Below are 59,205 nucleotides of genomic sequence, written 5' to 3'. Positions count from 1 at the left end.
GGGCGGTATACAAATAAATATTATTATTATTATTATTATTATTATTATTATTATTATTATTATTATTATTATTAGAAGATCAACAGGTGAACAAAAGATACAAGCAAACAGAACAAGGCACTGACTCTATATGGCTTCAGAGTGGGATCCTGGGAGATAAAGCACAATGAGAGGCTTAAAAGAGAAACTGGAGAAGAAGGCAGCAGAGGCCAGGGGCCTTTCCTGTGGCGGTGGCAAGGAAGCAGAGCACAGCAGCGCCAGAGGCCTTCAAGGCCTCCCGGACTGCCACTCGGCCTTACTGCCACCACCGCGAAAGTTCCGGGTGTCGGTGCTGGGGGCCTCTTGGCCTCCAACACCGCCATCGGGCCCTTCTGTGGCGGCAGCAAAGAGACCAAGGCTTGGCCCCTGCCGCCGCCGCCGCCACCACCTGGCCTTTCCCGTGATGGCGGCAGCGGCAGCGAGGAGACCAAGCAGCCACGCCGGAGGCCTCCAAAGCCTTCGCACCGGCACTCGGCCTAAAAGATAAATAAGGGGGAGGAAAGTGAGGAGGGGAGGCCAGGGACTTTTGTTCCTAATGGCAGGACGCATGCACACGCGCCGCCATTCCGGACAAATGGGACTTGAGCATACGCAGATTTTGGTATACACGGGGGGGGGGGGGGGTCCAGAACGGATCCCCCATGTATACCAAGGGCCCACTGTATGTTGTGGGGCCCAGATATCAAGGCTTGACTCTTTCTGGCTCAAGGCTATGGGATTCTGGGAGTTGGAGTATTTTGGAGGGCCCAGATATCAAGGTTTGACTCTTTTCTGGCCTCCTTATATAGGACACGTCCTACATTTCAGACTTCTACCCAGAAGGAATTTCAAAACTTCCTCCATTTTTTGTAAGATGACCAGATGTCCTCTTTTTCTAGGACGTGTCGTATGTTTCAACCTTCTGGCCAGGAGGAATGTCAAAATGTCTTCCATTTTTGGTATGATGACCACACTTCCTTCTTTATCCAGGACACGGCCTACATTTCAGCCCTGCCCAGGAGCAATGTCAAAACATCTTCCATTTTACCAGGAGGACCAGACATCATCCTTTATCCAGGGCACATCCTACATTTCTGCCCAGGAGGAATTTCAAAACATCCTAGTTTGTTCAGTCAGTTTGCCTTTGCCAGCCTTTCCTTGAGGCTGGGAGTGTGTGACTTACTTGCCTAGTGAGTTTTCTTGGTTTGTTCAGAGAGTTTGCCTTTGGTGACTTGGGTGTGTGCAAGTGTATGAGTGTGTGTCTTCAAGAGGTTTTCTTGGGAGGTTTGTTCAGAGAGGGTTTGACTTTGCGATCTTCTGAGGCTGAGAGAGTGTGACAAGCGCTGTGACGTCCTTCATGTGCCCCACAATTTGGACACGGCGCATGAGCAATGTCATCGACACGCGCCCCATGTAACTGGAGGTGTGCCAAGATGGCACTCGTGGCTTGCAGTAGGACTCAGGACATTAAAAAGTATAGAGGCTCCAAATGTATTTTCTGCCCCAGGGCCACTAAAGACCTAGCTATGGGCCTGGCCAGGGTGCCACTTGCGCTCTTCCTGGCTTTGCAAGGAGGAAAAAGGGGCCAGGGCCAGAGGAGAGTGAGGGGTGCTTGCTGGAGTGTGTGCTTGCACACACATCCCCAGACAAGCGCCACTTGTGCTCCTCCTGGCTTTGCTCCTTTTTGCTCTTTGCAAGGAGCAAAAAGGAGCCAGGGCCAGGGGAGAGCGAGGGGTGCTTGCTTTGAAAGCGAAGGGGGAAAAGGCAAAGCTCCTTTCTCTATTCCTCCTCCTCTGATGCGACAGCAGCACCTGTGTGCCCTGAGGCATGCTTTCCACCCAGGTAAGAAGAGGCAGAAAAGGTGCGATATTTAGTACAACTAAATAAATAAACTCGTGCAACTGCAAACTACAAGTTCCATAACTCTATAGCATTGAGGGGTTAAAGTGATGTAAAACAACATTGATTTTTCTAGTGTGATAGCAGCCTGAATTAAAGTGATGCAGATAGTGTTGTAAGATATTTAGCCTTCTCTGTTGGAGAGAATCAGATTTTAATCGAATCCTGATCTCCAGTCATAGAATCATAGAATCGTAGAGTTGGAAGAGACCGCAAGGGCCATCCAGTCCAACCGCCTGCCATGCAGGAAATCTCAGTCAAAGCATACTGAACAAGATGGCCATCCAGCCTCTGCTTAAAGACCTCCAAGGAAGGAGACTCCACCACTCTCTGAGGAAGGAGTGTGTTCCACTGTTGAACAGCCCTTACTGTCAGGACGTTCCTCCTAGTCCAACACACAAAACACACAAAGCTATATCCCAACCTCCTATCCAGGAAGAATGTAAAAATGTTCTCCATTTTGAGCATGACTGAGAAACATGAATTTATATTGTTTTTTATTAATGTTTTTGGCTTTTAGTTGGTTGCGTTCTCCATTTTTTTAACGTCCTATAATTTGTCCTACATTTCCCCTACATTTTGAGGGGCTATGGGGGGGGGATGGGCGCCAAAATATTTCTCGCCTAGGGTGGCCAAATATCTAGAGCCGGCCCTGGTTGTATTATATTGTACTCCTCTATTGTTGTAACCTGCCCGGATATCATGTGATTAGGCAGGATATAAATAAATGTGTGTTATATTATTATTAAAGCAAACCCATGGAGGAAGAGCTTTTTTGTCTTGGGATAATTAGTATTCCTTGTCTCATTTAGGGCCTGAATACACAGGCCAAAATAAAGCTGCTTCAGGTCACTTTGAAGGTATGCTGTTTAAATGACACACGCCCCCTCCGCCTCCTCACCGGACCACCGCCGCAGCCGGAGCCGCGTTTCTGCCGGGCGGCCTCCTCCTGAGGTGTTGGAGGTGCGCAACTGCGCACCGCCCCGGGAGTGCCGCCCACGGACTGCCAAGGGGACTGCTGCGGGACTCCGCAGCATTGCCACCGCGCAGCTGCGCAACTGCGCAGTTTTATCGGGCTAGGGAGGTTGTGGGTTAGCCATAGAGCAGAGGATGCCTGGGGTGGCTAACCTCTGCTCTCTTAATTGCTGGAAAGGGGAGGGGGAGGTTATGGATGTGGGGGATGCATGGGCTGGGGAGGAGAGGGATAACATCATCTCAAGCGGAGCTCCCATTGAGGTAGTGTGGGGCAGGGGGAGGTACGGCGGTGGGAGGAGGGACTTGCGTTCCAGGGGAAGACGGGATCGATGCATCATATCTATCTCTCCTTCCGGTCCCCCTCCCAACCTAAGGGACCTGAGGGTCACTCCAACCGTGCCACAAACCCTGTCGCTGCTCCTGTGCAATGCCAGGTCGATCAACAACAAGTCCCACATCCTCCACGACCTGTTGGAGGACAGTAATTGCGACCTGGCTTGCATTACCGAGACCTGGCTTGGGCCTGAAGGAGACGCTGTGTGGGCTCAGGCCCTGCCTGCTGGGTTCTTGGTGAAGGACCAGCCCAGGTTAGGTGGGCGGGGGGTGTGTGGCCTTGATACATAGGAACACCTTGTCCCTCACCAGGAACCACATCCGACAGACGTCCTATATCGAGTGTATTTACCTGACCCTAAAGGCTAGGGACAGTCTAGGGATTCTGTTGGTGTATCGGCCACCCCGTGCACTAGCGGACTCTCTTAACGAGCTGACACAGCTGGTCGCTGAATTGATGTTGGAGACGCTCAGGCTACTCGTCCTGGGTGACTTCAACATCTCCCTCACGGCCAGCTATGTTCCATCCGGTGCGGCTCGGGAATTCATGGATACCATGGCGGCCATGGGCCTGTCCCAGCTGATAGAGGGTCCTACGCATTACGCGGGTAATACTCTTGATTTGGTCTTCTGTTCGGATGCGGAAAATCCGTGGGCGGAAATAACTAATATTTCCCCCCTGTCATGGACGGATCACTTCCTGGTGGAGGCAAAAATCAAGGTCTCTACCCAGATCCCCCCCAGGGGTGGCGGACCTGTTAGGATGGTCCACCCTCGAAGGCTGATGGAACCCAAAAGGTTCCAGGAAGCTTTAGAGGGGCACATGGTTGGAAGTGACGGCGACTCTGTTGATGCCCTCACCGGTATCTGGAATACCGGTCTTTCTAGGGCTATACACAGTATCGCTCCCAAGCCCCCTCTCAGGCCCGCTTCCAAACATAAGCCCTGGTATACGGAAGACCTCCGGGCGAGGAAGCGGGAACTGCGATGGCTAGAGTGCCGTTGGCGGAAACACCTTCGCTTACACGACAAGGCTCTCCTAGACCAACTGTTAGAGGACTACGGAGAGGCGATACGAGCAGCTAAGAACTCGTTCTATGTTGCTCGTGTCGCGTCCGCGGAGTCACGTCCAGCAGAGTTGTTCAGGGTGGTCAGGGAGCTAACTCAGCTCCCTCCTGCCCCGAACCAGATCCTTGAACCTTCTAAGGCCTGCTGTGACAAATTTAATAACTTCTTCGTGGATAAAACCTCTCGGATAAGCGAAGGTCTTAACGCCGACATTCAAGCAGAACCTAGGGTAGAGGCGTCCAGAGCCTCCGTGGACTCCATTAAACTGGATCGGTTTGAGTTGGTCAGTACCGATGATGTGGACAAGATCCTCGGAAGTGTTCGGAAGACGACCTGCTCTCTCGATCCCTGTCCCTCATGGCTAGCGGCCCAGGGGGGACCGGCAGTAACTTTATTGTTACGCCGGATTATTAATACATCCCTGAGGGAAGGGCAATTTCCATCTGAATTAAAATTGGCCATTGTAAAACCTTTATTAAAAAAGCCCTCCCTCGACCCCCTGGTACATAATAATTATCGGCCAGTGTCGCTGCTGCCATTTTTGGGGAAGGTGATCGAGAGGGCAGTTGCAATTCAGCTTCAGGCGGTCTTGGATGAAACGGATTATCTGGACCCATTTCAAACTGGCTTCCAGGCGGGTTACGGGGTTGAGACGGCCATGGTCGCCTTGGTCGATGATCTCCGTCTGGACATCGACAGGGGAAGCGTGTCCCTGTTGGTGCTCTTGGACATCTCAGCGGCTTTCGATACCATAGACCATGGTATCCTTCTGGGGCGCCTGGCAGAGGTGGGAATCGGGGGCACTGCACTCCAGTGGTTCCAGTCCTACCTCTCTGGGAGGTCCCAGATGGTGCAGCTGGGAGACGTGTGCTCCGATGAGCGGGCCCTTAAAACTGGGGTCCCTCAAGGAGCCATTCTGTCTCCCATGCTATTTAACATTTACATGAAACCGCTGGGAGAGATCATCCGGAGACATGGGGCGCGGGGTTATCAGTACGCTGATGACACCCAAATCATTTTCTCTATATCTCCGACTGATGCAGTGACCGAGGATGGCGTCTCTCCTCTCGTGGGATGCCTGGAGTCAGTAATGGGCTGGATGAGGAAAAACCGACTCAAATTGAATCCAGATCAGACGGAGGTACTTGTGATAGGTCCCCCTGGTCCAGGAATGGCGGTAGTTCCACCTGTCCTGAACGGGGTCACACTCCCTGTGAAGGACTCTGTGCGCAGTCTGGGGGTGCTTCTTGACTCGTCGCTTCACCTGACTGCTCAGGTGAATGCGACGGTCAAGAACACCTGTTATCAGCTTCGGCTTATTCGCCAGCTGCGCCCATACCTGGCCCAGAGGGACCTTGAAACGGTAGTACACGCTCTGGTAACCTCGAGATTGGATTTCTGCAACGCACTCTACATGGGGCAACCCTTATACCAAACCCGGAAGCTACAAATGGTACAGAATATGGCAGCCAGGAAGGTCACTGGAACTTCCAGGGCCAGCCATATTACACCAGTGCTTAAAGATCTGCATTGGCTGCCTATTCGCTTCCGGGCACAATATAAGGTGTTGGTGATGACCTATAAAGCCCTAAATGGCTTGGGCCCAGGATACCTGAAGGACCGCCTCTCCCCGTACATTCCGTCCCGCACCCTCAGAACATCTGGGCAGCAACTCCTTAGGGTATCAGGGGCTAGGCTGTCCTCCACTACGAGGAGGACATTCTCCATCGCTGCCCCGGCCCTTTGGAACACGCTGCCCACAGAGCTCCGCTCGTCCGCCTCCCTGGCCCAATTCAGAAAGGATCTGAAAACCTTTCTGTTCCATCTTGCATTCCCCGACTAAAGTCCAGTGGGCCTCCCTTCCTCTTCTGTGGCAAAGAGAATTGGCTAACGGGGGTTTTATCTTGTTTGTTTTAATATTGTTGTATTATTGTTATTGTTGTATTTTATATGCTGTTAACCGCCCTGATCTTCGGAAGGGCGGTATAAAAATAAAATTTTTATTTATTATTATTATTATTATCTTAAGAGGCCAGAAGCTGTGCACATGCATCATTTAAACAGCATACCTCCAAAGTGAACCAAAGCAGCTTTATTTTGGCCTGTCTTTTCAGGCCTATTGTCAGTCTGTTTCTGAAAGCAATACATGTAATCTACATATCTGCAAATAACTGTATTTGGATACCCTTAGGAGCCAACATGGAGTAGTGGTGTGAGTGTTGAACAACAACTTTGGAGACCAGGATTTGATTCTCCACTCAGCCATTAAATCCACTGGGTGACCTTGAATGAGTCACATTCTCTCAGCCTGAGAGGAAGGCAATGGCAAACCTCCTCTGAATGAATCTTGCCAAGAAAACCCTATGATAGGCTCACTTTAGGGTCACCATAAATAAAAAATGACTTGAAGGTACACAGCAACAATATTCTGATTGCAGTATAATTTGAGTATATTATAGTATGTATGTAATTCCTTGTGTGTGTGTGAATAAAATACATTTTGAGTTCAAAAATATAGAATACAATACTTAATTATGCACACCTAATTCAAGTAACCTGCTGCACAAGGGCACTGCACCTTTGTGCAGTCATATGTGCTGAGAGATGGCCCCAGAATCCACCATGACATTTCAAAAGACTATCCTTAAATATTGTTTTATTGACAGTGCTAAAAATACTGGTATCCCAAGAACGTCTGGGGTTGTGCATGCCATAGAATATGTCTAAGTAATAAAAATGCAATGGACCAAGTCAGTTGCAGCTAATTAAGACTTCCTAACAACATCCTACTTATATGATCTTGTGATTTAGTGCAAGTTAGATAGAAAAAATTACATGGGGAAAATGTTAAATATTCCTCTGTCATTGCCATTTCTTTGATCTGATTCATCTTCCATCCCCTCTCTGCTGCTTTTTTCCACTTAAAAGGAGACTTGCACATGTGATCATTGATTTTTCCAGATTCTTGCCTAGTTTCACCCTTATAAAAGTCTGATATAGGAACAATTAACCACTTTGGGGAGCCAGGTGTTTAAGTGGGAGAGATTTACAGTATGTAATTGATCTCACTGAAACTGATTTGAGCACAATTTTGGCTGGATCATGGCCACACTTTTTAAGAGGCTGCTTAGAGTGATATGATTGTGACATGTAAGTGGAGAGGATACACTACTATCTCTTGGCTTTGTAATTAGCTAATTGCTCATTTGTTTTCAGTACACAGTTGGCTAGATTTAGCACAGATACTGTCTCTACTCTATCATTGCATGTGTCCTCACCCAACTTCAGATGCATTCATGCTTTTAAAGAGTATCAGAGATTTCTAGAGAAGACTATTTCAGACTTTGTGATAGAATCTGTGGGATTTTTTTGATTGGTGAAACATGTTAACAGAAAAACTGGTTGACACGCAAATTACATATCATATGTATCTACCTCACAAACAAGCAAAGTTTGCTGGCAATTTTGTACCAGTTTTACAAAAGGTTTATTGCATTTATTCACAAATCACTTTTCTTCCAATCACTTTTTAGACAGATCTGTTTTTTTTGTTTGTTTTTTTTGTCTGCTTGTTTTGCATCTGCTGCCAGATATTGTTGCTGTGTGTGTCTTCAAGTCATTTCTAACTTATGGTGACCCTAAGGCAGGATTTTCTTGGCAAGTTTATTCAGAGGAAGGTAGCCATTGCCCCTGCCATCCTCTGAGACTGAGGGCATATGACTTGCCCAAGATCACCCAGTGGGTTTCCATGGCTGAATTGGGTTTTGAAACATGGTCCCCAGAGTCATAGTCCAATGCTCAAACCACTACACCAAACTGGCAAGGTATACAATAAACTTAGTACATTGTGCCATTTCCATTTTTGAAATACAAACATAGTTATGGACAGAGAACAAAGCTGTTTGACACCCCATTTTTTTTTGTTTTTCACCCTTTCCCCATACAATTCCACAATTCCGCTGCCCCATAAAAGTAAAAAAGAAAGAAAATAAATAGGGAAAAATGTAACCAGGGCACTTTGGAATAATTAGGGGGAGAGGAGACGGAGGAAGGGGGGGACACTGTAAATGCCACATGACTGATAATCATGCAACTTTCCCAGAAGTGACATTTCACACCTGGAGACTTGCAGAATTACCAGATGATTCATGGGTTTCCCCCATTAATAAAAAGGGATGCACTGGGACAGAGGAACTATGGTTCGGAGGCGTTGTAGTGCAACAAGCATCGCCAAACTGCTTCCTTCCCAGTGATTTAAAATCCCATTATTTAAAAGCTATGTGCAGTAATGTCCTTAATTTTTCTGTGTCCTCTCCTACATTTCCAAACATCTTCCATAGCAACAAATTGCCAAAACTTGCTTTACCATCCTGAACTGCTAACTAAGAAAGGAAGCTAATGGCTCAGGTTCTAATTTAATGCTTGTTCAACAAGAAGAGGCTGACCTGAAAACATCCCCAGAAGCAGCATAACTGAATTGATGCAACAGCATCTGTTGCACTGGCAGTTTTTCAGAGACTGGAAGGTGAACTGTGTGATTCCTATGTAAGAATAACTGGACCACCAGCAAATACAAACAAAACAAAAACAAGCCTTCAGGGAAGATAATGCCTCAGCATAGAGAAGAGGTGTGTGCGTGTGCACAGAACAAATTCACAATTTTTCAAAGAGCAGATTTTTTTCTCTCCAAGGATGTCTTTAGACACCCACACATTGTTGTGTAGTTTATCAACAGCAAAACATGTATAGGCTGTCAAGTGCTTACACTGTTATCTGGTTGCATGGTCTAGATTAGTTCAGTGTTGTAGTCCTTGTGCAGCAAAGAGTCTCTTTTGGAGATGTTTTTATACAGTATATGCAAATACTGTATTGCCAATGCAGCATAATCTAGGTAGCTGGCGCCTGATACAAGGTGAAACCTTTTCACACACCCACTTAGGGCCATATTTTGTCAAGTTAAGAGGCTGGGGTACAGCTTTAAGCCCACTACTGCCATCACATTTCAGTTCTACCTGCATGAATATTTGCAGGGATAAGAGCCCAACAAAGATGGGCAGTTCCCTAGCAACCAGAGACTGTGGACTGCCTGATTGGAAATAGCACAGGATGGTAACATTTTATATGAGATATAACTTTCTGAACCATTTAGTGCAATGTGCAAATGTAATGGAGTACCTTGGCAGTTTGTGATAATGTAGAAACTTATGGGCATCCAACACTTGAGCCTGGGATATATGATGTACAGCTATTGTTGTGGGAACCTTAAAAGCCTGGACTTTCTCTCACTAAGTCCACCAGCTTGACAGAGCAAAGATGACAAGAGGACTCAGGAGATGCTGAGAATCCAGTTTATTTGCTGGCAGTCCTCAGTGGAAACCCAAGTTCCAAAATACTGAAGCCAAGAACAAAAGAAAATGGCTGTCTATATAGTAGTTTAAACAAGGAGGTCCGTAACATACATTCTATTGGCTGGTTCAAAGTTCAATGTTAACAAAACTTTCTTGCAATCAGAGCAAAGATGCATGAATACATTAAAATACACTTAAGGCACATTTGGAATATTCCATCGCCCTTATCGCCTATGTGTTACTTCCTCATTCAAGGATGCTGTTCTTAATTGTTTAGGCTTTCAAAGCAGGCCAGGCGCCTTGATGAGCCTTCAAAAGTCATCTTGTCTCTAAACATTCCTACTACAAATCCTTTTCAGCATTGTCTCTCTCACAAGCCCTTGACTCAAAAATCTTACTTCTACATATCCACTGTGCAACCATTTTCTATAAATCTATTGTGGGGATATTAATCATTAAAATCCATCCATCTCACTATGAAGGGTGCCCCATGCTGCACTTTTGGTCTTGATATCTACAAAACAGACATCAAACCCCACAGTGTTCTGCCATTGTGAGACAAGCAGATGATCAGGGCCTGACATTAAAAGTAACACAGTGCGATGATGCTTAGCAGTACAGGAGTCTTTACTTGAGATCTATCAACCACTTTGCATGAGGCAATAGGATACATCCACTGAGGAAAGCCATGGTGGCCAGTGGTACAAGGTGGGGTGGGGAGGCTGACACCTTGGTGGGAGGTACATTTGGACCTTTTCTTCAGTCTAAAGAATGTGACCACCTCTATCGTTGCCTCTAGAACAGAAGTGGTGAGTGGATTTTCAAATGATGTTGGATTGCAACTCCAATTAGCCACAGTCAGCATGGCCAGTTAAAATAGATGGTGGGAACTGATGTCCCTCTACATATGAAGGGCCACAAGTTGACTCTCTCTATTGTAGATCTACCCTTTAATTTGTTCAGCATTTTAACTATTGTGAGCAAGATTGCATGGTGCAAGATATACACAGCATGATCATGGTCTGTGCGCTGTCCAAGGGGAGAGAAAGTCTGCTAAGGATATTTCAATTAATAGAAATCCTGCTGTGCTGGTGCAGGAAGATAAGCTAGGAAGGTGGCAAGACTCCTTTCTATTCAGCAGTTGCTCAGTTCCACCCACGCAGCATGTGAGAGCTACCACTGTGGAATGGCCCCCAACAGAGTAACAGGAAAGAGTATTCAGCTTGCCAAGCAGTTCACTCTTTTCCTCACACACATCCAGGGAAACTCACAGCTAATTAAACTGCTCTGTATTCCCCACGGGTTGCCCACACTCCAGCAGTCCTTCGTGTTGTATGCCATGCAAGCACTCTGGCAGGGAGACCAGGGTGGAATTACACCTTTGGAGTCCTGGTAGCACTAATTGCTAATTTGTAGCTTTCTTTGAGGTAGGAATAATTATAACCATAATCCACAGGGAAGAGCTTGCAAGTTAACTTGGGTTCAAGTTATCTTCCAGTTCTCTGAGCCAAAGCTGGGTAGGTAACCCAAGAGTGTTTGGAAGCCGCAGAGAATTCACAGCATAGATTAGGAAGCAAATGAAAGATAATTAGTCCCTTAAACAGCCTGCTGCGGTGGGACTTGTTTGAGCTCCAGGAATCTTTCACCAAGGCTTCAGAGCTCTGTACATCACTTAGACAGAGAGGCAGAGTTTTATTACAAGCACACTGTACCTGCCGAAGCAGTTACCATCCATGCTAGATATGTTACATATTTTTGAAAGAGTTGCAGAATGGGCATCAATTTCATAAAATAAATGGTTTAACATAGTATAGCTGGCGTGGTTAAAGCAAAAAACTGGGACCTGATTCCTATCTTAGATTCAAACAGAGTAGGTCCATTGAGTAGCTGGAGCTTAAATCTACAACTCTAGTGTTAACTAAAATGTGCCAACAAATATGGAAAACAAAGAGATGGAAATGATTAATATATATATCCCAATACCGAAGAAAGGAGATACAAAAGAATGCAGCAATTATAAGACCACAGCATTAATCTCACATGCAAGCAAAATTATGCTTAAAATACTGCAACACAGAATCCAACCATACATGGAGAGGAAATTCCAGAGATGCAAGCGGGATTTAGGAAAGGAAGAGGCACCAGGGACCATATCAGAAACATGCGATAGCTAATAAAGTGCACTAAAGAATTCCAGAAAAAATCAGCATATATTTTATTGACTACAGCAAAGCATTTGACTGTATATAGATCATGGAACACACTCAAAGACATGGGAGTTTCACCACATTTCATAGTCCTGATGAGAAATCTGTACCAAGGACAAAAGGCCACTGTCAGAACTGAATTCAGAGAAACAGAGTGGTTCCCAGCAGGCAAAGGGGTCAGGCAAGGCTGCATTCTATCACCATATTTATTCAACTTACAGTGGTACCTCGGGATACGAAATACCCAGGTTACGAAATTTTCGGGATACGAAAAAATCCCATAGGAAAACATTGTTCCGGGTTACGAATGTTTTTTCGGGTTACGAAAAAACTTTTGGTGCTTTTTTCAGCTTTTTCGCACGGAATCGCGGCTTTTCCCCATTAGCGCCTATGGCAATTCGGCTTACGAAGGCTTTTCGGGTTACGAACGGTGCCACGGAACGAATTAATTTCGTAACCCGAGGCACCACTGTATATGCAGAAAATATCATAGGAAAATCAGAGCTAGAATCAGAAGAAGGAGTGAAGATAGGAGGAAGGAATATCAACAATCTAAGCTACATGGATCGGTGGATGATACCTAATGGGGGAAGACATCACAAACTTGGAACTGTTACTAAGAAAGGTCAAAGATGAAAGTGCAAAGGCAGGATTAATGCTGAGCATAAAGAATACAAAAATAATAACCACAGAGGAGATACATACATTCAATCTAGAAAATGAGGAAGTCAAAATAGTTAAAGGATTCCTGTATTTAGGATTGAATATTGACTGGAATGGTGACTGCAGTCAAGAAATGAGAAGAAGATTAGGAATGGGAAGGATAGTTATGAAAGAACTAGAAATGCCCCTGAAAAGTAAAGATACAGCAGAGCACAAAATCTAGAATTGTCCAAGCCCTAGTATTCCCCATCACCACATACAGATGCGAGAGCTGGACAGTAAACAGACAGAAGGAAAATCAACTCATTTGAGATGTGGTGCTGGAGAAGAGTGCTTAAAATACTGTGGACAGCCAAAACGATGAACAGATGGGTCTTTGAACAGATCAAGCCAGAGATCTCCTTAGAAACCAAGATGATTAAATTGAGGCTGATGTACTTTGGCCATATAATGAGAAGGCATAGATAACTGGAAAAGACCATAATGCTAGGAAAGGTAGAGGGCAGAAGACCGCATGCCAAATGAATCCAGTCAGGGGGGCATGGGCATGGGCTTGCAGGAACTAAGTAGAGAAGTGGAAGATGGAGTTCTTGGTGGTGTCTCATCCACAGGGTCGAGAATTATTCAAAGGCAGATAATAACAAATCAGTGTTTATTTAACAACTTACTATTGATTCGCTGGTCTTTTCTAATGGTACTAACAATAAGATTAAGGTCTGGGTCTGGGAAGACCCATGTTCAACTGCCACAGAGTCATGAAGCTCATTAGATAAGCTTGTCCTATACTTCCCTCTCCACACACTCAGTGTAACCTATCTCAAATGATTATCAAAAGGATAAAATAGAGAGAGGAACACTTTGAAAAGGTGGTCTATCAGAATAAGAAAAAAGTATTACTATGTGTTTATATTCAAGCAGGAAACATATTTCCTGACTCCCCAGGCCATGGACTAGATGAGAGATGGGGAGTTTCTGCTCTTTTAGGTGATGCTGAGCCTCAGATCTCATTCGTTCTAATCATAGCCAATGATCCAGGATGAAAGATGCCATCATCAAAATTTGGATATCCATAGTTGCCTGTGAACTCTCTCAGCATGTCTCAGGACTGTGCAAGGGAATTCTTATTTCATGATTTACAATGCCACTGCAAGTGGAACGGCAAAACGGACAAATTCTTTCTCTCTTTCCTGTGTTGCTTCCAGACTTAAAATACTTCAGAGCATTTTGGAGCAGAGTGAATGTGCACAGACCTGTCTAGAACAGTGAAGTGAGAAACTTGCCAAATTACACAATGACATAGATCATAGCTTGCCCTGCATGGGTCCAAAATGTAAAGCAAGCAGGATGAAGACAGTTTAATGAGGCCATGCAATGTGCAAAACAAAACATGTGGAGCAAAATTCATTTCTCGTATTTCTCCCTCGGGCTTAGGATATGTGTAGAGCTATGACAAATGGCCTTACTTACTGCAATATTTTGGGACAGCAGTTAAATGTTTAACCAATTTCTTTTTAAAACAATTAAAGTTAGAAGTTTCCAGAAGTTTGACCACAATCTGCACAGTGATAAAATAATGTTAGGTGGTTGCTGATATACTTTTAAAGTGTAAAATGTTCCCAAGGCATTTGCATTTTTAAGCAAGAGAGACTACACAGTAGCATTTGACAGATTCTGTTTTCATAGACATATCTCCATAAAGCTTAAAATAAGCCAACAGGGCAGTTATTTCTAGCCATACTTTAAATATTAACAAATACTTAGTATAGTTTTTTGCTTAAGTTTGAAAAGCTTTACTTTGGGGCCCTTGGACACTTCAATGTGAAACTAAACCCCTTAACAAAATATGAAACACCCCATATCAGTGGACCAACAAACAGAAAGCTACGCCATGTAAAATGGAAAGTACTCCTTTGCTAAGATTCTAGATTACTGTCAAGATACATGACAGGACATGATTGGGATTTTTTATATGAGGTGTCTTATATTTTTAACTTTTGTATGTTTTTGTGTTAATTTTAATACTGTTTCATTTAGATTATTTTGTTTTTACATTTTTATTGTAAAGTCTTTTAAAATGTTTATCTTGTGAGCAACCTTGGGTTCCTTTGTCAGAGAAAGGCAGCATAAAATGAAATAAATAAATAAATAAATAAATAAATAAGATTCTTTTTGTCCTCAAAGTGATATTATTTGAGCTCTTTCCATTGCGTGCAATCCACTACTAACGGCCTAGAGACCCCATTCCCCAAGCTGTCCTTACTCATCAATTTGATAATTGATTATTTGTTTGCTGCTTGATAATTTGCTTACTGTACATGGATTTTTGTGTGCCTTTGGGCAGTCCACAGTAGATTATGGTTTTTTTTAAAAGATTAGTAGTGAAAAAGCTCCTGGTGCCACGTCTTGTCTCCTTCTGAGTACCCACAAACAAGAAGCAGTCAGTCAAGGTGAAAATATAATATATGCTCATCTGTAGTAAGCACACCACTCTCCTTCCCAGCCCTGAGCTCCCCTTGCACCTCTACAGAAGCTTCTGTTGGCTTTCCTCCCTCTTCCCTACTATAAAAGCACAGAAGGCTACTGTGCTAATCTCACTCCAGCCCTGTATGGGCCTCACACATGAGCGGAGAGGACAAGCCTGAGTTTCTGTTCATACTCAGGGCAAGTGGCAGGCAGATGCTATTTCATGAAGCACAGCTCCTGGACCTCCTGTCCATTCTGCCTGTATTCTGCAAGGAGCAGAACAAGTAGACTGAAAGATGGCTTAGTCCCTTAGTCCCTAGACAGGATGCCCAAACCATCCAAACTTGGAGCTCTCTGTAATTTTTAGGTAACTGCCACAAACTACACTTGTGGGGAATTGGCCTAAATCAGGGCAAAGCATAAGAATAAAACCAGTTAAGTGAGGAAGGAATGATTGCAGAACCAACAATTTTGTTAAAATTGATTAGAAGAGGAAAATCTGGGTGAGTAATACACATCTGAGCTGGATATGTTTTCCAGGATATATACAGTTTGGACTGCCTTTGGTAGACTAAAAGCTGTCAGTACCAAAAGCCAGGCCATTTAACTCTCCTCCTCCTCCAAATATTACTTATTATTTCCCGAGTCAACTAAAAAACAAGCATGTAGACCCATAATATTTCAGAAGGTAAGCAAAGAGGTAAGAAAACATGTCTATACTAAAGAGTGGGAAAAAGCTTCAGAAAAAGTCACCCTTTGATCAGGGTTAAATCATCATCTCTTCCAGCCAGCTACTTTATGGAAACTTGAGGAGGTAAACAAAAGACAGGATTCTGAATTTCTTGTATTAAAGAGAATTTTTACATTACAATAAAAATGATCCAGAAAGTCTTGCAACACTATTGAAAGACAGTGAAATCTTACCCCATCCATTGTCTCAAATAGGCACCCGAGGAAACTAATTTTAATGACAATACGGGCTGTAGGCAAAATAGTGGTCCACAGCAGCACAAGACAGGTGAGTTTCTCACATTCCACCTCTGTGCATGTGGTTGTAGCAAGAAAGCCTCAGCCAGCTCACCCTCCACAGCTTAGGTATCGGCCTGTTACCAGGCACAGCCCAGAATTAATCTTAGTGTTCGAGTCACAGTGAAGGTATGGTGTTTTTCAATGATGCTGCGTCCTAAGAGGCTCGAAAGTCGCACCAAAGCCACGCTAACGACTGGAGCGTGGTTGTGGCTTCTGGACTCTTAGGACGCATGCATCATTGAAACACCATACCTTCACTGTGACTCGAAGCAGCTTTATTTTGGCTGTCTGTAACATGCCATAGTTTTTGCCAGAAATATATTTGTTTTACTCCAAGTCTCAAGTCAAGTTTCTGCTTCCCAAATCTCAAGTCACTGCAAGATACTTTCAAGTCAAGTCTCAAGTCTGGGAGCCAGCATTTAACAGAGAAAAAGGAAGTAGGGCACGTTTCTCAGAGGGGAACAGCAAACACATTAAGCAATGGGCTTGAGATAGAGGTTGAAGTCTGCTTTTGTCCCTGCTGCAAATCAGAGGAGCCTTCTTTTTAATTTAATTTATGAATTTCATTTGTATGCCGCCTTTCTCCCAGAAGGAAACTAAGGCGCGTTATAAACGGGCCTTTAATACGCCCCTGTCACGTGCTAGGGGTTGGCTGAGGACCTAGCGTCCATACTGGCCTCACCCCTAGCACGTGATGGGGGCGTAAAAATGGCGGCACCCTATACACACAGGCACCGCCATTTTTACGTGCTGGACGCATTGTGTCCACACATGTCGCCCCGGAAATGACACCGCAAATGCGCCCCTTGCGCTTTGTGGTGCCTCTTCCGGGGCCTGAGAAGGAGCGCGATTTCCGCACTCCTTCTCGGCAGCGTCCGGGAGCCGCGCCATTTAAAGGCTGTGGCTCCCGGATGGTGCAAGCGGCGGCGGCAGCAGACCGCCGCAATCCAGCGGTCTGTAACGCGCCTAAGGCTTTTCAAAAGCTTCAAGAAGTAGTAAAGAAGAGGACAGAGAAAGCAATTAAGATAAGGATAGAGGAATGAGAAGAATAAGACAGATAGAAACAACACTAAGAGGATATGAGATTGAATGTAAAGAAGGATCAGGTTGATAATTGTGAATAGGATTCAAACATGAAATGATGAAATAAAGAAGAAATTAGACAGACACAAAGGGTTATAGGAAGCAGAGTTTAGTAATCCCGAGAAATTAATATTGTAATACTAAAGATATAAACAGATACTGTAACAGTAAAGATTCTATACAAATATATAATGATGTATAAATGACGTGTGATGCTCTGTATGTAATTGTTATATTTTTTTCTTTTGTCATATTGCTGTACTGTTGATTTGGAGAGTATGAACCATATTAAACCAAATAATTTTTAAAAAAAAAGCTTCAGAAGAATCCTTCTGATTCAGACTCATTGTCTTATGCATTTGAAATTCCAAGAGATGTTCCCTTCGCTCTGTAAGCTGATCTTGCCTGCTGCTCGAAGCGAATGATGCTAGCAAGTCAGTCGCTAAAATTATACAAGTCTTGGTTTGAGTCAGTGCATCATTGCTGACTTAAGTCCAAATCACATCACTGAAAAGATTCAAGTCCAGCATACATTCGAGTCAATCAACTCAAGTCTACATCACTGGTTTGCTTCCATTCCCACTGCAATGGGCACAGAAGAAAATGAAGGCAAGCAAGCGGGACTGCCTATCCAACCATGAATGGCCATGCATTTAATTAACAGAAGCAGCAGTAGAGTTAAAATTGGTCAGCACCCTTTTGAAGACTAACCATAGTTTCAAGGTCTCAAGCTGTTCAGCCTATAAGCAAGTCCTATATGGATAGGGACTATTGGCATGCATATATGCAGCTATTGCAAGTTCTCAAGTCATTCCAGTAACTGGACAGAGGGGAGTTTTGAAATCACAACATTCAAAATGCATATTGGTCCAATTAGGAAAAGCCTCTTTTGAGTTGAAGCCAGGGCCAGCCCTTTCACATTCAGGTATTGCTTTGAGCTTGTTATGTCTTAGCTAGCCCTCTTTGCAATTTCCCCCCAAACATCCCCTCTCCAGTCACCTACCTTTGAAAAAAGGTAAATTAAAGGAGTAACTCTCAGTGTAAAGGGCTTACCATAGACCAGTGATGCCTTTCCTGTCTCTCAACAGGTAATCATGTGTCTGAGCATGTTCATGCTCACGGCTTTCTCTGTAGCAATGCCTCAACTGTGGAACCCCCTACTGAAGGACATTGTTGTGTGCCTTCAAGTCATTTCTGACTTATGGAAATCCTAAGGTGAATTATCATGGGGTTTTCTTGGCAAGTTTTTTCAGAGGGGGCTTGCCATTGCCATCCTCTGAGGCTGAGAGTGTGATTTGCCCATGTTCACTCAGTGGGTTTACATGGCTGAGCCAGGACTTGAATCCAGTTCTGCCATCATAGTCCAATCCTCAAACCACTACACCATGCTGGCTCTCTTACACGCAAGGAAGTTAGGCTGACCCCATCTCCTTTAAGCTTCCAGCTGGCAGCCAAAACCGTGTCTCCACATGGCATTTGGTGTTTGAAATTGCTGTTTTAACTGGATTCTAGGATTGTTTTTAAGACTACATTTAGTTTTCAAAAAGTAATTTAGGCGCGTTACAGACCGCCCCTTTGGGGTGGCCTGTAGGCGCTCCTTTCCCCGCTGGATTGGGGCCTCAGCTGCCAGAACAGCAGCCTCCAAGGCCCCGATGCGCCACTTTCCAGGCCGCTTCCCCACAGCCTGGAAAGTGGTGTCTTTGGGGCTTCAAGCCCCAAGGACATCCGGTGGCGGCGGGGAGGAGAAAGGGGCCGCTTGGCCCCTTTCTCCCTTGCATCGCTGGCGCAGCTGTCTAAAGGCTGCGCCAGCGATGCAATTCGCAGAAGGAGCTCCATTTCGGAGCTCCTTCTAGCGCCGCAGAAAGGGCGCTCTATGCACCCTCGCACGGCACAAAGACATCACATCCGCGCCGCTCTATTTGGAGGCGCGCGTTCGTGACGTCATAATGGCGGCCCCTATGTGTATAGGGCGCCACCATTTCGTACATACTGGGGACATACTAGGGTTAGGTGCGTGTGTAAGGCATGCACTTTCCCTAACCCTAGTACGTCCCCAGGACCTATTTTACGCCCGTCTGTAATGGGCCTTAATCTGTTTTAAAAATGTTTTTATCTCAATATTGTTTTTATTGGTTCCTTTCCTTAGAGCCCTTGTGGCCAAGGAATGTCATATTGAGGAGGGAACAAGCTTGTTTTCTGTAGCTCCAGAGAATAGGACCTGGAGCAATGGATGCAAGCTACAGGAAAAGAGATTCCACCTCAACATAAGGAGGAACTTCCTGACAGTAAGGGCTGTTCGACAGTGGAACAAACTCCTTCGGAGTGTGGTGGAGTCTCCTTCCTTAGAGGTCTTCAAACAGAGGCTGGATGGCCATCTGTCGGGGATCCTTTGATTGTGATTTCCTGCATGGCAGGGGGTTGGACTGGATGGCCCTTGCAGTCTCTTCCAACTCTACAATTTTATGAAATAAAGGTTTCCCCTTTGACAAGGTTGTCAAGTCATGTCTAATTGTAGGGTGCAGTGCTCTTCTCCATTACTAAGCCAAAGAGCCAGCAATGTAAAAGACGATGCTGTGATCATAAGGTCAGCATGACTGCACAGAACACTTGTTATACAGATAATTACCTTCAGTGCCTCTTGTATCTCTAGTAAGCCCTTCACCCTGTTTTTATTCTCCTTTAGAAAGGTAGTTTGGTTTTCCTGGAAAGGGGCAGGGTGACAGGCAAGTAAAGGACATGTTTGCCTCCTTTTTTGGCTTAAGTTCCCTGGAAAGGGGGGGGGGGAATGAAAAGACAGGAAAAAAATGTTTTAGCATCTTGTAGAAAATTTTTAAACCGTGAACAATTTGAAGCAGATTCCGATAACCGTGACACTTTAGGAACTACACTGTGAAAATCTTAAGGGTAATCCTCTGAATGTCTACTTGCTGGTTACACTGAACACATTATGCAATAAAATGGTTAGAGGAGATACCTGCTTTGAACCATTGTCAAGGGTATACAGACACTATGAATTGAGAGATTTGGTGTGGTGTTGTTTGCCTCCAAATAATTCCTGATTTATGGTGACCCTGAGATGAACAGAGATCAGTAGACAGAAAACCATATCCTACTAGACACAATGTAAGCAATAAAATCAGATCCCTGTAAACACATCAGAAATCATCTTGACTTAGGTACATTGGTGTTGCTGTGTGTTTCTTCAAGTCATTTCTGATTTATGGTGACCTATGGTTTTCTTGATAAAATTTGTTCAGAGGTTTGCCTTTGCATATAGATTTGCTGAAACATTTGAATGGTGCAAGCCGTTCACTGATTGTTGATACAGAGATACAACTTCTGTAGCTTACACATTAAAAGCCCTGCAGGAATTCTTCCAATACTTAGTCATCTTAGCCCAAATACCTTTTGTTGTAGCTGTAAGTGTTACCAAATTATAGATTAGTTCCAAAAATTAGACTTCGGGGCAAAACAGACCAGCATAATACACCGGCTGGGAGGCAGCATGGGGTGTGTCCCCAAGTCAGCATCACACTGCCCACATGGTGCTCTGGTGGTGTGACATTTATATGCTGCACACTGCAGGAGCACCAAAAAGGCACCGCTGCAGCAGAAAGGACAGGTTTTTTTCTGCCCCAAAAAGGAGCGGCATATTGCTGCTTCTTTTTGGGCTGGAAAAAATACTGGATCGGGACCATGGCGTAGGGTTGCCGTGGCCCCAATCCTGTGATCAAATGGGTGGTGTCAAGGAACCTTTTAGGGCCATCTGTACTGGCTCTTAGTTTTGTTTAGTTTCTAGATTATACTCCTGCATGGAAGTTTTTTGTTTGTTTGTTTGATGCATCTTCTATGATCAAGGTGATAAGCTGAGTAAATGGAAGAAATTATCCCCTTTTACAACTTCCTTCTCATTCTCCATTCATACTTCCTAAGGGCCATGTGAGGAGACAGTAATCAATCTGCCTATCAGGAGTTGTGAGGCTAAATCAGGAACTTGCAAAAGACTTGTCAAAGTGTAAACAGGACCAATTTGAATTGAACCAACTGATATATAACTGAAACTCTGGACTGGCCCTTGGTCTGGTGGGAGGGGAGGGGAGAGAAACACTATTTATTAAACGTGAACTGTGACCAAACACCATGTCACTAGGACAACCAACACACATAAAAAAGAGGAAAAACCAGGCAAAGCTATCAGATTTACAATTGAAGACATAAGGCTTTCAAAGTTAAAGTGTTTCAGATTTAATCAGTTGAGTCTAGTCCAAAATTATATTACTAGATCAAGATGAAAACAATACATAAAAGCTGCCTATATTGTATCCATCTCACATCGGCATTCCAAAACCAGTACAATTTCAAATAGGTAAGAAATAATTGGAGTACACTTTAGAGATGGGGCATCATGAAAGATAACATCTACCTCACAGAATTCTTTTCTTTGTTATTATGCTGCACTCGCTCTCTTTTAATTCAGGGCTCTTTGCTGAATATATGTGTGGGGGCGGGGGGAAGATGCTAAGATAATGGAGTTTAACTCCTTAAAAGCCTATTAAAATATTGAGGAGGAATGTTCCCATTATTGCATCAGATATAAAATTAATCAACAACCAGTAACCAGTGAAAAACATACACTTGATTTGCTATTATTATTATTTGTGGTCTGACTCAAGTGAAATTCAGCTCACTGATCTATGAAAGCAGTAAATGCACTCTTCAGAGAGAAAAGGGTATTTGGGAGGGGAAAAGGCTTTTGGTGAATTCTAGACAGGACTTTTAGACTTTTCTTACAAAGTGTGTTTGCTATGTATAAGCATTTGCATATTGTTTGCACGCTATTTAAATTATTAAAGATTTACACTTATCCTGTAGCAAACTAATATATTGTTGTCTCCAGAAAATGAAAAATTTCATACTGATGTATTCAACCTCTCATATGGATTCATAAAAACCTATACAAAGGCCCACAGTACAGTTATAATCCAAACATGTATTATCTTGGTGATATATGCCCATTTTCAATCCAAAGATAATTTGGAACAATAGTTCTTGGTGCTTTGCTTTATAAAGTCATGATTCAATTTTAATATAAATACACAAAAACCCATTCCTGAAATTGATGCAAAATGACAAATGAAGCACATTTAAGAATAGGCTAACAGAAGGATTTCAATGCATTTCACGTTGTGTAATTAAATTAAATGCTGCTCAGCAAGATGTCCAGAAAACACAATCCTTCCTGACTCAGGATGTTGGAAATGCCAACTGGAACAGCAATAGCCTCCAGTTCCAGATAATGTGTCTTTGTTAATCAGTAAAAACATACCTGAGGGAATCAGAGCAATACTGTTAAAGGGTATACATTACTTGACATGGCTTTTGCCCAACACCAAAGTGCCCCCAAAGTATGCCCATCAGCCCCATATGATGGGACAAAGCACAAGATAAGAGAGGAAGAGAACAGAAAGATAACCACAGAGCAAGATTCATTCAACTGAGGTGGTGCCACCCAGGCAGCCACAGATAGAAGTGAAACGTTGACTCTCACTTACAATTATTTTATGATTTTCAGGATGTGCATGATGGTGCATCTGTTGTGTTACAGATAGTATTTCAAAAAAGGCTCACATACATTGTGCTTCTAAAGAGGTTCAACTCTTAGAAAAAATGACCAGCTCAAACTGTACAATAATACATAGCACAGGTCAACACTGATTACTAACATTTGTATATCGCCTCTTGTTCTGGATGCATCCATGAGTCCAACTCATTAAAGGTAAAAAAAGAGCCAGTTAAAATGGGACTTAATTGTAGCTGTAGACTGAAGAACAACTTCCATCAAATTTTGGATCAATTAATTGTTTTTTAGAAACTACAATTTAGATTTCAGCACAGCTAATCTAGAAGCAGTGGCCTTATCCACCTCCACCACTAAGAAAACAGACCTCTATAGTCTGCTGGCTATCACTGTCACCTATCCCCCTAGAAATATGCTACAAAGTATCATTATACAGTAAGAAAAATACCTTGCGAGGAGAGCACCACACCCTTTGCTAAAAGGCAAGTGGTGAACAGGTGTATTTATGTTCAAGATCATATACTAGGGACATTTCTAGGACGGTATGGCCAAAGGCTACAAGGGCACATTTATAATTAGAAAACAAACTTTGCACTTTTTCTGTAACACATCCAAACAGAATATTTCTCCAAGGCTACATAGCAAAGAAGCCCACACAACCCTGAAATTATACCTCTTGGCCTTCCACCAAAGAGGACAGAAGTAAATCCATATATACTATACTGCTATTCTTAGCAGTGTGGCTCTGGACAAAAGCAGCACAGTGTTTCTGAACGGAAATACTAGTAATGCTGACTTTTGACATTTTATGAATACTCTCGTTGTTCTCAGTCATCCCCTAAACTAGAGCCACTGCCCATGAGATGAAACTGATCACTTTCCAAAGTATCTTTGCTGCATACCTGGGCCAAACCTGTGGCCTTGCATGGGACACGTGGCTCTGGAATCTCTGCAGTCCTTATTGCCTTAAGGAGGGCACTTCACAGGATTCTCCTGCCTGAGGAATGCACGATGCTAAATGGCTCCAAACAGTTTCCTATTACATAGGCACATACTATTACAATTAAACGCATGAGTAAATAAGTCTCTGAATATAAAATAGGGACAAAAGTTGGATCAAAGGTTCAGGAAGTTGGAACTAAGAAACTTAATCCATATCACTCTCCTTTCTTCAGCTCTATCTCAGGAAGGCGACACTGAAAAAACACGTGCTTATGACAAAAACAGAGTTATAAATATAAAAAGGGAATTCATTGTCAAGCACCAGTAACACTGCCAGCTTTCTGCAGGCAAGATGAGTTAAGAAACACTCCCAGAACCAGACATTTCAATCCAGGAGAAATTTTTGGGGGGTGTATACAGAGAACTGCTGCTGTCTGGGTTGTTCCTTGGGGTGGTACTAAAAAGATATGCTTCTGGCAGAGAAGAGTTTATATGCATAAAGAAACTCACTGCCAAAGATGCAGCCATGAAGCTGGTGTGAGTCAACTGGGTCAGGAAATCAGAGAAGTGCTCCTGTGTTCTAGACTTGGAGTCTATCAGGAAAGTCAAATCCATTCCATTATATGACAACTGCTGTCAAGGTGCTGCAGAATCAAGTACATTTATCTCAAAAAACCAACATAAAATCTGGATGTGAAGACTGACTGTTTGGCCTCTGCTGTGCTGGAGTGCTGGGATCCACCTGGAGGTGGCAACTGCAATTCTACTCCATAATGGCCCGGTACAATGCAGGTTCAATGTAATCCTCCCGGTAACGTGAGTTGATCACCCTCTGTCTTTTTCTCTCTTGTTTGACTTCCTTCTCTGTGAAGATTTCTGTGAAGCGCATGTCAGAGGCAACAGACTGGAAAGAATCAAAACCATGACAATTTTTATTGTTCCTATAAAGGACAACAGTGACAAAACCAGCTTTGGATGAATTTTGCACAAACAGCAATTCCATGATTTTCAGAGTGCAACGCGTGAAATGCCAATTAAGTTTCCTTCCCACTAAAATGTGAGAGCTAGTTAGGAAAGAAAATTTAAAAATAACAATGACATGGAGCCAACATGATGTAGTGGTTTGAATGTTGGACTGCGACTCTGGAGACTAGCCATATAAACTAAATGGGTGACCTTGGGCAAGTTACACTCTTTTAACCTCAGAGGGTGGCAATGAAAAAGCCCCTCTGAAGAAACCTGTCAAGAAAACCCAATGATAGGGTCACCTCAGGGCCGCCACAAGTCAAAACTCTTGAAGGCACACAAAAACAGTGACATGGCCTAAATACCTTTAAGACATCAGATCCTGTCTGATCTTGGAAGGTAAGCATGGTGAGTACTTGGATGGGAGACCGCCAATGAATACCAGATGTACTACCTCTGAATATTCCTTGCCTAAGAAAACCCCTTGAAATTCATGGGGTTGCCAAAAGTCAACAGGCAACTTGAAGGTACATACACACATACAACTGCAATAATCAATCTTATATAACTACATCTCAAGTACCAAATACAGCAATGGCCTCCTTCATCTAAAATAGATGTTAAAAATCTATACTTAATATCTTTATTGTACATAGGAAAATATTAAAATGCTGTATCCTGTGGGTCTCAAGATTCACAGTCACAATTGGAGTACATACATGTGTTTGTATAACACGAAGAATATGTGCTCCAATGTGGACTGTGAATCCCAAGACCCATAGGAACAAGAGTCACATGTGCACTTATGCTTCTTCCAGTCAGAGTTGAGTATGTTCCGTTCTTAAATGGAGAGTTCAGAACTGAGTGCAAGATATAGCATCTTGAAAATCTCGACTTTCATTAAAACAAGTTCATAGTGCTTATACATCGGTGAGAATTCCCTGCATAGTTTTAGAGCTAGAAACGATGTGAAGTTTTATAAGCCACAGAACTTTGTAAATACACAGGATATCAGTGCCTGATATAGTCCTAGCAGCTCTACTTCACTAGCAGCAATACATTAAATGATATAGAAAAAGAGCACACACAAGTATTTTGGATATAGGAATCTGATTTTTTAACACAGAATTCTGATTTTCCTAAGAGAGACATTTTTATTATTTTTAGCATGAAGTACATAAAGCCCTGCTCTCAGTTTTCCCCTATAGTAGTTCCATAAATGGCCTGCACATTTCAGCCAAGTACACAGATTTTTAACTGAGTACATTAACTAGTGGTTTTCCAGCAAGGAAAGATTAAAAATACCTTAAGGTTTCTCAACTGTACTCCATTATCTGCTATCTCCTCTTTAGAGTTACTACTGCACTTGGCAGAGAGATAATCCTATTTGCTCAGCTGATGTATGCCACCATGTGGCTTTGAGGCACTTGGAAAAGAACAATCCCAGACACAGATGATAAACCTAATACTGAAGGATTCATTTTGGTTTCTCTGTTAGAAACCTCCCCTGCTTCTTTACTTACCAGTCTTGATTTGACCCTCTTGGGAAGCTCTTCATTTAGTGTGTACACATCATCCCTCTTTGCCATCAACTGGGATCCATCTTCAAACTCAACCTAAACTCCCCCAAAAGAAGAAAGCTATTACAGACAGCACTGCCATGCCTCATTCTTTCTTGGGATCCATTATCCCATCTTCTTATTGACAGCCAAAAATATTTTTGTCAAGTACAATTCTAGCAGACAAGCATGGAATCTGCATGCATCCAATCACACTAAGCTGATGTGGATCTTCTCTGCCAACACCAGCAAACTCTAGCTTTTCATCTGGCATGATCATACAGATCAGAGATTTCTAAACTGAGCAGGTCAAAAAACTCTCAGGTTGATCATGAAAAACATATTATAAGATAGAGAGAGAGTAGACAGAGGTTAAATCCCTTTATTTTCATTCCTTTACCTGGTACATCTGGATGACATGCGAGGCTACGAATGTCGCACCATAGACCTGCCCATCTGTCCATCTCACTTGAACAACCTCTCCTCCAGCTGGCGGACCCAGCTGGACACAGTCTCGACTCTGTCCACATGGGAAAAAATTGGGGGAGAGTAAAAATTAGCTACAGAAAAAAATAGCTGAAGAAATATTATCTGGAGTATTCTATCCAGCACAAGGTTACCATTTCAGTGGATGTATGCACTTTAGGAAAGAAAAAAAGAGAAGTGACTGATTTTCAGACAAGGGATATCAGGAAATACCAATTAACAGTAATCACATTATGTAATCATGTTACAGGGAAAACATCCTTCTTGAATTACTTCCAAGTTATTCTAACTTCAGTCTACTCGCAAATTATGGGTCTAGTTCTCACCAATTAATCACAACAGGAGTATATCTATACAATATCTTTGTACTGATGATACTGCTGAAGATTAAATATTAAGAACAAACAACACCATTATCTCATGTTTCATACTGACAGCACATCTTCTTCATCTGATATTATTTGGCCTCTTTAAAGAAAGGTGCTAAGGACTCCTAACAAGCCCACTGGGGGAGACAAAGGGAATAGATTTATTATATAAGAGACAAGCAACCTAAGTACTATATTGAGAGTTCATCCAGAAGCCCAAAGTGAGAACGTGTGTGTGTGCGTGTGTGTGTGTGAGTGATTTTTTTCCACATGCCTGGCCACATGACCATATGTTCAATGAAAAAGTCATGTCCAATTTCCCCTTCTGGATTTTTCAGCTAGTTTATGGCAACAATCAATTCTAGGGGCTGGGTTTTTGAAGGTGTAACAGCATTCAAAGTAGCATTTGACAGCATTTTGTGGGCTTTTTAAAAACCCATTTTTTTTTAAAAAAAAATAAGCAGACACAGGTTCACAGAAAGATGATGAAGTCTGCATGTAACTACGGAATTGCACATTCTCCACCTCTGCTTTATAGAAAGTTCTCTCGACTAGAACAGCAGCACATCAAGAGTATGAACAAACTCCATGTAAGATTATATTCCCTTGCACTATACACCCTCTAGGGCAACAATTCCCTTATTACATAGCATACCACAATGTCTTCTGGATATAGGTTATCACTGAAAGAGCCATCATCAAAGTTGACTTCATAAAAGGTTTCCTTGGTCAGATTGATCACTTCGCACTGATAGAAACGCCCATTCTTGTGCTTGCTGATAACTGCCTGCCCCACAGCAAGATCCTGTAAAGCAGCTTTGGCTCTCTGAGGAGGAGAAGAGCTACAATCAGATGCCTTCTACTGGAAAAAAATCTAGATAGTTTAACTTCCTAAGCATCCCCAAGATAGTGAACGTTTGCTTGGGAAACAATATGCTTCTAGTGCATTTTCAATATGCAAAAGGAAGATAATCTTCCCAAGGCTGTCAATGAACAAGTGGGAGTATTTTCATCAACTTTTTACACAACTCCAAGTTCAGCATTTCCCCTTCCCCATAAAAGTCAGCATACCTGAGTACTTAGAACCAGATCATAGCCAGCATGATCTTATTAAAAAGAAATCTTTTTTATGTGATGCTCTGATTTTTAATGCCAGCTAGGCTGATTAAGATTTTTTACAACTAATAGATCATAAATGCAAAAAATATTAGCCAAATCTAAACTGACTTGCCTCTGCTTGGGAAGGGATCTTATGTCTGAAACAAGTTATGAAAACCACAAATGGCCAGTCATCGGGCTGCATCATGACTCCAGCTGCCTGTGCACAACTGACATGGAAGGATGTAGGACAGCGGCCATGAGAGCACTGCACACAACAGCCAGCAATTCTCTTCCGTCGCTTCTTGCAGAAGACACATTTCTGTGAATGGGTAAATTCAGTATTGCAATCACAGTGTTCTCATTCAAAACTTATCAACTGGTCTAGGTAACTAGATAAACAGGAAGTCATTGTGAATTCTAATCTAGATGTTACATTTTTGAAGTTGAGGTCATGATGTGAATTTATTTGTGAATTTAGATCACAGAAGACTGGTTTGCAGACACTCTTAGAAAATGCTAGACTCCTCCCCAAGCTCTTATGTAAGTGTGACTAAAGGGATCATAATGATACCGCTCTCACCTTGCTCACCTAGTGCCAAAGTGTGGGAAGTGATGATAGGGGTGGCACTAAACTGCAGGAAGGCCCAATTCTGGTAGCATGCCAGTTATATGTGAAAATGTACTGCTTGTTGTGGAAGACAACAATACTATACATTACAATTAAATTATACAAGGGGGAAAATACACATAACAATGAAGTGGCTGGAGAAGGTCAGGAACTACCTCCATCTCTTCCTTCTTAACACTAAAAATGGACACCTTTCTTTAAAAAAATAATAATCCCAGTTTCAGTAAGAGATAATTTCCTCAAATTTTTCCAGGCACTTTTTTTTTCTCCACATGTTCACATTGAAAAAATTCGTATATATTTTTCACCTGAGGAGGTGAAAGGACTACATTTCAAGAATGCTCATCTTTGAGTCCTGATGTGATTTTTGTAGAATTTATGCTTCAGTTTATTAAAAGGGCATATAGTAATATTCCACAACAACCAGACATTTCCTTTAAGTGAACACTTTGTGTGCCTTTAAGTCATTTCTGACTTATGGCAACTTTCAGACAATCTTATCATGCTGTTTTCTTGGCAAGATTTGTTCAGAGGGAGCTTGACTTTGCCTTCCTGAGGCTGAGACTGTGACTTGTCCAAAGTCACCCAGTGGGTTTCCATGGCCAAATGGGAATTCAAACCCTGGTCCCCAGAGACATAGTCCAAAGCACAAACCACTACACCATAATGAATCTTATTGCTCTAGAAACCAGTGAAGACTCAGATCATTAATGATATTTAGCTTGTCACCCATTTACAATATTCAACTAGCGCATGACCTAGTTCTCTATAGATCTCCAGGTATTTCCACTTATTTATTTATTCCACTTATTTACAGTTTTAAAAATTCTCCTAACAGATTACATTTGGGCCAGAAAATCATCATAAGGTTTACAACGCAACAACTCTGTTTAAGTGAAGCAGGTGTGACTGACATATGATAGTAAGTATGTCAGAGATTAATGAAAGGAGGGTGGAACACAAATGGACCAAACATTTTTTTTGCAGCATACAATGAAGAGCATACATAGAAAATTACCAAGAAGAACTAACAAATATATAACACTAATGAACTTATACTTAAGGAACACAGAAATAGGGGACCATAAAGATTGGCTTCTTCAAGCAGCAGCTTTTACAATACACTGATAGGATGAGCCCGAGCCCTTGTTTGTTTATTTATTTCATTTTTATGCCACCTTTCTCCCAGAAAGGGACCCAAGGCAGTTCACAAGATAAAAATATTGTTAAAACTTTATGATAAAGATTCAGGCTTTGTATGCTGATGAAAACCCTTAACTAGCTATAGAGTTTAACAGACTGGTTAACAGTTACAAATTCATGCCGTAGTTCTAACCACCTACATGAACCATAAGGCGGACACCTGCCTACTTTACAGTACTATTTTGCAGATCAAAGACACAAACTTAGAACACGGATGGGAATCAAACAGCCCTCTAGATGTTTTTGTACTACAGTACAACTCTTAGCATTCCTCACCATTGGTTATGCTGGCTTGGGCTGCTAGGGCTTGCAGTCCAATACCATCTGGAAAGCAACCCTAGACTCAGAGGCACACTATATACCAAGTGTTACATTTACAACTGCTTCTGCTTCTCATACCTTACTTTAGTGTCATTATTTATTTGGTATAAAACTATCTGATCCTCCTGATCTAGCATGCTGTATCAACCAAATAATTCTGATAAGCAAATCCCATAAAAATCTATGTCGATTCAAAGAAACGGAATAATTTGCCTCCTTACCAGTCGGAAGCGCTGCAATGGTATTTTGCTGACATCCACTGGGCTGCGTTCTGCAATGTTTACAAATTTTGCCTCTAGAACTGCTACAGCACACATAACATGGACCCACCTGACCAAAAAAAACAACAGCAGGTATTGGCACATGCTTATGAAACAATTTTGTTGCAGGTAATGAAATAATTTTGATAGTAATGAAGTAGAGAGAAAGAGAGAGATTGTAATACAAAATACAGTCAGCCCTCCATATTTGTGGCTTTGACTTTTGGGGCTTTGTTTAATATGTTCTTTCTAGGAATCTCTAGATCCTCAAGCCCAACTCTATTGTTAACTTCTGCCAGCAGCTGAACACAGAGTCACACCAGAAGACCTAGAGATTCTTAGAGAGAACACTTCTCTAGGCCCTTTTAGGTCTTTCAGTGTGATTGTCTGGTCAATTTCCATAGACCATAGATTAAAGGTGTTCATACAGTTCCACTAGAGGATCTAGATTACTAGAGGTGTTAACTGAGGTTAAAAAAAAAACAACCTTTTTTTAAAATGTGTTTTTTCCATTTTTCACAGGGGTCCTCCTGTGTGCCTAACCCCAGCAAATATGAATGGCCCACTGTATAAGCTTCCCCCTAACTAGCCCTACAGCAGAAATGGGGAAAGTGTGAACTGTAGGCTGCACATACTACAAGGCTGTTTTTGAGGTTCCCCATATCCCTTTGATTTATATAGCCCCCCACATATGCTCAGGATTACTTCCTGTTTAAAAAAGGGCCTTCCCTTGACCTAACGCAGCTCAGGGTACAGATGTTGAAAAACTTCCCCATGCCTGCCCCGGGGGGCATTCTGGACCAAAGAAATTCCAAGCATATTCCCATTATTATTTCAGGGATCACTGCACAGCAGAGTGCTATGGGCAGAAGTATGGTCTTCCAAAGTCCTATGAAGGACTAATGTGCCCCTTCAACCCATGGCACTCCTGCCCACACACACCAAAAAGGACCATGACCTTCCTGAATCTGTTGCTTGATATTAAGTAAACAGTTGATGCATTCTAAGAAAAAGACCTTGCTTTCTTGATTATTGCTGGAGACTCACTTGTTGTCATTAGCTTTTTGAAGTGCACCTCCTCGAAGTGAGCACAAACAGCAATCCTGACAGAGAAGGAAGAACAGTTTTACCACTACAAAATTAAACATTCAATCAACATGATGCTCTCAAAATCTCACCTTCATCCTTTGTAGAATAATGTTCCCATTCTTTCTAAATATACTCTGATGCTATAGACTGTGTTAATTATGGTGTGTTAAGTGCTTTCATTTGTATACTCTGTCTAACATACTGAAGATGAACAACATGTAATAGAGCTATTTAAGTGAACTTTTGCATCTAAGCGCTAGTGCATGTGTATGAAAATGAAACTGCAGTTTTCCTGGATACAATTTTAACAATCCATTTCATGACATGAGATAAAGCATAGGCTTATATGGAGACTTCTCTTTTAATTTTAGTGAAGCATTTTTATGTACATGCATCTATTACAAAAGACTTCTTGCAGCTGTAAACATTACTTTAATCTTGGCTCCAACAAAAATAGGTTGAAATCCATATATGTGTCCACGAGAGTATTAGGGAGCACAAGACATTACCTCTTCTAAAGCGTTAGCTTTGCATCTAGAGCACTTCCAGTCTTCGTTTGCCTTCTCAGGCGCTACTCCATAACAACCTAACAGAGAAATGAACAAAACTTCAACACACTATGCAAGCTTCTTTCTGTTTATTTGCTCTTTTTGAGTTCATATCTCTTCCCTCACAAGATTTTATATTGTTTCAGCAGAGTTTACTATTAATACATTAGACTACTGATTATTGTAGTACTGCCCCTCACTGAATTAGCTTTCAGAGTAATAGACAAACAAAACAGTGAACAGTACAGAATATGAGCAGCATCAAATGTGCCATTTTATCATCCATTCACACTTTAGTTGTCAAAAAGCATTTACTGATCTAGTCATACTTTCATCCTTCATTTAAACATGGGAATATCAAGTCTCAATTTTTTCATCATTCATTTGACAAGTAAGAAAAGTCATACTGGGTCAGATCTATCACTGATCGTTATCAGATTAACATGCTGTATTAGAGTGGTAATCATGGGATCCTCACATTTGACTGTGTTTCAATCCTGAGAGTACTAATAGCATAGCCAATGGCGAGGAATGTTGGGAGTTACATTCCAACATGTTATTCTATGATTCTATGTGGACGGCTGGCTGCATGATTCCCACCTCTGTTTCAAAAGTAGTTGACCAAGTTTAGATATCAAGAGACTACAAGCAATATTGCTGTACTGCAGTTCCAAATCCCAATCTCTAGTGGTTTAATTTATGACATGCCAAGTGTGAGTTATGAAATTTACTGTGGTCATTTTAACAGCAGCTGATATCACTACTGTCCATTAGCTGCCTTCCTCCTGCCTCACTTCTCATACTTGCTCAGTATCAAATTTTCCAGTCATAGCAACTGTAGGGAGTGTAAAGTATTTTTTGTATCTGACATATCTTAATTTCTTTGATACACTGAAATTCTATTAGTGCACAGATTAGAGATTTCATGATAATTTCCCCTTTAATTGATGCAAAAACAAGATTTATGATCACCCTGCTGCCTACACAAGTCATGGCAGTCTAAAGAATGCAGCTCCTTCAATATCTCGCCAGTCTTGCTCAGTATTCTTCCAAGCTAAAAAAGAAAACCTGTAATATACTGGCAATGAATAATCAAACCTATGAGGCATAGTACTCACTGGCATGTACACGGACTCGACAGCGCTTGCAGGTAACCAAAAGACTGGTGCCATCTTCCTCCAAGTAAGGGGTAGAAAGGCTAACATCTGTGCTGCAACCAGTGGTAGTAAAACACATTTCAGGAATCAATGGCTTAGTTCTCATCTTGCCAGCAGCATCAGGAACTGCCTGTGAACTCTGGCCTCCACAATCTGCCTGCCAGTGAGGAAAAAAAATGCATTTTACAGCACAATAACTTTGTAAGGAACTTAAAATGCAGCTATTAAAAAGACTGCATCCTTATATAACCTGTATGCATGCTATCTGGTACTATCATGGTCCAAGTGCAAAAACTGGAAAAGGTTTTTTTATTCTCGTAATAGTCTTAAGGAGAACAAGCAACATATCCAAATCTGACTCCAACTATACTATTCTTGATCTCTTCCTGTAACTTTAGCCTTAAACGCTTTTGGAATCCATCCTCTGACCTTTCTAAACTGGAAGTTGGCATTTGGGTTGAAAAAGGTTACCTACGCTACATTTTACACTATAAAGTGTAAAATGTTTACAACACATTTGTCTGATATGTACTTTAACACAGATTCCTAAAAATACTATAACAGCAACCCCAAAATAATAAGTGCACAATAATTAAAGATATCCACATTAGCTATGTAAGTGGTATCTTCTAATGGGATAATTCTTATCACTGCCCAGACTAGCAAGGTATCAAGCAATTTTAAAATAACCCTATTAGTCCTTGTCTTCTCCTCCCCTTTCAGTTATTTCATAAGACCCAGGAATGTATAAAAAAAACTGCTCATGGCCAAAAAAGATTGATATCTTGCCATCTAGGGTGGGGCCAGATGGCTCTTTGGCAAGAATAGATTTCAAGTCCTCCAATGTGTCATTCTCAGCAGGTGGAAAGGGAGCCATCCATTAATGAGATCTACCCAAGCAGACCTGGATATTAGGGTGGGAAGTGGCAAGAATGCATTTTAGTGTAAGTTCCACTTGTTGTAGTACCCCTTCTACAAAAACAGACTCTTCTAGTTTATAATGCTTAGTGAACATGGACGGCACTGCCCATGGGGTTGCTTAACAGTTATCCTCTAGGGAACCATTAGTAGCAAAAGAGACAGATGTGGATGCTGATCTAGTTGAGTGAACTGTTACATTTTGTAGTTTTGGAAGCCCCAAGTTCTCAGAGGCCAGAAAGATGCAAACCTTAATCCATCTGGTCAGCAGAGGATACCTTCATTCCCAGTGAGATGGTAAGAAAGGAAACAAAATGAGCCTCTGGTTTCCTAAACAGCTTGGTACACTTGATATATAGTTTTAGAGCTCTTTGTTCATCTAGTTGGTGCTACTGAATGGTTCAAAATGAACAAAGTCTCTATGGTTCAAAGACAGATAGACAAAGTGAGATAACAGTGAGATGGAGGAACGTACAGTCTCTATGGCGGGTTACAGACCAAGAAGCAGCGGTCTGGCTCCGCCTCCGCTTGCAGCGTCCGGGAACCACAGACTTTAAACAGCGTAGCTCCCGGATGCTGCAGAGAAGGAGAGTGGAAATCGCGCTCCTCAGGCCCTGGAAGAGGCGCCACGAGTGCCAAAGGGCGCACTCGCAGCGTCACTTCCGTTGTGCGATGTGAGGACGCAGAGCGTCCGCTACGTCAAAATGGCGGCGACCGTGTGGAATGGCCGCTGCCATTTGTCACGGACTCTGTCCGTGATAGGGTAAGGGGCGTCTGGAAGAGACGCCCCTTTTTCAAAATGGGACGTCCTAAGGACGTCCTTTATGGCGGTCTGTAACCTGCCCGTGGTTCAAAGTGAGGCAGAGAAAGTGAGGTAACAGCAAGATGGAGGAACATACAGTGCAGAAAATTCCAAAACCTATCTAGTTGAAGTGGGTGCAACCAGGAACAGGGTCTTGATCACAAGGATTCTGAGTGGAATTGATCTAAGTGGTTCAGAGGGAGGTTTAGACAGGGCTTTGAGCACTTTGTGGAGGTTGCAGGAGGGAAATCTGTGTATAACAAGGGGGCTGAGAAGGACTGCCTCTCTGAGAAAACTTTTAATGCAAGGATTGGTTGAAAGTGAATACAGATTGGATGAAACTAACATGGATGCCACTGCCTGGTGACGAAGAGTATTTAGTTTAACCCACATATCAAGACCTGATTGTAAGAACTATAATGTATCTTTAATTTTTGCTGTTTAGGGGGAGATAGTGTTTCTGTGGGACCACCTCAGAAAGGCTTTCCAGGCTGTCTCACAGATTCTGAGAGCAGAGATTCATCTAGAAACTAGAAGAGTGTTTAACCACCCTATGTCTTACGTATAATCTCTGCCCAACTGATAAGAAGATAAACAGCCATTTTGGAACTGCATGCAATATGGGACCCTGACTGAGAAGATGAAGAAGTACTGGGAGCATGAGACAAGTATGAGTGGACAGAGCTAAAAGGTAGGAGAGCCATGCCCCCCTTGACTAATGAGTGGCCACTAGAACTACTATTATGAGCTTTGTAAATATCCTGGGCGCCAATGTTAAACCGAAGAGGAGCGCTCTGAACTGGCATTGCTGTGGTAAGAGAAATAAAGGTGCTTTTCTGAGGAAACATGGAGGAGGACATGGAAATAAGCTTCTGAAAGATCAACAGAGAAGAGAAAAGCCCCTAGAAGAGATGTTCCTAATGGTCTGGAGACCTTCCATCATGAACTTCCTGTATGCTACAATTTTGTTTATGCATTTGAGGTCTAGAAGCAGGCAGATGGAATACAATAAAGATGATGGGATAGACCCCTGTAAACCAACTGTCAGGAGGAACTGGCTCCACAGCTTGTATTTCCAAGAGATGAGGTATGGCCCATTGAGGGCTAGGTCCTTTGTGTGACACTCTGAAGTTGGAGATTCTAACAAGCAGTGACTTTGTTTCTTATTCTTTAATTTCATTCAATTTTTATTTCTTTCATTTTCCTGGAGTGGCTGTGGAGCACCTGGGAAAGGCATACGGAGCCCTATGGAATAATCTTTGTTTATGGTCCACAACACCCACAGGTCTGAAATAGAGGACTCCCAGTTAGTTGGATTCTTCTTGTGGTCAGAGTAAAAACTGTGGTATTGACCAAATGATCTTACAAGTTCTAAAGTCTCTGGGTGAGAAAAGGGATGAAAGCACTGGGCAGGTTGCTTAAAGCAACATTTCACCTCCTTCTTTTGGCCCTTTTTTTGTCCTTGGTTTCTATATGGATGCCTAGAAGAGCATCTTCACTGCAAAGTGTATTTCCAATGAAGTATATTTCCAATAAAGGGGACTGATGCTACATTTGCTCTGGATTATATATGCATTCCAGTGTCTGAGTCAGATTGATCTTCTCGCCACTGTGGACTGCAGAGATGGCATGAGCTGAGAATAGCAATGAGTCTGTATACTGGCATCTAAGGATTTATAGATATTTTGAAGTGATTTATGTAGCGATTTTGCATCTAGTTTTTGATTGGTGAAAATATCCTGAACCCAGAGTATCAGGGAAGCAACTGAAGAGGCCCAGAGAGAGCGAGAGAGCTGATGCTTTGTGCTTAAGAGCAGCATCTGCCCTCTTTTTATTTGGGTTTTTAAGAGGAGAATGTTCTTGCTTTGGTGCAAAAACACCCATGAGAAGGGAAGAAAGACGACTATCAATAAGAGAGGTTTCTAGAATTTCCACTGCCTCAGGGTTTAGGGTAAATAATGTTGAGGCAATATTTACACACTTCCTACTCTCCTTAGGGGAATCCCACTCAGATGTAATGAGTTCTTTAAAGTGAGTAGGAAAAAGAGCAACATGAGTAGAGGTTTTCAGTTCAGGAAATGTAGCATTGCTCCTTGAGGTGTTACCAGTAGGCAGAGAACTGGAATTGGATTAAGAAACCTTTCCAGCATCTTGTAATCCAAAGGCTCTGATTGCTTTAGGTAACAGAAAAACAAATTATCTAAATTCAAATATCTTCCTCTTGCTGGTTCATTTTGTTCATTACTGTCTGACCATTCCTCACCTCCTGAATCAGATGTGTCTCTCACAGAAGTAGCATGGAACAACATTTGGGCCCAAACAGATAGAGGAGCTGCCCCCATAGGGACACTGAGTCATCATCTGATGATTTTTTGGAAAGAAGAGTGTACTGGCATTGCAGGTTGATCAGGCTGTCTGCTTGTTAATTGCTTACGTGGTGAAAGTGGGGGCTGGAGCTTATCTGAGTCTCTTAATGCACTCATGACTAGTATGAGAAACTTGGTTCATTCCTTTTAGTTCCTTGGCCACAATGGAAAAAATCTGCTGAAGCCATGTATTTTGATCAAATAAAAGCATAGGCACTGGAAAACGTATAGGTAGTGCAATGTGGCCAGAACTGCCCTGATAAAATAGCTGATGTTTGAAACACAGGCTTCAAAATGGCTGCCACAAGTGGCTATGAGCGTGCTCTCTTGGGCTTAAGGGTGCTGCGGTGGCTGTCAGGGTTGTGGACATGTTAGTAAGAATTTGTGAAGGAAAAGGAGAGGCAAGTCCTGTGAGGATCAGCTTCTGTCTCCTCCTCAATAGCCCCTTCAGAAATCTCATCAAGAGAAGCCCATTCCAATACTATATTTTCCTTTTCTAATTGTTGTTCATTGAATGAAGACTCCAGCATCTAAGCCATTGCAAGACCAGAGGCACAAGGAAGATCCAGTTCAATGGGTCCTGAGTTAACAGCCTCACTGGAATAAGCAGCTTTCAACAGAAAAAAAAAATTGAATCCAGAGGAGACAGTTAAGAGTGCATACATGTCTCTAACCACCTGGATGTGCACTGGAGCAGGAAAGCTCCAAGTATTTGAGCATGGTTTAGAGGCTTTAGCTTTGACTTTTCCTATCCCAAGGGCTTTGGGAAGGGAGGGGGAGAAGAAATAAGGTTACACTAGTAAGGGGAGGACTAACATGGGTACGAAAAGCTCAGGGCTTTTTAAGAAAAATATAGGAAAGAGGAAGAAACAGAAATAGAATGGGGAATATATATATATCTTTTTCAGTGTTCATTCTGACTCCTGATCAGAGACTTGCTGGGAAACAGCCAGCTGATCAGTGTTATTTTTATCTAATTCTTAGTCTGAGACTTGATATAATGCAGTCAAAAGACTGGATTTAGAGGAGGCTCTTTTTCTGTTTGGCTCATCTTTTTTCCTGAGGGCAAACACATGTTCAGGATCTAAATCCGTTATTTTGTTCCCTTTAAAGCATCATTTTGATTGTGAATTCCTGCATGTTGGACTGGATGGTCTTTTTGGTCTCTTCCAACTCTATAATGTTATGATTAGAGAGTGATGCCATTTTAAAACTTTAATATCTGTGTTTGTAGAGATTTGAAAGGTAGAAAGGTCTGGGATAGAGAGTGACAAAAATCTTGACCTGCTGGCAAGGCAGGATTTTGAAAATTGATCTGAGAGAGAGTGGAGTTAACACTTTCAACAGAAAAAAAATTGAATCCTGCTTTGATCAGCTGCATGAGGGAAAACCCCATGAATGCTGATTGCTCAGGCAATTAACAGCTTCACTTACACAATAAAATTCCAAAATTTGGGGTTCAAGACCTTTAAAATCTAAGTCAGAGAAATGCAGCTGGAAGCCATTTACAAACACAGTACTGCAAGTCTAAAGATGTTTTAACTCTATTACTATTAACAACAGAAATACCTTGGCTGTTAGTCTATACAGCTATTAACAATGACCAGCTGTTAAGTAATATACAATTGAGGTAATGATACACTTCGCTTGCAATGCTCAGTTAATGTGGACCACATCCCTCAGTGCTCCTATGGTACAAAGGCCTGTAAAGAGGATTAAATTGCTCACCTGGTAGGTTTGAAACAGCATACAGACTGCACAGTAGGGAGCCTGCTGAGCCATGGCTGAGTTATACTCCTTTTCTGCTTCAAAGTTTGGAGGGCGATTTTGCCACAACTGGCTGAGGGGCTTTGCCCATGCCTCTGTCTCCTCAGTTTCTTCTTCAGGTGTCAGTTGCTCTGACATTTCTGCATTAATGAACAAACAAAACCTAAGTCAAAATGTACAAGCTTTTGACTTCCTCCCAAGCCAATGAAGAGAACAGGTCTAGGGCTACTGGAATTATGTACTAGTTTGAGCTGCTTCACAACTACCACTAACTGGTAATCCCCCCCCCCCAGCTTCAATATGTACTCAGGTACAGTTGCTGGGAATCTATTTTACTAGTAACAATTATATACATGGACCTCACATATATTGTGGAAGCCCTAATACAGCAGCTTTCAATTACTGAGCCAGGAATGCGAAAGTAATACACAGCCCTCTCTTTTCTTCACCACAGGGACCAAAGTCTTCTATTACTTCCAAATCTAATAGCTCGAAATTTCAACCCCAAATTAAGTCCAGCTAGCAAAGGGCTGCATCTTTCCAAGAGCTGTAAAATAAAAGGTTCTAGATAAAGGTGAAACAACATAACATATTTCTTAATGGAGTGTACAGGCATGCCTCAATTAACAAAGGCAGGATACAGACCGCCCAAAAGGGCAGTCTCCTGCCGACCTCATTTGTTGCGCGAGGGAGCAGCAGTGGACAAACCATGTGGCTCCCTCGCGCAACAAAAAGAAACTGCAAAAATCAATTTCTTTCTGTGGCACCATAATAATAATAATAATAATAATAATAATAATAATAATAGGAATTATTTATATACCGCCCAATCACTGGGAATCCGAGCAGTTTATAACAGAGGGGCTAACAGACGGTTCCCTGCCCTCAGGCTTACAATCTAAAAGACACGACACAAAAGGAGAAGGGAATGGTGAGGGGGGGAGGGGATCAGGTCCAGCCGTTCTTTTCTCCCTTTGAGGTCTGGACCAAGGCAGATGGATTGGAGGGAGGGCCTTTCTTCTTCCAGGCAGACAGTTGGAGCTAGCCTGCACTTGCGGCATCATAATGGTGCCAAGACGTGCAGACGCTAGGCGTCCGTCACATCAAAATGGCGGCAGCCATGTGTATAGGGCACCGCCACTTTTACGCCCTCGTTATGTGCGAGGGGCAAGGCGCGTCAGGAAGCGCAGCCCCTCACGCGTAATGAAGGAGCCCAATAGGGCCCGTCTATACAGCGCCCAAGTTTCCAACAGTGAAACTCCTTTTTACAAAGGCTTTTTATACCCACCCAACCTCACTTTTCCTCTTCATCCTCTATCTAGCTGAACATTTTTTAGGAGCATTCACTTTGGGAGGAAAGTGAAGGAGGGCTGGAGAAACACAGACTTTCAGTATCAGACTACAGCAGCTCTGTGAATGATGCAATAAACAAATCCTGTGCTGGGAAAAATGGGACCTTACCCTAACAAATTTCACTATAGCAATGTGCGCCTGCCTATGACAGACAAGCTAAAGAGGTGTTACCTCCAGAGCTCCTTACTGACCAAGTGTGAACAACAGAACAGAAAGAAAAGGGGAAAACAGATAAGCCTGTCTTACCAGTTATTCTCAACATGTTAAAAAAGTGGTCTCTAGAACATTCACAATGGTTTTTTAAGGAAAAACAATCATGCAAGCTTTTTTTGAACAGGTTTGCTTCATTTCACATGAGCATATTGTTACTTCTTTATATAAAGTATGCTAAAGCATGCTAACCTGCTCTTTTTGTCACATAGGAACATATCCCTATTCAATGTTATTCTTGGCTTTGGTACCATGTTATTCCTTACAGAAGTAATGCCCAGGAACACATCTACTTCATTAATGGAGGTATAGTTGTGTATGGATGTGACTTTTAGTACTTTTAATATGAAAGGAGAGAAAATCCCAAGGGACTACACTAATGAGAGCCAGAATAATTTAAGCAATATTTGCATATGATTAGGCATGACAGTCCTTCCAGTATGAAAGGACAAAAAAACCTTACCATCATCACTGAGGCCATCTTTAACCAGTAGTGGATGGTGCCGTGGGAGTTTGCTCAAGGGCTGCCGACGCCCTTTTGACTTCTTACGATCCTTTACTGATCTTATGTACTCCTTCGCCATCTAAGTAGGACAGAAACAGGTCAGCAGCCATAACATTACTAAGAATAGATCCAGTACAGAACAAAATTAAAAGTGAAACTAGCAAGAAGGAAGAGAAGAGCTAAAATCTACACGTTGTGTGTTATTGCTCTAACGTCACCCCTCCATATCCAGGGAATCAACCATTTATGGCTTGAATTAAAAAAAAACAAACCCAAAAGCAAACCTTGATTTTGCCGTTTTATATAAGGAACACCATTTTACTAATAATGGGACTTGAGTCCTAGAACTAAACCTCAGAGGATACCAAGAGCCCACTGTACCAAATTTCCAGATTTCATTACTGAGCATTGAGCATTAGAGTTATTTATCATCAAGGCTGAAAAAGGATTCCTAACATCTTCTGAAACTATCAGTTTAATGTCTAATTCATGGTGTTTGCACTAGCAACATGCTTTGAGGATCAGGCTGACTGCATCTCACACTACAGAGCAAGGATGGGCACTGGACATCCATCAGATACTGTTGAACTTTAGCTCTTGCCAGCAGTAGTGAGGAATAAGTATAGTTACAGTCCAACAATATCCGGGATATATCCATCTGTTTTAGAGGATTTATCTCAAGATGTAGATAATTATCTGACAGGTCATCCACCCACCCACCCATGCCATTAAGATCAGCCTGCAATATATGAATAGCACAACAACCGTTGCATGCAACCCCTTGGCCCCATGATAAGCCTCCATTACTTTTGCAAGCTCCTGTTCATTCATATTGGCTGTAACACTAGCTTTCTTCCCCGATGGCCGCTCGCTGTTCATGCCATCGACTTCTTCTTTGGCATAACCGTGCACTGTGATCACCTCCGTTTGCTCCAGATCCTGTGTGCGGAGGTCAGAGGGTTCTGAGTCTGATGAACCAGAACATAATGGAGAACCAGACTGAAGGCTGGAAACAGAGCTCTGCTGTCTTAGAGCAGACTGGGCCAAGGCTGAAGTCACAGAATGTGAAATGGAAAGATCCAGAACAGCTGCTTCAGGCTCTTCCTCATCATCATCTAGTTTGACATTTTTCAATTCTTCAAATTTTACTTCTGAGGAATCTCCATATTCTGGATCAGAAACAATAAAGCTATTTATTAGCAATTGACACAGCATTCATTAGTAAAGTTTGTTTGCTTTGGAAATTAGGTGGATTCCAGCCACCTAAGCACTATTCCAACACTCACTTTTTCTTCCTGACTTCAACCCCTGATGAAACATTTTTGCTTGGTCTTCCCTACCTCCTTCATAGCATATATGCAAATCTTACAACTTTTAGCTATCTACCTTAGTTGGATAATTTTGGTTTTTACAGATGTTTGGTTCCAATTCCACCCCCCAAAGCTCTCTTATGTTCTAGTATGTCCCAAACGACATTCCCAAGCTGTTTCTAATCTTTTAATACACTTTCCACATCAGTTCCTTCACAATTCTGGTGTGACTACCTCCTGATCTTTGGGAGATTAACTAGTACTCACTGTATTCTTTTTCCTAAAATCTTTTACTAACAGGTCCCTGCTAGACTCCTACTGTCAAATGATGGAGCTGAACAGTTAAGATGAACATTACTGCAAAGAAATCACATGGCTTCTTTGCAACTGCCATCGTTTCCTTAACCTCTTGTGCTACAATGTAAGTACTAAGCAAGTTTACTAGTTGAATTCCTGTACATAATGCTGATTCTTATTCCTTTTCACTCTACTGTGGGTTGAGGCAAATGAATAAAAATGTGAATAAAATTTCAGTGACATGCTCAAAGGTTAAAGAGCAAAACAGAGCAGGACTCTGCAGAGGAAATTACCTGGGGGTGCAATCCCTTGGTCCCCTTGTTGTACAGGCTCTCTAGCAGGTCCAAGTGGGGGTTCTGCCACATCCATTTCAAACTGCACTGGACCCAGCTCCTCCTTGGGAAAGGCTTCACTTTGGCTCACCTCGTGAGGAACCTCCAAGCAGACCCGATGTCGTTTGGTTCCAATTCGGTGCTTGGGCATACTGCAAGAAACAAGCTTTACAAGTTAACACTTCAAGCCAACATGACAAGTCACCAGCCTTAAAGACTCACTGCTTTATAAACTTCTTTTAATAGCTCCAAAGAATATAACATGCTCAGAGGGGGAATACAGCTCATCCCACTTTCATAGGATAATGGGCTTTTGCTTGTATGAATGCTTGAAATAGTGTTTTCAGCATCTCAACTTCAGCTGCAACATTTCTTCTACAGCTGTAAATAATCTCCATTAAGTACAAGTTTTCTCCTATTAACTACAAGTTTTGTCTATTATGTAAAGATGGAATAGCCATATTGTATCAGGTAAGACGCTATCATTTACAGTTCCATCTAAAGCTACTCACATTTTTTTTCAAGTGCTCTCTCACTACTACAATATAAATATTTTTGCATAGCAATCTAATTAAATAATTTGCCTTGTCTCCTCATGTTTATAATTCCTCTGTTCAACTAGCAGGAAGTGGAAAACTTTGAACAATACTTGCTGATCACCATGTCCAAGTGGGATGGCTTGGATGCTTACGAACAACTGTACCAGTTGCTTGTGACATCTCCATATTCCACTGATCAACCAGGGCATCAACAGAATAATCAAGAATCCTTCTGGATCCATTCATTTCTGAGGGTGAACCATTTTAATGGACACCATTCATGCAGAGAACTCCCAGCAAATCTAAACCCTATCAGGTAGTGAGATGTCCATGCCGACGGGGTTCTTTCAACCCCACTACCACCAGATCACCATCACCCTTACCAGCAAAAACTAGAACAACAATGTGGCCTGCTACATGGGTAGGTCCAGAGATTAATTGATAATTGACAGGCTCTTGGTTGCCTGGAAGCCATGAAATCCTGAGCTGGCCCAATGGGGGTGCCTCAGATGTTAAAATCCCCCAACACAGTATGTTCCAGGGAGATTAACATCACCTCTGAGACCACCTCCAACAGTTCAGGAAGGGAAACAGTTGGGCAATATCGTGACTCTCAAATCTTGCAGTTTGTAACAGTCTGCAGGAAGAGTTGTGTAGAATGAATTAATGAAAAGGGATGCGTCCAATTCCTGTATTGATCAAATCACTGTTTCAACCACACCTCCTCTTCTCTGTATCTCCATCTGTACTGCATTCATCCTCTAGTTCAGCTTCGTCAGGGCATTGCTTCCCATTTTTAACTTTCTGGAGGAGCTCTCCCTTGAAGAACTCAGCTGCTTCTGGAGTTGGTAGTGTATGATCAATGACTGTCACATCTTTCCCTGCTTTCCAGAGTTTGTAGCGATCTGGCTGGTATTTCCTCACAAAGACATCCATGGAAATTTTGACCATGTCCTTTCGGCACGAACACTGTACAGAACAATAAAACAGATGACACAACGTATTCTTTAATTTTGATCCAACACTAATTCACACTGCTGTCCTGCATTTCTGTTCTTGCAACCTTCTAAGAATTTCACACCATGCCCCTACAAAACTAGTTTCAGATACAAGTATTTCAAACCAAGAAGTAAGGTGTCTCTATTAGGAAATACAAGTGTATTTGGAAAAGGCTGGGTGGAAGTGTACATACTGAACTCATTACATCCCTCAGATGACCAGTTCCAGACTTTTTGTTGGCTTGCAGTCTGAAGCTAACTGATCTGCTGCATCTCATATTTAAATTTTAAAGATGATTAGTGCTAAAATGGGGAACCAGTGAATAGCCAGCAATTATTTGAGGCTTCACCCATTACTGAAGCTAAGCAGGCATGGGCCTAATTAGAATTGTGCAAGGAAGTACATTGGGAATCTCAAGGAGCAGGAGACCAATAATTATCACTTTAAAAGCGAAAGAACTGGAGATGTACTGCAGAAAAATCAACAGCCTCATTACATTTGTTTCATAATCTTTGTACTTGGTAGATAAAGCAAAACATGTGAGCATGTAAAGGATGATGTAAACAGGCAATAGTGAGACCTTAGTTCCTACATAAAAGTTTGAACCTCTTTCACTTAAGTCTTCAAGGTGAAGACAATGATCAACAGCAATTCACAAAGCTCCACAGTTCTTACACTGTATCCTCCCTTCAATCTCAAAGAAATGTCTGAAAGTAGACTTTATTTGTACCAAACCTCACTGCATATGTTTAAGGATTGTCTCATACTGAAGGAACTAAAATGGCAAATTCATCTTTGTGGTCTGTGAAGTTTCAGTCAAATTTTGTTACAGAAATACAGTGGTTTCTATATTTCCATTCACACAGAGCATCTATCTGCTAAACACAGAACAATAATTCTGATTTCTAAATACAAAGGAAGGTAGCAGTTGATACCTACTAGAACAGATTGCTTTCCATACTCAATCCACCGGAGTGTGGCAAAGTTAGTAGATTCAGCACAGTTGAATCCATGATTAAAACCAGCATGATATCCATAAGGAAATGTTATCATAAATTCTCCGGCTTCTTGGGTCACCTGAAAAAGAGAGAAAGACTATTGATTTCTATAATTCATATAATCACTAGAACATATGGTACTGAAAGTAACAAAACTTATTTTTAACTTTATGGAACAATGACCTATGAAATATCCCAACAAGCCAAGATCTATCCCCTAACAGTGGAACTTTGCATAACCTATCAAATTAAAGGCACTTGACAGATGCAGCTCCAAAACCGAGAGTGGCATATTCACAAGCATCTCAGTCTAATGAAGACTGCCCATTTCTGATCAGCTTTCACAGGTGAATTAATTTACCAACAATTGTTTGTAAATTTTTAGGAATCTCACTGGAACTTTTTCTGGCATACTTCAAAAAAAAAGTGCAATGAACACCTTAATTATATTTGGTTTGACAGTGCATACATTTTAAAATAAATATTTATACAAATTATGCGTGATCTTAAACCTCAAGTGACCAATAATAATCCTCAAATATTACAAAATTCCCTTTTTGTTTCAACTGATAACTGCATTCAGAATCAGGAAAATTAATCATGTTTAATTATGACATGCCAAGTTACTCTAACTATGCAGAGATCAAATGAATTTATTACATGCTCTACCACAGTATAGGGCATCATACTGTGATTCTCAGAATTCACATTATAAAGTTAAGTCAATTTGTATCTTTCTGAAAAATTAAAAGCCAGAAATATGTTAAGGTTTTAAAATGTACCAGTACAACATGCTGAAGTGTCAGTGATTCTGTTGAGGGTTTCAATGACTCTATTTCATGCTCCCATCATCCTCCCTCACACACTCAACTCAGTCAGCAGTAGGTACAGAATAAGCATAGTCAAAACTCACTGGCTATTTTGGGGAGGGTGGTGTGAACATATTAGCGCCCACTTCCAACAATGAAGATACCTTGGATTTCTCCACTGATTTCTAAGTGTAGCTCTTATTACTATTACCAGGGACTGAACTATGTTGTGTGAAGGAGTACATGATCTGCTCAGACAATTATGACTTTTTCTGTGTCTTTCTTAATCCTCCGTTTTCCAGCCATTCTATTCTATTCACCCACCACCCATTTTTGGATTTCCCTTTTTTCAGTCAGCCTGAGATCTATGAGCACTGAACATGGCCAGTTTTCAATGGGTTGCTCTGAAGGGATCACCTCTCGAGTTTTTTTCTCCTTTCAGATTTGACAGCATCTTCAAACCTTAGTGCCCTAACCAGTCTGCTGATACCTTTCTCTATTATTATTAAATACTGTTTAACTGTACACTTGAAGAACTGAACTGTGATTAAAATATAGGCAATTCTATGTTTGTTGTTTTAATGTACTTGACAAAAATCCACTTTCTATATCTTGCAAGGCTTTGTGGTGCTTCCTGCATTTGCTCTACAGCTGTAGCAATGCCAGCTCCCTCTTTACCTTATCAAATGGAATGCCATATTTCTTCAATATTGATGGAGAAATCAAGGTCATCTTGTGACGAAGGAAAGCTTCACAGCTCTGGGCACTTCCAGGAAAGAACCCTGTTTCAGGAGGAAAAATATTCAAAAACTGTTTTGTTGCTTCCATTCAGATATACTGTACAGCTGAATGAAAATGGTTATCCATGTTTTAAAAAAAACACCCTACAACTACATGACAGCTTACTTACCCCCCTGAAGCTTACTTAAAATATCTCTGAGAGGAAAAAGATAGCATTTCAATGGCTCAAAGCCAGCTCTCAGGAAAAGATGAGGCTAGACTGTTTCTAATATGAAACAGTGAGGTACACAGCCCTTTTTATACAGTACTATAATTTTCCACAAAGCAATTTATGTCAGATTAATGTAGTTTTCCCATCAGAACAATTTAACATATTTTTCACATAATAATGAAGAGACATGTACAAAATATCTACAAAAATTTTAATTTTTTGAATATAATTTTAGAAACATTTCAACATAAAGTCTGAATGTCTACTTTTAGAAGTCTTTAAAAACAATTCCCTACATGTTAATTGAATAAGAGGTTTCGATTGCATGAACAGAATATAAAATAAAACCAATTAACGCTCATCTTCAAATGAGTTTTCCCAGATAAGAATGCATTAAAGAAAACTGGTATCTCTTTCCTAAATTTTAAGAAAGTTAGTGGACACAAGGAGCACAACACTCTTAGTTTCATGTTAAGAGTAAACATGTATACAGCAACTAAGAACCACTTAGCACTCTTCAACTGGTGATCTGTGTTTGAACCTGGACCTCCTTTATGTGCCCTACTAGTTGTAATGTCTCTCCTCCATATGTTTTCTGTTCAGGCTGATTTCCCAGTTTAACAGTTCAAGCTTTATCCAGAAAAAACAAAATTAACTCACAGTGGTAAAGTCACTCAGGGGCTATAGATATTATTCCTAAGGGACGGCATGTAGCCACCCCTTTCAAGGCCAGTTTGGGGCAGCAGCAACTTCACGCCGTGGCCCTGATCCGGCCTCTCGAGAGCACAAAAAGTGGCTCCTTTTTGCGCCCTCCAAGGGGTGTCACAGCTGCGGCAGCACGGCTTTATAATGCCCCTTCAGCGCTGCATCATGTGAATGTAGCGCCAGAGATGTGTTATGATGGTGTGCGCCTTCTGGACCGACGCGTGGCATCATGGTACCATAGGATGGAATTAGGGCCAGGACGCTGTGCCAACTCCTCCCACAGGCCGGCGCTTTCTGCCAGTCTATATAGGACCTCAGCTGAAAGAGGTACACACATGTTTAGGAATTATAATTACAAGGACATATTGGAGGGTTCTGATGACTACATCATCCTTGCAGCTCTAAGATTACAGTAATTGAGGAATTACTTCTGTAGGTGTGCTAACCTTTTTTTAAAGGCATTAGAAAGGATGAGTTATTATCCGCCACTGCCAAATGGCAGATAACAGCAGAGCGAGAGGCTTACACTCTGGATTGATCTGTCATAAGAATTGGCACCCATTTATTGAATACATCCAGCAAGATTTAATCTCATCATCCCCCAATTTTAGCTAAATTTTTATGGAAAGATGTCTTTCAGGATCCCTGAATACACATTTTGTCTATAATTTTCAGGGCCTTATCTGGGTTATTGCCTGTATTTATTGTTGTTTTGGTGTACTGTTTGTTGTCAGGTTTTGTTTTAGAATGTATTAATAAAATTTTAATTAAAAAAGAAAAAAGGATGAGTTTGTCCATAAAGTCCTTTTGTATTTAAAGGAGATATTTACTGTGACAATGGTGGATGAGTACTACTGCTATAGTAAGATGAGCTTCTCACCGCTCTTCAGAAACTGTCAACTGTATACTGTACTACCATTGAAGCAAAGTCAGATGCTTACCTTTAGCAAGACGTTCCAGTCGCTTCCCATGTTCTGGAGGAACAGAGTACCTGTAGTCATATTTTTTAAACAACAACAACAACAACAACAACATTGAGTTGCTTGAGACTTCTAAAAATTTCAGAATTAATACAGTAAGGACATTCAATGGAAAAATAACTTAAATTGCCACAGTAATAAAATTGTAGCTATTTAAGTTTTCCTTCTATTTTTGTTAAACTAAAGAAACCATAACGTGTGATCTCTAACAAGAATGTATTACTAGGTAAGTCATGAAATACCAAAGAAAGAACAATCAAAACACTGAATTTTTCTAAGGCTGCAGCTGCACTGCAGAAATAATCCAGGTTGATACTTTTAACTGTTCAATGCTATGGAATACTGGGAAATGTAGTTTTGTAAGACATTTAGCCTTCTCTGTCAGAGAACTGTGGTGCCGCAACAAACTACAGTTCCCAGAATTCCACCACACTGAGCCATGGTAATTAGAGTTGCATCAATGTGGATTACTTCTGCAGTGTGGATGCAGCCTAAATAAGCTTAAGTGAAATAATTATATGTAGTATACATCTCCATGGCAGAATAGCTCACCATGATTTGGGTTCCCCAAAATGCAGGTAGTTGATGCTATAGAGGTCCATATCCTCAGTATGCCAGGCAAAGGAAGTTTTCCACATTCCAAAATAGAGATAAGGGGTATTCACTCCTTCAATGGTAATGCCACTTTCATTCTCCACTACATCTAAAATTGTATTCAGATGGCCAATATTCCACTCATCTATATGCTAAAAAAAGTCAGATGAACAGTCAAATGCAGAAACAGTTAACATAAAAACACTTGTGATCCCTCATTCCCCTTACTACACTGTGCTGCAAAACATTTAAAACAGCTGCTATTGACACATGTAACTTCTCTATTTCCAACTTTACCATGGCTTCTAAAAACAAACTAAAGCCCTTTGTTTTGTATTGAACTGAAGACCAGACTGGGCTGAAATAGTCGATTAAATTACCATAAGCAGAATATTACTGAATACTGTCCCTACCTATAAATAGCAACACTAGGGCGGGTTACAAACCGCCATTTTGTACGTATTCATTACGTATTAGGGTTAGGAAGGGGTGGTGCTTCCGCACCCCCCTAACCCTAGTACGTAGTGAATACGTACAAAATGGCGGCGGCCGTTCCACATGGTCGCCGCCATATTGACGTAGCGGACACTGTGCATCCGCACGTCGCGCGGCGCTTATGACGTCGCGAGTGTGCCATTGGTGCCTCGCGGCGTCATAACTGCGCCGCAGGAAGAAGCTCCATTTTGGAGCTTCTTTTTTGCTCCGTGAGGGAGTCGCGCGATTTGGCTGCTGCGGCTCCCTCGTGGAGCAAACAGCAGCGCCAGCAGACCGCTGCAAAGCGGTGGTCTGTAACGCAACTAAGGTATCTTAATTAATACACCTTTTAATTGCAAAAAATATTTATGATATTCCCAAACACATGTGCTCCTCATCTATAAATAAAACCCCAAGTATACCATGTATCACTTTTCTGTTATCAACCTTGTGCCAGAATATTCTCATCTGACGACAATTTAAACAGTTGTATTTTACTAATATCACTCCAAGATATGTTTTAGTATAGATAATAATTTCTATTACTAATGATTGTGGACAGAAAAAGAGAAAAAGATACAAAATCAATATTTTTGAAGGCAGAAGTCCTGTATGGCCTACAGTGATAGCACACCTTTAAAATAGCATATTTCAAAAGACAATCACTTTAATACCATCATTTGATGCTTGGCAAAATCTATCTAGCAAAGTGTTTGCAATCAGTGCTGAAAATCAACTGAACAACACACCAGTCAGGAAAGCTACTATTCATGCATCCTCAATGTTTTACCTTGTCATACAGGGTGCCATTAACATCTGCACCATAAATTGGAGCATTAAATGTGAGGTTCTTCCAGTATTTGCGTTCAAGGTCCTCAAAGTCAGTGTACCGAGGTGTACAATACCTAAAGTAGAAAAGGGTTATTTTTACAAACAACTTCCTCTTATCTAAAGAATAGTCTTACAGAATTATCACAAAGAGGGCAGTTTTTAAAAAGTAGATAAGGACCACATACAGTTAGAAGATTTAAAACAGGGATGGATAACTATTAGGGTGCCACGAAAGATGGTTGAGTATAAATATTAAATATTGAGGAAAAGATCAGAGAAATATTATTGTTTTCATTATGCTTTTTGTAAGGATGGGTGTATACCATGTAATTATATTCAAGTTGTATGCCAAAAATTATTTTGGCAATTAAAAGCTTTCATCCAGAAATATGTTGCATGACTGGGTTATTTTGTCTGTGTTATACCAGCTGTAATTTCATAAAGCAAAACTCTATCTGGAAAGATCAGCAGGGATAATGAGAGTAGCCATAGAAAATGGATCAGTAATAGTTTCTTGCAGAGAAACATGGAACCCCTTGCAGAAAAAACATCCTTTTGTGTACAGAGAGCTGGTATTTCTAGCATAGCATCCCATACACAGAAACTTCTTTGCTGCCATGATAGAATGGAAAGTAATTTCCAAATCGAGCATGAGATGTTGCAGTGTTATAAATTTTACTTAGCATAGCCCCATAACTTTCAGAAAAATATGGTGACTCTTTTTCTATGCTTTGATCTATATTTTACTTTGTGGTACTAGAATAAGAGGAAGTAATGTGATATTCTGGAGAACCAGCTTTGTGTAGTGATTTAACTGCTGGACTACAATTCTGGAAACCAGGGTTCAAATGCTCCCTCAGGCATGAAAACCCACTAGTGACCTTGGCCAAGTCACTCTCTCAGCCTGAGAGGAAAGCAAAGGCAACCTGCTTCTGAACAAATTTTGCCAATAAAACCCCATGAAAGGTTCATCTTAGACTAGCCATAAGTGAGTAAATGACCTGAAGGCACACAATAACAAAATATGATATTTGCGGCTTAAAATCATCTATATAGTTTAAGGAATAAAGGCAAAATCCTCTATTATCAGCAGTTTTTATACATTGCAAAGTCCAAGTCTTATCTTTCTTGGAATCATTGGAAGTTGGGCCAAAAAGGAATTTTCACCTCAATTCCAATTACCCTGTGACCTTTTTATAATGTACAACATTCACTGTGCCCCAGAATAGATCTTTTTATTCTTTAAACCTTCTCTGACCTGTTCTCAGGAGCCACATGAATATCCTCTACATCCTATATGGTAAACTAAAACAAACATTTAGGAGGGTAATATCCAGTTTACTCAAGTGATTTTAAATAGTCAATTTAACAATACAAAGAGAAATAACAAACTATGCTCAATTACAAAAGATTTAATTATCTTCTTACTTATCACTATTTGCTATTCTCCTGAACTCCCGAACAGTCATAGGTTTCTTTTGGATGTTATACTGTGTGAAGAGGCCTGACTGGCCAGTGACGACTTGCTGAATGGGAGCAGGGATGCTCACATCATCAATATCATCATACCATCTGCGTGGCTTCCATTCCTTAGGAGGGACAACCTAGAAAGTTCAGATGACAAACACAGCAAAAGCTTAACGAATCTGACAAGCAAATGAAACAGGCAGCAGTCTTTGTGCCACCCTACCATTTCACAATGACATTCTGAGATGTAATACAGTGCTCACTGGCTATAGTTTATGGTATAATGCCAAGCATTTTATTGGTTATTTTATAATAATGGAATACATTGCAATGCTCTACACATTAAAATTACATGGTTTAACTACAAGTGTGAGAGCAGGAGATATCCATTTAAGGACACATTGCTATACCAGAAAATATCCAATTTAATTCTTCTCATTAGTGATTAACAACAAGGTTGTAGAATAAAACATATCTGACAAAAATAGAAAAACAATGAAGTACCATGTGCTCTCAGTAATGTCAAGCTCAAGACACACAGTATTGCTAATAATCAGGTTCTACAGCTATAAACAAACATACTAACAGGAATAATTCTGACTATCAAATAGGACTAGTCTATCCATGTAAAATATAATAAATATTTCCAACTACAAGTTAACAGTTGTATAAGAATGTTAAGCAAATGAGAGGTCAATATTCATTAGCAGATTGCACATGTTTAGGAACACTTCCATGTTTTTGTTCAGTCTTTTCACTCAGAGAACCAGATACCAAAATTGCTCCTGTGCTGTTCCCAACTGCCAATAATGTTTTCTGATCATTGGTGATCGGGGGGGAGGCTACTACAGGCCAGTTCCCGGTGTGTAAATTTTGCAGATAAGCATACGATTCATAATAATCTACAGTATCTGAAGATATGGATTCATACCTGAATGCCCCAGAGTTCTCTTGCTGGCTATAAGTTATGAGAATTGGTGTATACCAACTCAGTTCTATCAGCTAAACCACAGAATCAGTCCTTTATCATATACTGAGACAGAGCTCATTCTGGGAGCCAGATAAGCACATACACACAAACACACCCCAAAGCTAGTACATATTACAGAAATAAAATTCCAGACACTTGATCACATTTTCAATGTATGTCTTTCCAGGAAAAGTGTTCAGACTGTAGCTAAAATACTGACACGGTTAAGACAACGGTCTTAGAAGAATATGCAACCCTCTTTTATTTCTAACAATAGCACTACACAGAAAAGAGGGTAGAAGAAGTGATGAAGATAGGAGTTATACATGCTTGTGCCCGTTACTAAAGACACATACCCCAGCCTCTTAATCTCACAACCTGCCAGAGAGGTGTGAATGGAGGTTCTGCACATATTCATGAGTAGAATCTCTGTTCAGAGTTTGCCACTCCATACAGCAAACTTCAGAAATGTGTGAACAGAGATGTTGGGGTCGGTATGGACACAGGGATCTCTATTTCCATTCTTACCTTTCACATGTTCTCTAAGACTAGTGAAAATCTAGAATTCCAGGTCTTTTGCCATTAAAGAATAGTACAGTCAGCTCTGTATTTGCAGCTTTTACTTCTGCGGATTTGATTAATATGTTCTTCCTAGAAACTCTTGGTTCTCCAGCATGACTCTGCCAGAAGTTGATTGCTGGCGGAGTCCTAGGGGATCCAGAGATTCCTAGAGAAAACATTTTTGTAGCTATTTGTAGGCCCTCTGGTACAATTCTATGGTTAACTTCTGGTGGATGTTAACCACAGAGTTGCGCTGGAGGATCCAGAGATTCCTAGAGAGGTGTTCTTAGGTTAAAAACCAGTGGTTTTTTTGAATTAGCGGTTTTTCCACTTTCACGGGGGTCCTGTGCCCCTAACCCCAGCGAATGTGGAGGCTCCAGTGTACGCTCTATTTGTTATGAAAAATAAATATTATCTTCTTATCATCAGTTGAACACAACTATATATGAGCTCCAGTTTCCAAGCTATTTCACACTGAGGTGCACTGTGTTTTCTTGAATTGTAATTCTTATGGGTATTAGAAAAAAAACTGTAAGCTTTCTTACCTTTGCCAATCCAGCCCTATGAGCTCCTTGAGACTCTATGTATGCAATGTAACGGCTGAAGTTTTTGAATTCTTCCACAGTGGGATGGAACGTCATTATTCTTGCACTAGGATTTAGGTTTTCTAATTCAGACGCCATGATGGTTGTTTACTGTTCCCTTTGTCACATACGATCCAGTAGAAATAGTTCTCTAATGCAAACAGCACCACAAACAACACAAGTAGGTTATACTACAAGAGCTATACAGAATAATGGAAACTTGATAAAAAATTATGAACATCATTCAAGGTGATATGTTTTGTTCATTAAACATGACTGGCTTTAGAATGAAAAAACAACATGCCTCAACTGTCGCCTATTTTACTGAGCTCCTTCTCACTGCTGAGCATCCAGCTCAGGCTTGACCCTGCAGAACATTAGCTGCCATGTTGCAAAATGCCATGCTGAAGCAAAACCAATTATCTGGTATTTGATAAATACCATATCACCCCTCTCTTAATTAATGGAAGCCTTCAGGTTGCCTATCGACTTACAACAACCCCATGAATTTCATAGGGTTTTCTTAGGAGGGGAGGAATGTTCAGAGGTGGTTTTCTCAGTCCTTTCTTCCGAAATATGCCCCACACCACCTGGTATTCATTAGCAGTCTCCCATCCAAGTATTAACCAGGGCTGGCACTGCTTAGCTTCCAAGATCAAAGGGGATCTGGTGTCTTTTAAGGTATTTAAGGCATGGGAGCAGCATTACAAATAGGTAACAAAGTGAATGCCATGGAGAAGCACTGAGGGGATTACACCCAGTAGAAGGTCATTAACAAAGGGGAAGAAAGATAAAGATCCCTGGGGCCATAGGCGCTTTTCACACACTCTCCTTCCATTTCTACATATGAAAAAGATCTGCCTGGGGGAGGAGGGGGCTGCATTCCCAATCCTCTAAAGCAGAAACTAGTTGCCAGTCTCTCCCTTTGGAGGCAGAAAGGCCTCTGGCTTCCTGTAGTTGACCTTAGTGCGCAAAGGGACCTTGCAGCAGTTTTGAGACCTTTATGGTAGACTTGGGTCCAAAACACGCTGCAGAAATAAATACTGTAATCCAGTTTGGGAGTGCTTCAACTGCCTTGGCTGAGTGCTAAGGAATCCTGGGAACTGTAGTTTATTGCTGCACCACTGCTCTCTGAGACAAAGAAGGCTGAATGTCTCACAAAACTATAGTTCCTAGAATTCCCCAGCATTGAGCCAGAGCAGTGAAAGCGGTCCCAAACTGGATTATTTCTGCAGTGTGTTTTGGGCCTTGGTCTACTTACGCTGCTGCTACAACCTCTTTGGTCTCAAAGGTGCTCCAAGATCCCTTCTCCTCCTAATATATTCCAGACTAACAGGGCTATATCTATGTCTCTGTAGCAGGCGGACAGATTAGAACCCATCACCCGTTTAGGCATTGGACTCTAACTTGGGAGGCCTGGGTTCGAATCCTCACTTGGACATGAAAACCCACTTCAGCCTCAGAGGGAGGAGGCAATGGCCAAAACAAACAAAGTCAGAACTGGGGTCTGGCCATGGAGACCCAATCTATTTATGTATATCTTTGTTCATTTCAATACATTAAAAACAAAGCACATTAACAAAAAAAGCCCATCTTATTTAACAATACGTTACATAAACCCATCACCACTGAAAACAATACTTACACATAACTCACAACCACACAGAGAGGCGGGATATAAATAAATATTGTCATTATAATTATTATCCTATAAACATAGATCTTTCCTGGACTCCGACATTTCCTTCGGTTATACAAAAAAACCCTAAATGATAATTGAATTCATAGCTTTCTTTTAAATTTTAGCCTACTTACAGCGTGATCCTAGAAGTTTTCTATTTCAGAATTCTCTTATAAAGTCTTATGTCCCTCCGAGGCCACCGTCATTACGGGCCCCCATAGCCGCCTCGCTTCCCCTCACGCCCAGCGGGGAACCCAGGCGCCTTCGACGCCTCTCGCCCCTCAGGCCGAACGGAGAGGCCCCACTTCCGACAGTTACCGCGACGCCTCAGTTAAAAACAAACCAAGGCCCCATCCTTGAGCAAAGGCCCCGAAATCCCTTCCCCTTTTACTCACCGAAGCGCTTCTGACAGGGCCCGAGACTGAGCCCTCGCTTGGGGCCCAACGCCGACCCTCTGCCCCGCCTCCCCTCTCTCGACAAGAACCAATCGCCGCGCACGCTGGTTCCGATTCCGCCCCGCCATAGGCTGCGCACGCTGTCAATCATTTACGCGCCGCTCGTGTCGTCACCGTTGCGACGGCGGAAGGGCTGAGCCCTCCCCTCCCCGCGGCGAAAGTAGTTCCGGGGACGCGGTTACGGATGGCATACACAGCGTCGGGAGGGGAGCGTGTGTGAGTGAAACTGTCGCGCGGATCCTTCCGCGGGAGTCGTTAAATAAAGAGGTCGCTGTAGCTAGTCCTCTCTCTCAATCCACGCAACGGCTTCCCCTATAATTACACTTGCGAACCAGTTAGTTCTGATCTGAATCCAGCTAGCCAATCATCGGAGGAGGAAGGCTAGTTGCTAAGCAGATTTCACGCGCTGGGCGGGGCCGGGGAGCCAAAACATTACAAGCGCCTCGCTCGCTTTGAGGGGAAGTGAGGCTTTTTACCTCAGGTCTTGTGTTTGGGAAGATTGAGCCAGGAATGCAGGGCCCCGAAATACGAAGGAGGACCAGGGTCAGCAAAATGTAGGACGCTCCAGGAAGACAAGGAAAGTTAATCAAAAGAAGGGAGGGTTTTACTTATTTACTTATCTATCTCACCGTGGGAGTCAATAAATGAATTCAAATCAATCCAACAATTAATTTAACGTTTATTTATTTATGTAGGTATTTATATCCCGCCCTTCAGCCCTAACGGCTCTCTTTAATTAATCTATTGATTTTATTAATTTTATTAATACTGTAATTATTATATTTATACAATTAAAAGTTATATACATTATATTATATATAATATGTATGAATTATATAGAATATATATCAGAAGTCAAGTGTATTGCTTATGGCCAATGGCCTTTGCATGAATTAAAACTATACAAAATGCATACAAAGTTCAAACATATCATATTTATATCAAAAATACAAAACTCTATATCATTATATATATTGTGTGTGTATATATATATATATATATATGTATGTTACATACATTATATTATATATATTATATGTATAAAACATAATATATATACAATAATAATTATAGTTATACATTATGCAATATGTAACATTTTATATAATTATATATTTTATTCTATATATATATATATATATAACATATATAACACAAAACACACAAATATATATATATATATGTATATATCATTTTTAAAAGGTAATATTTATTGGTTTTTTGTATAGAACATATTTCAACACATTTCTGTTTTACATATTTATTTACATCCTCCCCCTCTTTAACTTCTTCAGATTTTATATTTATACATCTTTTAGAATATATATATATATATATATATATATATGTTCTAATTCTTGTTACAAAATTATGTCATTACAACATGTCTATTTATATATATCTTAGCCATTTATCTTAAGAGCATACAGTCTTGATTATATATATATAAATATAATAGATATGGTATATATATGATATATTATATTATATTAATATTTTATAGTTATATAATAAATATACAATGTAAATACTCTCTCTCTCTCTCTCTCTCTCTCTCTCTCTATATATATATATATATATATAATAAAAATAAAATAAAAACTGACCAATACTCAAAAAGGTGTTAAATGACGATAATTGTGAAAAGATAGAGCTAAGACACCGATTACGAAAGCTAAAAGATAATTAAATACTAACCACATTAAAACGTAAGTTAAAAACAGCACAGTTAAAACCAATTAAAACAGCAACATTAAAACAGCATGGCCACATAACAGTGAAAAGCGCTCATATAAAATGCTAATTCATGCTTCTTGGCTCAGGTTTGCCATAATTCTCTTCCACAAAACTGGGCCAAAAGTAAATGGGAATGGATTGGGAGGCTTATTGACAACCCCCCGCCCCCCAAATCCAAGCACCATATTCTGACATTTAACATTGTTTTATTGCGCATTTCAGTTGTTGTTAGTTCCTGCCTTGAGGAATCTAGCATCTGCTGCTTCAATCTGAGATCTTCCTGGCTTTCCAGGACAAATGGCAAACCTAGTCTTAGCCATGCTCAAAATGGAGGGCATTTTGGAATCCCTCCTGGAGAGAAGAGTCAAATGGAAGGCATGTCCTGGAAAAGGAGGACCTCTGGCGTCTCCTCCAATGTACCTGGCAGGGATATGAAACTTCCAGTGTGGTGTAGAGGTTGGGAGGTTGGAGCATGACTCTAGGGACCAGGTTTCACATCTCGGTTTGAGCATGAAAGGCCACTTTGAGCAAGCCACATTCTCTCAGCCTCAGGGGATGGCAATGGCAGACCCCCTCTGAAGAAACTTTCTCAAGAAAGCCCACCCATGATAGGTTTGACTTAGGGTTCTTACTGGTTTAAACTGAGCTTGACCCAATTTGAGCTTCGGCCTCAATGCTTAAAAGTTAAAAATAAATAAATTATTAAACAAATTTTTA

At 41.4% G+C, this 59,205-nt stretch overlaps 1 protein-coding gene across 4 annotated transcripts; it reads right to left on the bottom strand.

The window, feature by feature from the left end:
• Positions 1-21,307: 21,307 nt before the first annotated feature.
• KDM4A (lysine demethylase 4A) lies at positions 21,308-56,768 on the bottom strand. 4 transcript variants are annotated; one of them, XM_042463273.1, is made up of 22 exons: positions 56,692-56,768; positions 54,577-54,766; positions 52,462-52,637; positions 50,993-51,107; positions 49,687-49,880; positions 49,096-49,145; positions 47,176-47,279; positions 45,630-45,767; positions 44,413-44,660; positions 43,114-43,304; positions 42,021-42,382; positions 41,172-41,292; positions 39,107-39,285; positions 33,254-33,449; positions 32,097-32,173; positions 31,546-31,601; positions 30,460-30,568; positions 28,217-28,405; positions 27,641-27,811; positions 26,532-26,651; positions 26,096-26,188; positions 21,308-24,510 (listed from the first exon to the last, which is right to left on the bottom strand). In XM_042463273.1, the coding sequence occupies exons 2-22, from the start codon at positions 54,712-54,714 to the stop codon at positions 24,370-24,372; spliced, it is 3,168 nt and encodes a 1,055-aa protein (XP_042319207.1). In that variant the 5' UTR covers positions 54,715-54,766; positions 56,692-56,768; the 3' UTR covers positions 21,308-24,369. The 4 variants fall into 4 exon arrangements, 3 of the variants coding, with proteins under 3 accessions (XP_042319207.1, XP_042319206.1, XP_042319208.1); XM_042463272.1 differs by lacking the exon at positions 56,692-56,768 and adding an exon at positions 56,431-56,685; XM_042463274.1 differs by lacking the exon at positions 56,692-56,768 and adding an exon at positions 56,431-56,685 and having other exon boundaries at positions 42,135-42,382.
• Positions 56,769-59,205: the final 2,437 nt, after the last annotated feature.

The sequence above is a fragment of the Sceloporus undulatus genome, chromosome 4 (assembly GCF_019175285.1).
Source record: "Sceloporus undulatus isolate JIND9_A2432 ecotype Alabama chromosome 4, SceUnd_v1.1, whole genome shotgun sequence".
NCBI classification, from domain to species: domain Eukaryota; kingdom Metazoa; phylum Chordata; class Lepidosauria; order Squamata; family Phrynosomatidae; genus Sceloporus; species Sceloporus undulatus.
Note: the sequence above shows the minus strand (reverse complement) of the source record. Positions and strands in the feature narration are given on the sequence as shown.

Bases quoted from the DNA above. Each gene is read 5' to 3' on its own strand.
- KDM4A (XM_042463273.1), bottom strand. From the start codon at position 54,714: ATGGCGTCTGAATTAGAAAACCTAAATCCTAGTGCAAGAATAATGACG. The intron at 45,768-47,175 runs GTAAAGAGGGAG...TCTCTTTTTCAG, and splicing joins ATGGCATTCCATTTGATAAG to GTGACCCAAGAAGCCGGAGA. The intron at 32,174-33,253 runs GTGAGTACTATG...TTTCTCTGTTAG, and splicing joins TCGAGTCCGTGTACATGCCA to GTTGTTATGGAGTAGCGCCT.